At 40.3% G+C, this 72,089-nt stretch overlaps 2 protein-coding genes across 3 annotated transcripts; both read right to left on the bottom strand.

Moving 5' to 3' along the window:
- Positions 1 to 3,022: 3,022 nt before the first annotated feature.
- Positions 3,023 to 5,978, bottom strand: Slc25a5 (solute carrier family 25 member 5). Its single transcript, XM_077106597.1, has 4 exons — positions 5,778 to 5,978; positions 4,305 to 4,791; positions 3,942 to 4,082; positions 3,023 to 3,440 (listed from the first exon to the last, which is right to left on the bottom strand). Exons 1-4 carry the CDS (start codon positions 5,886 to 5,888, stop codon positions 3,283 to 3,285), a joined length of 897 nt encoding a protein of 298 aa, XP_076962712.1. The 5' UTR covers positions 5,889 to 5,978; the 3' UTR covers positions 3,023 to 3,282.
- Positions 5,979 to 24,862: 18,884 nt separating this feature from the next.
- On the bottom strand, positions 24,863 to 69,281 carry Slc25a43 (solute carrier family 25 member 43). 2 transcript variants are annotated; one of them, XM_077107118.1, is made up of 5 exons: positions 68,990 to 69,281; positions 61,350 to 61,591; positions 58,701 to 58,873; positions 26,786 to 26,920; positions 24,863 to 26,101 (listed from the first exon to the last, which is right to left on the bottom strand). In XM_077107118.1, exons 1-5 carry the CDS (start codon positions 69,262 to 69,264, stop codon positions 25,901 to 25,903), a joined length of 1,026 nt encoding a protein of 341 aa, XP_076963233.1. In that variant the 5' UTR covers positions 69,265 to 69,281; the 3' UTR covers positions 24,863 to 25,900. The 2 variants fall into 2 exon arrangements, with proteins under 2 accessions (XP_076963233.1, XP_076963234.1); XM_077107119.1 differs by lacking the exon at positions 26,786 to 26,920.
- Between the last annotated feature and the right edge of the window lie 2,808 nt (positions 69,282 to 72,089).

Raw genomic sequence — 72,089 nt, 5'->3', positions numbered from 1 at the left:
TAATGGATTAAATCACTTACCATCCACGAAAACTGCCCCTGTGGGAAGACACCCCTTGTTTCTTTCTGCAGCGGTCCGGAGCACCCGCAGCAAACCGCCTCCAGTTACTGAGTGGAGAGGCCCCCCGGAATAGGAAGCGCTATGCACGAGCTGACCTGTATTCTGGCTCTCTCACCTGGAATCAGGCTCCACGGATCCTGTTATGCATTGAATAGTAACAAAACAACGGCATAAATTAGGGTGTTGCTAAGATTGTGTACCATCAACGTTTGCATGAGCATAATGGACATAATGAATTCTATAGCACTATCCTGCACAGCTTGGAGAGATTAAAACCACTTTGTCTTTAAATTAAATTTCAAAAATCATTGAACAACAAGAATAGCAAGAACAACAACAAAAACCCCTACCTCATCTATGTCAGCCACCCAATTGTAGGAGGCACCACTTCTTGCTTTCTGATCATTAATGCCCGGTCCCAGGTTTATTTTAATAGCTGCCAGCTCAGTGCGCCCACATCTATTGTAATAACCATAAAGGGGGCTTGGGTCCTCTTCCATTGTGTATGCAGCCCTAAGTGAAGAGCCTCTTATCCCCTTTCAGGAACAAAATCTATAACTGAAAAAGACCTAAGCTGAAGTTTATTTTATATAAATACTACACAATATAGTACGTCTAGGCTGTGGAAGAAAAAGAATGGTGGGCTTGAATGAGATAGGTGCTCGCTAAGTTTGTCCAGGTTGGCCTTGAACTTGCAATCCTCCTGCCTCAACCTCCCAAATAGCTGGGATTACAGATGTGTGCCATCCAGCCCAGCTTTTAATCCATTTTACTCAGAGCAAATATAGATCAACAAAAATGAGTGCCAAATTATAAGAAAACCTCCTGTTGGAGCACTTTCTAGATGGTACTAGGCATCATACACACTGCTCAACATGCTTTTATCTTGAACTCAAACTTTACTCACAGTATCTCTGAGAAATATGGCTAACATTATTATATTCCCATTTCATAGATGAGGAAACTGAGTCTCCAAGAAAATCAGTGACTTGCCCAAGGTCATACAGTTAAGTAAGCAGTGGAGCTAGTATTAAAATTCAGGTACTTTTCACCCGGCACTATGGTACACACCTGTTATCCCAGTGACTCAGGAGGCCAAGGCAGGAGATAGCAAGACCAACCTCAGCAACTTAGGGAGAACTTGTCTCAAAATAAAAAATGAAAAGGGATGGGGATGTGACTCAGTGGTATAGCACCCCTGGGTTCAATCCCCAGTACCATAAAAAAATAAAAAAATAATAAAACCTGGGTACTTCTAACTCTAGAGTCCTGAAATCTAAACTGCCTCTTAATTATAGTTCCTATTTATAGAGTGCTTATTACATATATTCTCTGGTAGATGGTTTGCATAAACTATTTGATCTTTGCAACAACCCTCTAAGGCAGACATTATTACCCTCATTTTATGGATAAGGAAAATTGAGGCTTAGAGAAATTAAGTAACTTGTGTAAGAGCATAATTAAGTGGCAAAGTTCTGAGTTCAGATTTTTAGCCCAGGCTTCTCTGATACCAGAACAATTTTAAAAAATTCTTTTCTCTAGGAAAAACTGAGATGGCATTTTTCTCCTATTTTCCTGAAGAAAGAGAAGACACATCATCAATGACAAATGACAATTGCTGCAAAATACCAAGAGGATCTTCACTAGAAGGTGAGAATGCTGAGCCTCCTCTTTGTGGTCAGAACAGAGTTCTTAACAGCTAAGCTAAGCTATGACTCAGATGCTTGGCCTGGGGCACACAACAAAAACTGTAGGATCTTCCAGGCATCATTGTGTGCTATCATTCATCTGTGAATAGCCCTTATACAAACCGGTGTGTGGGATGTGTTCCTCAGGAATGAGTTTTCCCCGGTATGTGAATCACCTATTCTATCATTTTCTTTTTCACTGGGGATTGAACCCAGGGTACTTTATCACTGAGCTATCTCCCCAGCCCTTCTATTTTTTATTTTGAAACAGAATCTCACTAAATTGCTGAGGTTGGCCTTGAACTTGCAATTCTCTTGCTTCTGCCTCCTCCAGTTACTGGGATTACAGCACTGTGCCACCTTCATTTTCTATTTTTTATGTTGTGGCTTGAAAAGGTGGTTTATTCTTCATGCAAATCTCATGATACAAAAACCTGCTGGATTTCTGTACTCTATTCAGGAGCTACAGAAATTGTAACACTCTCATATGACTCCCAAATAAGGGTTTATCCAAAAGAAACATGAATGTCCTGCATTCATGGACTTATTAGTGTCAGGCAAAATGTAGGTGCTACTTTCCCCTTGGTAAAATGGAGTTCTAAGGTTGGAGACAGCCTTCTCCATAATCTTGAACAGCACTGCAATCTCAGCACTACCTTAACTGTGCCAGCTCTTATCCTCTCTTTGAATGAGATTAAATAAAAATTGTTTGAGCCAGGTGAAGATGGATGAAGGCAGGCAACTAGATGAAAACTGGTTAACAACCATTACCTTATGTTTTAAAAATCTTTTAAACGAGTTTTTAAGTTTGTTGTTTAAACACAACAAACTATTTAAAAGTGAACAATTCAATTTATAGTTCTTGATTACTATCCAAAGGACTGGGCAAAGTGAGTCTAGGGTCCTTTCTGGAAGTCATTCAGCTGTTATCAGTCCATAGAAAATGGACCAATGTATTTTGGATACACTGGGCTCAGATTTCATTTTGTTAATGTACGTGGAATGTTGACAGGTCATACAACTAAGTTCTTCTTTGTACTATTAGCCATGGATTTACTAAAATTCATCTCAGCATTAACCTAAATGTAGTACTTACTCAAATGTGAAATATATATATTTTAAATATTTTTTAGTTGTATTTGGACACAATATATTTTTATGCACTGCTGAGGATTGAACCCAGGGCCTTGTACATGCTAGGCAAGTGCTCTTCCACAACTCCAGCCTGCAAAGTATATTTTTAATATGAAAAGAAACAGCAAACAAAACAGAACTGTTTTTAGATATTTTTATTTCTTCAAATTTGTTATTTATCAGGAGTGACTGAAATAAAAAATATAATTGAGTCCCATCATTATTGTCATCATTATCATGGAAATGGCTTTAAGAGAAAACTGGTCAGATGAATATTATTGCTTCCCATTTTCAACCAGCAAATAGTTGCCATTGATAAACAGCCAAGAGTCTGTCCAGAATGCTTGATATGTTATATAATACAACATGCCTGTTCACAGGCAGGGAAAAACTTAATAACTTATGTGAACTTCTTGATTTCATCGTACAAGACAAGTACAAAAGCACCACCCATGCCTCTGAGAACATTGGACCATGCACCCTTGAAAAAAGCTTTGCCTCCTTCATCACGGGCAATTTTCCTCCAGCAGTCAATCGTGCCTGTATACATGATGTCAGCTGCAAAGAATAAAAACACAGTTAGAGACCCAAGCCAATCAAAGCCCTAAAATTCACGAGACTAAATAAAACAGAGCCCCAGCTATAAGAACTAATGTCAGTTTTTTGCTTATTTGCAGTGCTGGGGAGCTAATAACCCAGGGTTCTCAATCAAGTGCTCTACCACTGAGCTACTACACCCCAGCCCCAAATGTCAATTTAGAACTCAACATTTGCACATGAGCACAGGCAATACTGAAATATTAATGCTGTGATTGGAGAACAACAAGATGTGTAGAGTACCCACAGGTCTTAACCTCTAATACCATTTAAGCACCCTCATTCATAGGCATCTAAAGGGCCTGCTCACAGGCAGCTGTGTAGTAGCCAGATGCTACACAGCTGCTATCAGCCCCACCCCTTGGCCTGAACACACTGCCATTTTTAAAGGAAGGCATCACTAGTTTGTGACCACAGTTTTCCCATGCCCATGACTTTATTTTCTGCTCAAGTGCAACTTACTTCCTTTGCGCCCTGACTGCATCATCATGCGGCGGCGAACAGTATCAAATGGATAGGAAGTCAACCCAGCAACAGCAGTGACAGACTGTGCAATCATCCAGCTGATGAAGATGTGAGTATTCTTGGGATCCGGAAGCATTCCTGGGAATAGAAAAGAGGCACTTTTATCAAAACGCAGGGTTTTACTGACCTATTTTCCATACCCTCCAAACATTTAATCTATTCATGAGTGTTGAAAGGGAGGAGCTTGGCTTGCTTCAGCAATTAAAAACCAAATCTCTGGCCCCTGGACTATTAGGTTGGCATAATGATCTTTTAAACTATCTCATAAGAACACAGCTTCAAAACACAGAGCAAACTTACCCTTTGCAGTGTCATAGATACCAAAGTAGGCAGCTCGGTAGATGATAATACCCTGCACAGACACATTAAAGCCCTGGTACAGGCCCTTAATCCCATCAGATTTGTAGATCTTAACCAGGCAGTCACCGAGGCCTTTGAATTCCCTTTCAGCTCCGGCTTTCCCCACATCGGCTGCTAGGCGGGTTCGGGCAAAATCAAGAGGATACACAAAACACAAGGATGTGGCCCCTGCGGCACCACCTGATGCCAGGTTCCCTGCAAAGTAGCGCCAAAACTGGGTCCTCTTGTCCACACCACCCAGGAAGATCTGCTTGTATTTATCTTTGAAGGCAAAGTTGAGAGCCTGGGTGGGGAAGTATCTGATGACATTGGCCAGGTTACCACGCCAGAAGGACAGGATTCCCTGCTCCTTGGGAATACGAACCACGCAGTCTATAATGCCCTTGTATTGCTTATCTGCAGTAATTTGCTTGCTGGCATGTTGTACCTGAGGGACAGGAAGGAGGCCAACAGGGACAGTTATAACCATGGAGAAGGGAAGAGCATACATATATCATTTTGTTCAACACCCTTCGATGTTGGCTTTCCTTTCTCCAAATCTAGTCTTCCACATCACACAGGCTGGACCCTACTTAATGACTGCCACCCTCATAGGGTAAAGGGGATCTGCATCATCAGAGGCATTAAGCCTCCACCCCTTGGGGTGGGGAGGGGGCACATTCAAGTGGAACCACGACCTTTAGACCCGGGAGAAAGGTCATTACCTTAGTCTCAGGTTCAGAGGCATTAGGGTGAGTCCCACGTAGGGCGCAGTCACCTTGTGACTGTGGCCTACCGCTGTTTCCTTCCTGCTCCACCCACCTACTCCTCTCCTATAGGTGACCGGTGGGCTATCACCCCTCCGCTTGCCCGGCGCGCCCTCTAGAGCTAGAACCAACCAGCGCGCAGCGCAGTAGAGCAGGCCCAGGGACCGCGGCGGCTGCGCGGGGGCGGACTTACAAGGCACATGCGCTGCCCGGCGCCGGCCGGAAGCTGGCGAGGTTTGAGCGCAGTTGCCGGCTAGGCGGCCGCTGGACCGGTCCGCATGGCCTTAGCAAGGCTGTTATCTCCTTGCCACGACCTTGAGGTCTTCGGTAAGGACAGGTGTTCCTCCTTCTACCTCCGGCTTTCAGGCTTTGCCCTTGACCCTCATACTGGGGTGACAGTCTCTCCCAGACTGCCTCCTGCGAATTCGCTGCCTCGGCAATACCGATCCTTAGGTCTCACTTCCCTTGGTCCCCGACCCCCTTCCCAGACTCAACTACTGATCACTAAAGGCACCTCCCTCAAGTTTCCCTTTTGGTTCGGCTCTGTGGTCACTCCTGCCCTCACCTCCCCACAAGTCTAAATAACTAGCAGCACCACCCTTGGGGACACCCTCTTTCTGCGCTGACCCCCAACTTCCTGGTTGGGCCCCGAGATCCCAGGACATACCTGCAACAGCAGCTTGACCCGCTCGATGGGCGCAACCGCGGTCTTGGAGATGGCCGCAGCCACTCCACCAGCCAGGAAGTCCTTGGCGAAGGACACAGCAGCATCTGTCATGTTGGAAGAAGAGGAGGCGGGCGACTAAGGGACCTGACGAGATTAAGAACCGGCTTTGACTCCGGGCTCTGGGGCGGAGCGAAGCAAATGGCCGGTTTATATACGGGAAGCCGGCGCCCTGGCGGCCGGCGTCAGGGGCGGGCAGGGGCGGGCGCCGAGCCCCGGCGCGCAGGGCAGCAGAGCCCCTGAGTGGCTCGACGTGCCCGGGGAGGAGCCCTGGAGGTCGGGCCAGGCGCCGCCCTCCGCGCCGCCGGGGGTAGCCCGCCGCACCTGACCTGGCCAGAGGAAGGGGCCGCCTCAGGGAGTATCTAGCACCTGGACACTAGACCCTGTGCTAGGCCTAGGAGTGGGGAGGAAGGGCGAAGTCAACAGTGTGCTTGGAGAAAAAAAGCCTTGTAGCGAGTGGGGCCAGACCTAGAGGCACAGTAGTTACCGGGTCACCAAGAAAACTCAGTAATCAAGATAAATAATATTGAATGCAATATTTAAAATTTTTCATATAGGCAAACCACGACCTGTAGGCTGGTCACTTGTTTTTGTAAATAAAGTTTAACTGGATACCCCAGACTGGAATCACGGTGAGACAAGTGAATCAAGGTCATACTAGTGCAGGATGGGATCCTGTATTTTTTTTTGGTTGCTGATGGACCTTTTATTATTTATTTATTTATATGCAGTGCTGATAATTGAGTCCAGTGCCTCACACATGCTAGGCAAACATTCTACCACTGAGCCACAAGTCCACCCTGGGGATCCTGTCTTTATTTAAAGTTTTCATCATTTGCTTATCATGAATTTTTGCATTACTTTTTTGGGGGGAATTGACCTCAGGGGCACTCGACCACTGAGCCACATCCCCAGCCCTATTTTTGTATTTTATTTAGAGACAGGGTCTCACTGAGTTAGTTGCTTAGCGCCTTGCTAAGTTGCTGAGGCTGGCTTTGAACTCGTAATCCTTCTGCCTCAGCCTCCTGATCCCCTGGGAATACAGGCCTATGCCACCACACCGCACTGCACCGCATGCCTGGCAGCATTACTTTTGACTTAAATAAAAAAACAGTGCATTAAAATAATTCGTCTTGATTACTGAGTTGTTCCTCACCAAGGTGCATAGCTTATTCACTTCACCCTAGACCTGGCACTGCCCTGAAGCTGCACCAGTGAAGCCAGAGAATATTGGGGGAATAGTAGGGCTAGAACACTGTCACCATGCCCCAGACCCCAGTTTGCAAATACAATTTAACAAATATTTTTCAGGAAATTGGCCTTAGAGAGTTCAAAGGACTGGGCTGAGGGTTAGGAAATGATCTTAGCCAGAAGCCTAATACAGAAATTGTAACCAGAAAGGTTAAGAGGCTTAAGAAGGTTAAGAACTAGGTTGACATTTGACTCCCTGGACCCCAAGTAAAGTGCTCTTGGATTGAGTAGATTTCTGAAGTCCCCAAAGGTTTGGAGGATTCAATAGACTTAGACCCACAGCCATTGTGTTCATAGACAAGTACTCACAGAGCCCCTTAATCCCTGCACTGGGTAAGCATTTGCCACAGATGTCCTTAAAAGCTTGAGTGCACTCCCTCAGCTTCATAACAGCAGCAGATAGTGTAATTGCAAATCCCACATCTAAATAATCATAACAGTGTTTATAGAGATGAGGACAACTTTTAAAAACAGCAACTACAGCTGAACCATAGGTACCCAGACTTTCAGAATTCTCAAGGGCAGAACACCAGCAGGCCTGTGCTCACTGAAGGCATAGTAGCATATTCCTTCATTTTCCTCCCCTGCCCTCTCCCACCTTCTCCAAATCTGCCCACTAGAGGACCAGATTCTACAGTTCCTCCAGGATTGTCAGGCTCTTCTACAAATATACTCTGTAATTTGTTAGTCTTCCCAAGAACCCTAGCAACCCAAAGTGATGGGTGCAAACGGCAGGTGTTCAAAGGAGCAATTTTGATTAAAGCTTGGTGATTCTAGGGGAAATCTTTGACCTGTGTTAGTGAGAGGCTGAGTGTTTTTCATTAGCTGATTACGACAGTAATACAGTAGGATACAGAAATGACCTGGCTGTACAGTGTTAGAAAATGATAGGGTATATTCTCTGAAAGCCACAGTCACTTTTTCTTCTGGTAAGAGAAGTAACAGCTAAAGCACAATCCTATAGAGGGTTTTGTTTTGAGGGAGATGGTTTTATAATGCATTTCAAAATAAAATTCAAAACCTTTCTAGTTTGAACCCCTGACATCTGAAGTAATGCATTTTATTCAAATGTTAATTGCTCCTTGATATACCCCACTAATACTAATAAACCCCTTTTCTGTGTGTGAACTTTCATTGGCCACATCTGCTATTCCCTTTCAGCACCATGCCCCTACTCTATTCTACTCCAGAGCTCTTTTACCATTTCAAGCACTTCCCCATTTACTGTTTTGTCAGATTTCTTTCTCTTTCTCTTTCTCTTTCTCTCTACATGCGCGCGCGCGCGCGCGCGCGCGCGCGCGCGCACACACACACACACACAGAGGCATACACAATAGGATAAAATAATTACATGGAATTTGTCCCTTCTCAGTCCATGAGTAACTAAGTGTAGCTTTACTGAAGATGAAATACAATCTAGGTCATTTAAAAACCACTTCCTGACACAACCTGGAATTTTGCTAAGTCCACAGTGATTTAGAGCTCTCCTAGTTGCTTATTACCATGTATACTTCAAGATTCAGGATGTTCTTAAAAGTGTCAAAATCATAAAAGACAAAGACTTAGGAACAGTGAAGGATTAAGAGACTGAGACCTGAAAACTTAATGTGTTGTGTGATACTGGGCACGAAAAAAGAAATTGGTGATACTGTTGGTGAATTTTGAATATCTGTAGGTCAGAATAGTAATACAACTATTCTTAGTTATGGTAGTTATATAAGATGTTAACATTTAGAAAAGCTAGATAAAGGATATATAGAGGGGCTGGGGTTGTAGCACAGTGGTGGAGCACTTGCCTAGCATGTGTGAAGCCCTGGGTTTGATTCTCATCACTGCATATAAATTTAAAGGTCATCAACAACTAAAAAATTATCTTTTTAGAAAAGGATATATAGAAATTCTTTGTGCTTTTTTCGGGGGGTACTGGGTGATTGAACTCAAGAGTGCTTTACCACTGAGTTATATCGCCAGTTCTTTTTAGTTTATATTTTGAGACAGGGTTTTGCTCAGTTGCTGAGTGCCTTGCTAAGTTGCTGAGGCTGGCTTTGAACTCGTGATCCTCCTGCCTCAGCCTCCCAAGTTACTAGGATTACAGGTGTGCATGCACCACCATGCCCAGCTCTTTGTACTGATTTTTTTTTAATTTAAATTTGTTTTAATTAGTTATACATGACAATAGAATGTATTTATGCCCTTTGATATATCATACATAGATGGGATATAATTTCTCGTTTTTCTTTGTGTATGTGTTATAGAATCACATTGGTCATGCAGTCACATATACATATAAAGTAATAATGTCTGTTTGGTTCTACTGTCTTTCCTATCCCACATCCCCTCTCCTCCCCTCCCTTCACTTCCCTCTATCTAACCTAAGGTAACTCTAATCTTCTCTAGTGCCCTGCCCTCTTATTGTGAATTAGCATCCACATATAGAGAAAACATTTGGACTTTGTTTTTTGGGGTGATGGGCTTATTTAACTTAGCTTGATATTCTCCAACCCCATCCATTTAGTGGCAAACGCCATAATTTTATTCCTCTTTAAAGCTGAGTAATATTCCATTGAATATATACACCACATTTTCTTTATCCACTCATCTACTGAAGGACACCTAGGTTGGTTCCATAGTTTAGCTATTGTGAATTGAGCTGCTATAAACATTGATGTGGCTGCATCAGTGTAGTATGCTGGTTTTAAGGCCTTTGGGTATAAACCGAGCAGTGGGATAGCTGGGTCAAATGGTGGTTCCATTCCAAGTTTTCTGAGGAATCTCCATACTGCTTTCCATAGTGGTTGTACCAATTTGAAGTCCCACAAGCAATGTATGAGTGTACATTTTCCCCCACGTCCTTGCCAACATTTATTGTTGCCTGTATTCTTGATGATCACTATTCTGACTGGAGTGAGATGAAATCTTAATGTAGTTTTGATTTGCATTTCTCTAATTGCCAGAGATGTTGAATACTTTTTCATATATTTGTTGATCGACTATTTTTTTCTTCTGTGAAGTGTCTGTTCAGTTCCTTAGCCCATTTATTGATTGGGTTATTTGGTTTTTTGGTGCTAAGTTTTTTGAGTTCTCTATATATCCTAGTTCTTTATATATCCTAGAGATTAATGTTTTATTGGAGGTGCATGTGGTAAAAATTTTCTCACAATCTGTAGACTCTCTTCTCACATTATTGATTCTTTCCTTTGCTGAGAAGAAGCTTTTAAATTTGAATCCATCCCATTTATTGATCCTTGGTTTTACTTCTTGTGCTTTAGGGGTCTTGTTTTGAGGAAGATCCTAGGCCCACATTGTGAGGATTTGGGCCTACGTTTTCTTTTATTAGGCACAGGGTCTCTGTTCTAGTGCCTAAGTCTTTGATCTACTTGGGGTTGATTTTTGTACAGGGTAAGAGACAGAGGTTTAATTTCATATTGCTACATATGAATTTCCAGTTTTGCTGCCGCCACTTGTTGAGTAGGCTATCTTTTCTCCTGTGAATGTTTTTAGCACCATTGTCTAGTATGAGATAACTGTATCTATGTGGGTTTGTTTCTGTATCCTCTATTCTATACCATTGGTATACATATCTATTTTGGTACTAACACCATGCCATTTTTGTTACTATAGATCTGTATAGTTTAAAGCCTGGTATTATGATACTTCCTGTTTCACTTTTCTTGCTAAGGATTGCTTTGGCTATTCTGGGTCTCTTATTTTTCCAAATAAATTTCATGATTGCTTTTTCTATTTCTATGAAGAATGTCATTGGGATTTTAATAGGAATTGCATTAATTCTGTATAACACTTTTGGTAGTATGTCTGTTGTGATATTTTCTTCTTTGTCTTCTATTTTAGTAATTTGAGTTTTGTCTCCTTTTCTCTTCATTAGCAAGGTCAGGGGTTTATCTATTTTATTTAGTTTTTCAAAGACCAAACTTTTTGTTTTGTCAATTTTGTCAATTATTATTTTTTTTAATTTTAGTTCTGATTTTAATTATTTCCCGTCTTCTACTGCCTTTGGTGTTGATTTTTTTTCCTAGGGCTTTGAGATGTAATGTTAGGTCATTTATTTGTTGACTTTTTTATTATTTTAATGAATGTGCTAAGTGCAATAAACTTTCCTCTTAGTACTGCCTTTATAGTGTTCTAGAGATTTTGAAATGTTGTATCAGTGTTCTCATTTACCTCTAAGAATTTTTTCCCTTGATTTCTTCTACTATCCATTCATCATTCAATAGTTTATTATTTAATTTACATTTGTTAGAGTAACTTCTATTTTTTTACTTTATTGTTGATTTCTAATTTCATTCCATTGTGGTCTGATAGAATGCAGGGTATTATCTCTGTTTTGTTGTTGTTGTTGTTGTTGTTGTTGTTTTGTTTTTTGTATTTACTAAGAGTTGCTTTGTGGCATTAGATATGGTCTATTTTAGAGAAGGAGCCATGTGCTTCTGAGAAGAAAGTATATTCACTTACTGATGGATGAAATATCCTATAGATGTCTGTTAAGTCTAAATTATTGATTGTATTATTTAGTTCTATACTTTCTTTATTTAGTTTTTGTTTGGAAGATCTGTCCTGTACATCTGTCCTGTACAGAGATGTGTGTTAAAGTCACACAGTGTTATTGTATTGTGGTCTATTTGATTCTAAAAATTGAGAAGGGTTTGCTTGATGTATGTAGATGCTCCATTGTTTGGGACATAAATATTTATAATTGTTATGTCCTGCTGGTATATACTTCCCTTAAGAAGTATGAAATGTCCTTCTTTGTCTCTTCTGATTAACTTTGGTTTAAAATCTACTTTATCTGAGATGAGAATGGAAACCTCTGCTTGTTTACATGATCCATATATGTGATAAGTTTTTTTCTCATCCTTTCACTTTCAGCCTGTGGATGTCTTTGCCCATGAGGTGAGTCTCTTGAAGACAACATATTGTTGGGCCTTGCTTTTTAATCCAATCTGTCACCATGTGTCTTTGATTGATGAGTTTAGGCCCTTAATATCCAAGGTTGTTATTGAGATATGATTTGTATTCCCTGTCATTGTGATTTATTCCTGGCTTTTAATTTGACTTAGTTTCTCCTTTGGTTAAATGTTTCTTTAGTGTGGATGCTCCCTTTGCTGGTTTTTACTTTTTTTCCCTCTTTATTCTCATGGAATATTTTGTTGAGAATGTTCTGTAGTGTGGGATTTCTAGTTGTGAATTCTTTTAATTTTTGTTTATCATGGAATGTTTTAATTTCATCTTCAAATCTGAAACTTAATTTCGCTGGATATAAAATTCTCGGTTGTCATTCATTTTCTTTCAGAGCTTGAAATATATTATTCCAGGACCTCCTAGCTTTGAGGGTCTGGGTTGAGAAATCTGTTGAAATGTTAATTGGTTTCCCCCTATTTTTAATAATTTTATTTTTTTTCTCTCACGGCCTTTTTAAGAGTATATCTTGGGCTGGGGATGTGGCTCAAGTGGTAGCACACTCACCTGGCATGCGTGGGGCACTGGGTTCGATCCTCAGCACCACATAAAAATAAAATAAAGATGTTGTGTCCACCAAAAACTAAAAAATAAATATTAAAAAATTCTCTCTCTCTTTAAAAAAATATTAAAAAAGAGTATATCTTTATTCTCTGTGTTAGTCATTCTCATTATAACATGTCTTGGTGTTGGTCTTCTGTAATTTTGTACATTTGGGGTCCTGTAAGCCTCTTGTATTTGATTTTCCATTCCATTCTTTAGGTTTGGGAAATTTTCTGCTATTATATCATTGAAAAGATTGTGTATTCCTTTGGTTTATATTGCTGCTCCTTCATCTGTTCTGACAACTCTTACATTTAGTCTTTTTATGTTAACCCATAATATTTGGATGTTCTGTTCATGGTTTCTTATTATCTTCTCTGCATGTTCGACTCTACTTTCAGGATTATATATTTTGTCTTCATTGTCTGAGGTTCTGTCTTCCAAGTGGTCTAGTCTGTTGGTGATGCTTTCTATTGAATTTATAATCTGGTTTATTGATTCCTTCATTTTGAGGATTTCTGGGGTTTTTTTTTTTTTTCACAATCTCTAACTCTTTATTGAAGCGATCTTTCACTTCCTATATTTTTTCTTTGATTTCACTCCTTATACTATCCTTTAATTCGCAGATCAATTTAACTATGTACATTCTGAACTACTTCTTGGACATTTCTTCTACTGTGTGATCAGTGGCTTCTGCAGTTAGAACATCTTGGTTTTTTTGGGGTATCTTTTTCCTTTTTTTTTTTTTAATGTTGCTTGTGTGTTTTGCCATCTAGCAGTATGGATCTAAGGCAGCACAAATTCTACCCTGTAGACCTGTAGTGTCCCTGAAGGTTTCCAGCACCTCACCTTTAGTGGTGAGACCAATATCAATAGCACCCAGTATAAACAATATATAGCCTTAAACCTAATAGCTCCCACTAAGGCATCTACTACTTTCTTGCATTAAACCAAAATGATGAGTTCAATAATTATAGTATAAACAGAAAATTTGCTAAAATGATTTACAATTTTGAATGGTGGACAAGAAAACAGAAGTAGGATAGTATGCAATTTTCACAAGGGAGGAAGAAAGAAGCTAGAAGCAAAGATTCACAGGAAGAGTGGAAGAGGAGCCAACAGAGATTGGCTGTGGGTTGGAGAAAAGTTGGAAAGAGAATCCAAGAAAACAGACAAGTGATAAGAAAAATATGAACAAAGAAAAAAATTAAAAATATACAAATATAACAAAAATGCAAAACACCATTCATATATCATTGTCCTCCATACACTGATGCATAAAAAACACTCTAATCCAAATATAGTAGTGATGTTAGAGAATGGAAAAATAAAATAAAAATACATCTCGATGAAATGTTGAACTGTATCCATCAGCATTCAAAAGTTTCTCAGCCTTGTCTCTGAGATCTCATGGGAGCACCAGGCCCAGAACTGCCCTCAAAGACCCAGTAACTATCCCACCAATATGGGCTTCAGATACCTCAGACCCGGCCACACTGCAATCCCAAGATCTCAATGCTGCTCCTTCTTGCAGAGAGACCACCAAGGATGCACTCATGCAAAGGAGCAACCCTGAGATGCAGCAGCAAAACAGAGGCCACCAACACTCCTAGCAGGAAGACCTCAGGTGTCTCCAAACCCACAGGCACCCCCCACACTGGGCCTGCAGATCCTGACTGGAGTCCCCAGACAGATGCTGTTGTGGTGGTAAACCTGCTGGTACTCTGGCCCCAGGCCCTGGTTAGTCCCCCAAGATGGGTGAAGCCATTTGCAACCAATCCTGGAGTCTCCCCCGCAGCAATCCTCTAGGCAATGTTAGCAGTGGTAGTGCTGGTGGTTGGTGGCAGCAGGTCAGCAGCAGCAGTACTGCAATGGTGTCTGCACTGGTGGCTGCAACTGCAGCTGTGGAGGCAGTGTCACCCAGATGATCTCCGGGGCATGCAGCAGGTGGCTGCAACTGCATGGGCAGCAGTACCCAGAAAGAAGACATCCAGGCGACCTCGGGGTGGCAGCAGCAGTATCAGAGGCAGCTGTGAAGGCTGTAGTGGTGCAGGCTGCAGCTGATTGGAGAAGACACCTCCTGGCATCAGCAGCAGTGACCTCAGAGGTAGCATTGGAGGTAGTGACGGCTGTGCCCAGAGAAAAGACCTCCAAGCTCTTTGTAATTTTTAAAATTAAACTTTACTTTTAACTGATACATAAAAAAGAAAAATACTACATATTAATGGGTTACTATGTAATGTTTTGATACATGTATACATTGTATAACTTTTTTGTGTGGGGGGGCAGGTATCAGGGATTGAATTCAGGGGCACTCAACCACTAAGCCACATCCCCAGCCCTATTTTGTATTTTATTTAGAAACAGAGTTGCTTACTGAGTTGCTTAGCACCTCACTTTTTGCTGAGGCTGACTTTGAAGTTGCAATCCTCCTGCCTCAGCCTCCCAAAATGCTGGGATTACCGGCAATTGCCACTACGCCTGGCTACACTGTGTAACATTTAAAGAGTTAAATACATCTGAAAACTTCATAATTTTTTTTTTCTGTTTTCTGTTACTAGGGATTGAACTCTGGGGTGTTTTTACCATTGAGCTACATCCCTACCTTTTTTGTTTTTTTTTTATTTTGACACAGAGTCTCACTAAGTTGTGAAAGGTGGCTTCAAATTTGCAGTCCTCCTGCCTCAACCTCCTGAGTAGCTGGCCATTTACCTTTTCTTTATAACGAAAGCTTTCAAAATCTTTTCTTCTAGTTTTTTGAAATGTACATTGTTACCTAAAGTCACCCTACAGTGGAGTTTCTTATATATTCTGAATATCAACCTCTTGTCAGATGTATCTTTGCACAATTTTTTGCAACATTATTGTAAGTCTGAAAGTTGAAACAAACAAACTAAGAGAACTCAGCGGAATAGAAAATAATATTGATAATAATAATAATGTTGTTTATATATAGCTGATCAATTCATTAAAATCTCATTTCTCCAGTGAGACATGGTAGGGACTGTGTTAGTAACTATTTTGTTTCTTGGAGCTATATAGAATACAAGACGAATGAAAAAAAAAAAAAAAAAAGAATAAGAAGAGCTAAAGCTAAGGCAGTGCCTAGTAATTCTCATGAAAAAAACAAGGAAGAGGCTCAGAAGCAAGACTAGGGCCTTAGATATACATGTACTAACACCCAGAATATGGGTAATAAAGTGAATGTAAAATTTTAATACAAGCAGGAAAACACAATTTTAAAGGTATTGTTCAGTTTCCATAGAATGGGACTTATGGCCGACATCTGGAAAAGGAAGAATAAACCTGGTTCAGAGAGATTTCATGTAGAAGGAGAGGAGAGCAATAATTTATCAAGAAGGTATAGCCAGGACTGGGGATATAGCTCAGTGGGTAGAGTGCTTGCCTCGCATGCACAAGGCCCTGGGTTCACTCCTTAGCAACACACACACACACACACACACACACACACACACATGCACAAACGTACAAGAAGGAATAGCTAGTAATTCATTGGCAGGAGGGTAAATGTGTTCATCAAGAATGAAAAGGAGAAATGAAAGTGATTTTAGTTGTGAAGGTATATAAGAGGAACTGCTTAGGTAGATAAAAGAGATATGTAGAATTTATAAAACTATTATAGAAGCAAGAAATGATCACAAACATAGACCATCTGAATATCTGCTGGAAGTTTCATTTTTTTTTGTTTGTTTGTTTTTTGTTTTGTGGTGCTGGGGATTGAACCCAGGGCCTTATGCATGCAAGACAAGCACTCTATCAACTGAGCAATACCCCCAGCCCAGTTTCATTTTTCTGATGGCAGCACATCTGGCAAGTTTGTGACTCTCTTCCTGATAATTACAGTTTGCACACAAATGAGAAATAATGAATACATTGCTAAGCTGGGCTTAAAACAACCAATAAGAAAGATCTGGTTAGCAAAGTGAAAGTGACAGGAATCTTGGGGAAAGTGACCATGCCATCTGGATCTGTTAAGCAAAAGAATTGGTCACACAGGCAAATTGGCGTGTGTGTGTGTGTGTGTGTGTGTGTGTGTGTGTAGAGCTCAGAGAAAAAGTGTGATATCCTGTTCAGATACCAAAAAGGAAAATTCAAGAGGGAGGGGGATCCAAAAACAAAATATAGATCTGCACAATTTAGCGAAATTCCAGTGAGAAATTAAACAGGAGAGATATCTAATAAACTACAGGATCCATATAGATTATTCTCTGATGAGCTCACATTTTATAAGTGCATGTAAAGATGACAGAAGGAGGACTAGGCTTCCTAGTTCAAAGACCAGAGTATCACAAATCTCCAGGAACTGAATCATAAGGACAAAAGTCCAGAATATACCCAGGCTCATAAAATGGGAAGAACTGCAATAAAGTATTCTAATGCTATATTTAGTGTAAGACATTTAAGGATAAAGAAGTAGAACTTAATTGTAGTGTGTGTGATAAACAACTGGGGGGAGGGATCTTGTCTGTGAATTGGTAATGCCCCAAAGGGCTGAATGTTGGGCTGGACAGCTCAGGGGGACTAAATGGTAGAAGCTTCATGAAGGTAGATTTCAGCTTGACAAGAAATTACTTTCTAAAATATGAGGTATTTCAGGGTCAAATATGTTGCTCTGTGATGTGGTGCACTTCCCATTCCTAGAAATGTAAAATTTGAGGTAGACTAGCCACTTAATGTGGACACTATGGAGGGGATTGCTGTGTTGGTTGGGAAGGGAGGTCTACAGGCCTTCCAGTTCTATGATTATATGGCTCTATAGTTTTTTTTGATGGGGAGGGTGGGGTGGGTACTGGGGATTGAACTCAGGGGCACTTGACCACTGAGCCACATCCCCAGCCCTGTTTTGAATTTTTTTTTTCTGAATCTGTTGCATTTTATCAAAGAAGTATTTTGCATTTGCAGAGGCACTGAAAGGTTATTGAACCAGTAAGCAATATAAAGGTTACTGCATTCTTTTGAAGAATTGTATTATGTATGTTCTTTTTTTAAACTTTAAATTTATTTATTTATTCTAATTTGTTATACATGACAGCAGAATATATTTCAATTCATAGTACCCATACAGAGCTAGATCCATAATTTTTTAAAAAAATATGCATTTGTAAATTAAAAGTTAATAGTTGTTTTCTAATGATTTACTCAGGCTTTTCTTAAAATGCTGCCATTTGAGATGATAACAATTTCACCCAGTAAAACATCTTGATATTTAACTGATAGGTCTAAAAAATCCTTTCAGAATTAAATCCAGATCTCAGATGTTGTGGTTGAAGCACCTGCCTGCCTTTTTGTTTTCCTTCCTTATTCATAGTAAAAAGAAAAAGCAAAAGGAACAAATGCAATAACCTCTTCTTTGTCTTCCTAAAAATGTAAGCTGATTTTCAGAAGGCAGTTAGTAGTACATCCTTTTTCTTTTTTTAAATTTTTTATTCTAATTTGTTATATATGACAGCAGAATGCATTACAATTCAACTATTTTGTATTTTATTTAGAGACAGTGTCTCACTAAATTGCTTAGTGCCTTGCTTTTGCAGAGACTGGCTTTGAATTCATGATCTTCCTGCCTCAGCCTTCGAGCCACTTGGGATTACAGGCCACTGTGCCTTAGGGAGGCCCTAAGCAACTTAGTGGGACCCTGTCTCAAAATAAAAATATAAATATATTATAAGATTGAATGGGTTCAAACATCTGGGTTCCAGCATATGGGGCAAAATGAGAAAAGTTATCCCAGTGGTTAAGAGGGTAGACTCTGGAGCCAAACTACTTGAATTCAAATTTAGGCTCTGCCATGTTCCTAGCTGTCAGGCCTTGAGCTCTGTTGCTTTTCCTCTTTAAACTTCAGTTTTTTCAGGTATTAAACAAGAATGATAATAGTATCTACACCTCAAAAGTCTGCTGGAACAAGTAACAATAATAATCAATAATGTATATATAGAACAGAGCCTGATACACAGTATGCATTCAATACATGTTTGATTTTATTACTATTAAGAAAAGTGCTACCTTACTTAGGTTGACCAACTCTAAATTTTAGTGAACAGTTCACTCAACCCTGCTTAAGTAGGGTGGTAACTCAGTTCTTCATTGTAGCCCAAAGGCCTACATGTACTTTGGCAACCCTATCAGAGGCCAAAGGATTTGAATTTCTAAGAGGTGCTCAGAAAAAGTACTCTCAGTTCTTTCAGACCTGGCTTATGCTTCCAGTGTGGAAGATTATTTCATAATGTAATTACTGGGGAAAAATCCATGTATATAATTTGTGGATCATTCTTTCTGTGTCTAGTCTCTCACTGCTTCAGCTTCTGGAATGTTCCTGGCATGCCCACTTTTTATCACATCAACTGTTACTCAAGAACCTAATGGCTCCCTTTTGCTTACTGGATCAAACCTAAACTCCTCAGCATAGTCTTGGAAGCACATTTTTCTTTTCCCCTCAGTGCTTAAAGGGACTTTATTTCTGGCAGGCTTAGAAAGCATTTACAGATTTCAGCCCTGGGGTAAAGGCTTAGAAGAAACAAAATAAATCTTACTGAGGTATAATTGTCATGCAAGTAGCTGGGGCTACTTGCAAGCATATAATCCCAGGGGCTGAGGCAAGAGGACTGCAAGTTCAAAGCCAGCCTCAGAAACTTAGGGAGGCCCTAAGCAACTTAGTGGGACCCTGTCTCAAAATAAAAAAATTAAAAAGGGCTGGGGATGTGACTCAGTGGTTAAGCACCCTTGAATTCAATCCCCAGAACTGCCCCTCCTAAATAATTGTCATGCAAAAGAATTGTACATATTTGAAGTATACACTTTGATAATGTTTTTACATATGTGTATACCTGCAAAATTATCATAGCAGTGAACATAGTGAACCTGTCCATCAACCCCTACAAATTGAACATGCCCCTTGGTAATCCCTCTACCCCAACACAACCATTGTTCAGCTTTCTGTCATTCTAGATTAGTTTGCATTTTCTAGAATTTCATATTAAATGGAATCATACAGTTTCATTTTATATTAATCATACAGTTTTTGTGGTCTCACTTCTCTTGATGTATTATTATTATTTTAAAATTCATCCATGTCATTGTATGTATTAACAGTTCTTTTCTTTTGCTAAGCAGTATTGCATTGTAGGGATATACCATATTTTATCTGTTCATCAGTTGATGGACATTGAGTTATTTCTACTTTTTGCCTATCATGAGGGATGCTGCTATAAACATTCCTATGTAAGTTTTTGTGTGAACATAGGTTTTCATTTCTGGGCTACAAACCTAAGAGTGGAATTGCTAGGTCATATGGTAACTCTATATTGAACCAGTTGAGGAACTTTCCGTTTTTTCCAGAGTAATTGTATCATTTTACATTCCCAACAGTAGGGTACAATTGTTCTATTTCTTCCATCTTGAGGCCTTTCTTTAGCTGCCATCCCTTCCATGTCATTTCTTGTTTCTTTCTTTGAGTTTCTTCCCATCTACTCCTTTGATGGTCTCATTCAGTCCCTCCACTTTAAATGCCCTCTATCTGCTGATGACACCCAAATTTCTATCTCCAACCATCACTTTTACCTGAACTACAGACTTCTCCTATTTTGAAATAATTATCAACAATGTTCTGGTATATTAGTTTCCTATTGCTTCTTTAACAAATTATCACTAACTCCATGGCTTAAACAACACAGATTTGCTATTTTATCATTTTGTAAGTCATAAGTCTGACATGGGTCTCACTGGGTCAGAATCAAGGTTTTGGCTGGGCTGTGTTCCTTTCCTTTCTGGAAGATCCACATGAAAATCCACTTCCTACCTCATTCAGCTTATTGACTGGATTCAGTTCTTTGTGGTCATGGGACTGAAGTCCTCCTTTCCCTACTGGCTGTCAGCTGAGGTTCATTCTCATCTTCTAGAGTCCTTCTCCATTCTTTGGTTCCCAGGTACCTTTGTCTTCAAGGCCAGCAGTGAGTTGAGTCCTGGTCATGCCTCATTTCTCTCATCTTTACTGCATCTCTGACTCACTCTTCTGCCTTCCTACACCACTTTTAAGGACTCCTGTGATTAGACTGGGCCCATATTAACAATCCAGAATAATCTCTCTGTCTCAGTGTCTACGTGTAATTTCCTCTGCCAGATCTCTCTCTCTCTTCTTTTTTTTATTGGTATTGGGGATTGAATTCAGGGGCACTCTACCACTGAGCCACACCCCCAGCCCTATTTTGTATTTTATTTAGAGACAGGGGCTCACTGAGTTGCTTAGTGCCTCACTATTGTCGAGGCTGGTTTTGAACTTATGATCTTCCTGCCTCAGCTTCCCGGTCTCTGGGATTACAAGTGTGCATCACCATGCCTGACTTCTTGATTTCTATGTGTCCTGGACATTTTGAATTTTATATGTCCAACATACAACATTTAATTCTTTCCCCATCAAAATTCTGCCCCCTAGTCTTTCCCACATCAGCAAATGGCAGTATCATCTACCTTGTTAACTCAAATAAAAACCTAAAAACTGGGCTGGGGCTGTAGCTCAGTGGCAAAGCACTTGCCTAGCATGTGTGAGGCACTGGGTTCAATCCTCAGCACCACATAAAAATTAACAAATAAAATAAAAGCATTCTGTCCATCCACAATACAAAAAAAAAAAAAAATTAAAATAGAGCCAAAAACCTAGGTGCTATGTTTAATTCTTTCCTTTTACTTCCTACATTCAATTGTTCAGCAAATCTTGCTGAGTCCAATTCCAAAATATGTCTACCTTTATTGACACCATTGTACTTCAAGCCTTCATTTCTTGCTTGGACTTCTGAAATCACCTCTTAATTGGTTTTCCCACTCCCAGACTTGCTTGCCTCCACCCCATTCTCTACATAGCAACCAGAATGATCTTTAAAAAATGAAAATCATATTGCTTTTCTGCTTAAACACCTTCAATACTTCCCACTATATTTAGGATAAAATCAAACTTCTATCTCTGGCCTATGTGGCCACATAAGATCTGGCTCTTAAGGATCTGGAGCTGTCACTCAGGGCTAGAGCATGTGCCTAGCTTGGGCAAAGTCCTGGATTCAATCCCCAGTGCCATAAACAAATGAAACAGATCTGGTTTTCTAATTCAACCTCATCTCACAGTACTTTCCCACTTGCTCACTGCACTCTGGCTACACTCCCCAAACCTTTTCTCACAACCAGATTTTTATACTGTTCTTCCCTCTGCCAGAAGTTTCTTCTTATTTCTTTCTATGGTTGGCTCATTCTTATCCTTTGGGTTTTATCTCAAATGTTTCCCTCGGAGTGGGCTTCATTGGCTCCTTGATTTAAACCGGTTCCTTCTTTACCTCATAATCCTTTAATAAAGCACTGTTTATTACCCTCATAGTGTAACCAAAAGCTCAGCTCTTGTCCCTGATGCCAATTCAATAAGGAGGACACAGGAAAAAACTTTTATTGCTATAATAGCAAAGGAGAAACACTAGGGACTCCTGTCCCAGAGGCTGTGATTCTGCCCATCCGGGAAAATGGAGGGCTTTGAAAGGAGCTATTCAAAAGCCACATTCCAGGTGTGCTCTGCAAGGGGGGTCCTAGGGCGCCCTCCTGGTGTGTTAGGATTTACTTGTTAATTTGGGAGATAAACACTTCCTAGATTCTCTGCCCGACAACTCCTCCCTATGGAGCACAGATAATTCAAGGTAATCTTATTCCCTGCCCTCAGGTTAGGAGGGGGAGAGGGAGAAAAGGAAAAGGAAAACGTGTCCTTTTTAAAAATAAGCCTCAGAACTATATTCAAAAGATCAAATGGACCACTGTTACAATAGCATAGCATTACAATGTATAATTACCTAACTTATCTATTAGCTTACATGTTTATTGACTGCACCCCATGAGTGTAAAGCTCATGGGGGCAAGAACCTTATGTGTCTTTCATACCATTGTGTCCATACTACCTAGCAGTTATTGCGTGCATGAAATGTCTTCTCACTCTATCCCAAACACTCCTTCCTTGCTATGACATTGCTTACACCCAGCCTTCAAGCTGCAATGGCTTTCTATTTTTGACCAATTAGTATTTCAGGGCTTAGTTCAAGACTCAATACCTCCAAGAGCCCTCGTTCTTTATTAGCCCATCCCCCTGTAATGATCCCTTTAATAATTTATTCAGTTAGTATATATTGAGCTCCTTGGCAGTCTTGCCAACAGTTGAAACTACATCATCAAGCCTTTTCTTGTATTTGCTTTATAATCATGGTCATGTCATGCATGTATGTATGTTTTATTTCTGAAGACTGTAAGTTACTCCTGGGTCAATATTTCATCACACCTCTTTATAATCCTCATGAAGTACTTAATCTTGTGTGGTGCACACTGGAAATGATAAAATAGAGCAGGAAGACAGAACACTTCCTCATACCTTTGAGAGCTACATCCCCAGTCCTTTTTTTATTTTTTGACAGGGTCTTGCTAAGTTGCTGAGGCTGGCCTTGAACTTGTGATCCTCCTGACTCAGTCTTCTGAATTACTGGGAATGCAAGCATGCAGTCACCAAAGAGTTGTTAGGGGGTAGGGCTGGGGTTGTACCTCAGAGGTGGAGTGCTTGTCTAGCATGTGCCTTGCCTAGCATGTGTGAGGCACTGGGTTTGATCCTCAGCATCACATAAAAAATAAATAGATAAATAACTAAATAAATAAATAGAAAGGTATTGTGTCCATCTACAACTCAAAAAAAAAATTAAAAAAAGAGCTGTTTGGAAATGAGAAAAACGAGGCACATTATTTTTCCTCATTTAAATTTATTGAAAAAAATCAAAACTGCAGTTTAGGAAACATTTCTGTGATAAGTAGCAAGAGTTTAGCTATTTTATAGTTGTAGAAGAATATATAGCAGGGCCTGGGGCTCTAGCTCAGTAGTAAGAGTGCTTGCCGAGTTTGATCCTCAGCACCACATAAAAATAAATAAAATAAAGGAAAGGCATGCTGTTCATCTACAACTACAAAAAAAGGCATCTATAGTGTAATGACAGATTCGTGGGACCCCAATAGACCTCCAGGAGCTGAATTCGATGCAATCACACAAGAGTCTTTATTGCAAACTCAAGCCCAGGGAGTGAGCCCTGGTCCTTTGTTCAGTGAAATTTTACAGGTTTTGGAGGGATACTCTATGTGTCACAACATCACACAGCAAATCATTCCATACCGCGGGAAAGTCAAACAACAACTCTTAACATTGATTAGCACATTCACTTGGGGAACAAGTTGGGTAGGGGTGATTGGTTAGTACAACAGGGGGATTATTTGAACTGATTGGTTTAGGCCACGAGGGGTGTACGTGCTAAACTACATGTTTTCCCAACATGTTATCAACCACCATAAACTACTGGGGGCTCATCTGGCATCCCAGGTATTTTTCTTTGTCTCATGATGATTGGTGGTTGCTAGGTGGTTGCTATGGGTCCTCACCCAGCCTAACTGAGTCAGGGACACCTGGTGCTGCAGATCTCTCCTGTTATTTGCAGACAAACAACTCAGCAGGGTGGGTATGTGCTTAGGAGTGCTCTGTAGGTTTTTTCCAGGACAAGGGTCACGCCCCCTTCCTTAGGATAGGCCTTGAGGTAGAAGCTGGTTTCTCAAAAATGGAGTCACATCAGTATCTCAATAGCAGATATACTATCAAGTATATAACCTGAGGTTAGGATTTTAGATTTTGTACAAAACCGTTTTTGAGGCTTTTAGAGCTTTTTGAAAGGTTGTTTGCTTCAAGGGAAAGAAAGAATGACAAATGTGAACTATTCACTGGGTTAGGAATTTGCCACCCTCCAAACTCTTTAACAGATTGGGCTACAGATAAAATTATTAACCACCATTCCTTGTAAAACTGTTAAGGTCTAATCTATACTGTAGTGTGTGCTCTCAGAAGATAGCAAAGGTTATGAATTCAGGAACAACTGGTATAGGTTCAGGTGAAATGAATAAAACTAGGCCAGCAGTTTGTGTGCTCCAGCAGTTGGAAAATGAGTTATTTTCATGTATCTATATAGGACAACATTCTAAGAGTTTAATAATTATTTTCATGTATCTGTATAGGACAACATTCTAAGAGTTTAATATTTTTAATATAAGTTCAAGGCCAGCCTCAGCAACTTAGCAAAATATTATTTAAATGTTTAACCATAGTATTAAAACTCTGATTAGTAACAAATGACCAACACAAAATTTTTTTCCTTTGGAAAATAAATTTAATAGCGAAAATACTTTTAACATACTGAAAAACCTTAGTGTGCGTGTGAGAGAATGTGTGCATGAATTAACAACTTAATGTTAGATATTAATGTATTTTAAATGAGTAGATAGGCACTATTTGAAAAGGTATAGTTACATGAATTTTACATGAAATCTTCAATGTGGAACAATCATGCAATTTGACTTTTAAAAATTCAGTACAGATTATTAGCCTAAAGTGCTTTTATTCTGTTACTTTTTTAGGGGGATATGTGTCAAATGTTCCTTTTGATTCTTCCTAGGCAACTAGGACATCTTGTGAGAATAACATGATTAAATAATTTATTTTCAGGGTAGGCTTGCAAAGCAAGTGAAAAAGGCAGAGAATTCAGGCCATTTGAACTGTACGTGATTTTAGTCAGAAGATATGTGGGGCATAATTATGCAGTCATGGTAAAAACTGCCTTCCTGAAGCACAGATTCTAAGCCTAGGATGCTTCATATTTCAATAGAGGTTGGTTCTACTATGGTGTGGCTAACTTTAAAAAAGTTAAATGTTTTCATGTGGTTTCTGTTAAGGTCTAATCTATATTATAGTGTGTGCTCTCAGAAGTTAGCAAAAGTTATGAATTCAAGAACAACTGGTATGGGTTCAGGTGAAATGACCAAAACTAGGCCAGCAGTTTGTGTGAGCTTTGCATCAACTGTGAGTAACCCTGTGGCTGAGTTTGTGACATAGATTCTACTTGATCATTTCATCTACTTGTTACTTGAGCTGTTGTGGCAATGCCCTTTCGTGTTGTGTTTCTATTCGGAAGGTAAATTGCACATTTTGTCACTGCTATGTGTTGGTTTTAAATCTGGTAGGAGGCTGTCAAGACATAGTAGTGTTGAGAAACTTCATGGCACAGGTGTTCACAGGGACATTAGTATGGGGCTCCAAGGACGTATGTGGCCAAATTGTGTAATTTCCAAAAATGGCAACCAGAAATACCCTCTTATTACTCTTCAAGAGGACAATTATGAGAGTACATTTATCTCCAATTTCAACATGTGTTCAGCTAGTACACTTCTAGTTTCATTCAGTTCTACAGTGTTGGTTTTTTAGACTCCAGTTTTCCAGTTTTGAAGAACTTCCTTAATTCCCTTAATTCTTGGGGCTTCAAACTCTGGTCCACTCCTGGGGTCAATTTATAACTCAAAGGAGACACGATGTAACCATTTTGATAAAGACAGATTCTCTTGCAGAACTCAAAAGTGCTAAACATAACTCCAAAATATGGAACTACCTGTTAAAACAGAAAACGAAAATTGTGTTAAAGTCTTCAAATATCAATGTATCTGCATCAAGACAAATCAGGACAAATTGACAATAGCTGTGGGCAATACAACATGGTAATTGTTTTTGAAATTGGGGAGAGGGCAGAAAGAAGGCTGGCACAGTATGGATGAGGGGAGAGGGATGACAGCAATTGAAGGGCATGCTCTGAGCAAACAGTGGGCCTGGATTAATACGCATGTAGACACCTGACACTGCCTGTCAATATGTATGCTGGCCTTGATTGGAATCATTTATATATCAGCTAGGGCAAAGTTAATTCAGAGTTCTTAACCTTAACTTCTGGATCATGGAGTTCTTTGGGAATATGATACACACATGCACACACACACAAAACACAGTTTTGCAGACAATTTTAGGATGAGGTTAGGTTCCCCTAAGTGGTCCATGAACCCCAATATTAGGAACCTGTAGACTAAATGCTCTTCTCATCTAGGGTGGGAGAGAAGATGATCCACCACTGCACAGGGTCTCCTCTCTTTAGGGTTGACAACCAGCCTGCATCTATGGGCCTTATGCTACCATCAGTGCTAGTTGGTGTGTTTCCAGTATACTGTATGGGTGGGGAAGGTGACAAAGAAAGGGGGTAGAACTGGAAGAGGCAGAGAGGTAATGGACTGGTCACCCTTCTCACCTTCAATAAGTTGGCTGTCAATCCATTCCAGAGCCCCAGTACCCCTTGGGCCTTCACTATGTGCCGGAAGCAGTCCACTGCTCCTGAGAAATGGACATCTACACCTCCATAGTAGGGAAGATAGGGGCTCTGAGCCTGGCAAGAAATAGAAGGTGGGATGAAATTATTTAAATGCCAGGAAATAAATGTCCTAGTCAAAGAAGCCAGGGTCTCTGGACTCGGGATGTATGCTCCTGGCCAAGATGATGGCAAAGAATGGCTACCACAGGGATTTGTTCCATAGACTTAGAATGAATATTAACATGGAATAAAACCATGATGCTCTGTTCATATGCTTATGGTTTATTTCACTTGGAAGGAAGCCGGCATTTGGGACAGAATTGATTTTATGCTTACATTCCCTCCCAGCCTATGCCCTCTGGAAATGATAACATTTTTAGGGGGGATGGGGTGTACTGGGGATTGAACTCAGAGGCACTCGGCAATTGAGCTACATTCCCAGCCCTATTTTGTATTTCACTTAGAGACAGGGTCTCCCTGAGTTGCTTAGTGCCTCACTTTTGCTGAGGCTGGCTTTGAACTCAAGATCCTACTGCCTCAGCCTCCCAAGCTGCTGGGATTACAGGCATGTGCACTGCACCCAGCTTGGACATGATAGCATTTTAGAGTTTATTTTTCTGGTTTTGAAGAACTTCTTTAATTTTCATTAATTGTTGGGCCTTCAAAATCTGGTTCAACCCTGGGTTCAAATTATAGCTCAGAGGAGACAAAATGTAACCATTTTGATAAAGGCAGATTCTCCTATAGAACTCAAAGGTGCTAAACATAACTCAAAATATGGAAGTAGATGTTAAAACAGAAAATGAAAATTATGTTAAACTTTTAAAACATCAATGCATCTGTAATCAAGACAGATCAGGGTAAACTAACACTTAACCTTTTTAGTGCCTTCCTGAAACTTTGTCATAACTAACCTGTCTCCTGGGAAGCTATAAAGTGGGGGCTGCTTACTTATTTCCCTATATCACAGTTGTCACAAGGTGGGGAACAGAGTGATAGTGGTGTTTTTGTAGCTCCCTGTTGCTGTTCGTAGACCCTTACTCCTTCATTCTCATGCCAAAGTGTTCATCTGGGGCTCATGTTTCTTAACTGTGTTTGTTGTCCTGCTATCATCTACTGACCTCCTGGCTACTTTTCCACATTCACTGAAGACTGTATGACACCTGATGGCTCACCCTCACCTAGCCTCACCATCAACTTAGATAACTTTTTAAAAAATTTTTAATTTGTTATATATGACAACAGAATGCATTACAATTCATATTACACATACAAAGCACAATTTTTGTATTTCTGGTTATACACAAAGTAGAGTCACATCCTTTGTGTCTTCATACATGTACTTAGGGTAATGATGACTATTGCATTCCACCATCTTTCCTACCCCTATACCCCCTGCCTTCCCCTCCCTCCCCTTTTCTCCTTCGCCCTATCTAGAGTTCATTTAATCCCCCCCCCCACACACACAGCATATTATGGATTGGCATTCTTAAATCAGAGAAATCATTTGGCATTGGTTTTTTGGGATTGGCTAACCTCCCTTAGCATTATCTTCTCCAACGTCATCCATTTACCTGCAAATGCCATGATTTTATTCTCTTTTATTGCTGAGTAATGTTCCATTGTGTATATATGTCACATTTTTTTTATCCATTCATTTACTGAGGGGCATCTAGGTTGGTTCCACAGTTTAGCTACTGTGAACTGTGCTGCTATAAACATTGATGTGGCTGTGTCCCTAGACTATGCTGTTGTTAAGTCCTTTGGGTATAGGCCGAGGAGTGGGATAGCTGGATCAAGTGGTAGTTCCATTTCCAGTTTTTCAAGGATTCTCCATACTGCTTTTCATATTGGCTGCACCAATTTGCAATCCCACCAGCAATGTATGAGTGTGCCTTTTCCCCCCACATCCTTGCCAACACTTATTGTTGTTTGTATTCTTAATAGCTGCCATTCTGACTGGAATGAGATGAAATCTTAAAGACCTTTGTTTTGATTTGCATTTCTCTAATTGCTAGAGATGTTGAACACTTTTTCACATATTTGTTGATCGATTGTATATCTTCTTCTGAGAGGTGTCTATTCAGTTCCTTGGCCCATTTATTGATTGAGTTATTAGGTTTTTTGGTGTTAAGATTTTCTGAGTTCTTTATATATTCTAGAGATTAGTGCTCTATGTGACGTGTGTGTGGTAAGAATTTGTTCCCAATTAGTCGGCTCTCTATTCACCTCACTGATTGTTTCTTTTCCTGACAAGAAGATTTTTAGTTTGAATCCATCCCATTTATTGATTCTTGATATTAATTCTTATGCTATAGGAGTCTTATTAAGGAAGTTGGGGCCTAATCCGACAGGGTGGAGATTTGGGCCTACTTTCTCTTCTAAAAGACTCAGTGTCTCTGGTTTAATTCCTAGGACCTTGATCCATGTTGAGTTTTATGCATAGTGAGAGATAAGGGTTTAATTTCATTTTGATGCATATGGATTTCTAATTTTCCCAGTACCATTTGTTGAAAGGCTATCTTTTCTCCAATGTACATTTTTGATACCTTTGTCAAATATAAGATAACTATAATTATGAGGGTTAGTCTCTGTGTCCTCTATTCTGTACAACTGTCTATATGTCTATTTTGGTGTCAACACCATGCTGTTTTTGTTACTATTGCTCTGTAGTATAGTTTAACTTCTGGTATTGTGATGCCACCTGCTTCACTCTTCTAGCTAAGGATTGCTTTAGCTATTCTGGTTCTCTATTTTTCCAGATGAATTTCATGACTGTTTTTTTTTTTTTTCTATTTCTATGAGGAATGTCATTGGGATTTTGATTAGAATTGCATTAAATCTGTATAGTGCTATTGGTAGTATGATCATTTTGACAATATTAATTCTGCCTACCCAAGAACAAGGGAGATCTTTTCATCTTCTAAGGTCTTCTTTAATTTCTTTCTTTAGTGTTCTATTGTTTTCATTGTAGAGGTCTTTCACCTCTTTCATTAAGTTGACTCCCAAGTATTTTACTTTAAAAATATTTATTTATTTATTTATTTATTTATTTTAGTTTTAGGTAGGCATAATATCTTTATTTTACATTTATGTGGTGCTGAGAATTGAACCCAGTGCCTCACGCATGCTAGGCGAGTGCACTACCGGCATCAGCTATGGCTTTAAACACCATCTACAGGGATATGACTCCCAACTCTTTTATTTTCAGCGTTGATTTCTGCCCCTGAGCTCCAAAACCAAGCACTCAACTGCCTACTGGACCTCTCCACCTGGACAGCACTCAAAGCCTTGGTCAACTTTATTCTTTCTTATTTCTTTTCTTGTTTTTTCTTTCTGGTGGTGTTTAGAGATGGATCCCAGATCCTTGTGCATATTAAGCAAAGCAAGCACTTGGCATTGAGATACACCCCCACGCCCTTTTGTAATTCTTATTTCAGTAAATAGCCTCACCATTCAACCAGCTGCCCTGAGGCAGAAACCTGAGAGTCCTTTATTTCATTCACTCTTACTGCCCTCTCCAGTCAATCATTAAATCCTACCATTTTTATCTTCTAAATCTAGTATTTTTCAGATCCATCTCTTCCTCTACATCCTCACACCTTCCTTAGTTCGTGCTACCTACACCTCATGCACACATTACTGTGATCCAATCTTAACACTGTAGCCAGAATGTGCTTCTATCATTTCAATTTGGATTACTGACTCCGTCCCTGACTTTCTACCACCTAAAGGATGCAACTCAAGCTTCTTAGAATGACATACAAAGTCCTTAAGGACAACTTTTCCAGTATTAAAAAGCATTCTTCACCACAACCATACTAATTGTGTTTCTTAGCTCTCTCTCTCTCTTTTTTTTTTTTTTTGCACTCCCATTCTCTCCTCTGAAGACTTTGTTACTACAATATTTATTGAAGGGCTGAGGGCACAGCTCAGAGGCAAAGCACATGCATAGCTTGCAGGAGGTCCTAGGTTCCATTCCCAGCACAACAACAAAATAGGGCTGGGGATGTGGCTCAGTGGTCTAGTGCCCTGGAGTTCAATCCCTTGTATTCCATATCCCAAATGTCACTGGTATTTTGATGGGAATTGTATTGATTCTGTACATCACTTTTGGCCATATGGCCATTTAAGGATATTAATTCTGCCTATCTATGAACACAGGAGCTCTTTCCATCTTCTAGTATCTTCTTCAAATTTCTTTTTTGAACATTTTGCTTGTAGAGGTTTTTCACCTCCTTGGTTAGATTTATTTCTAGGTATTTTATTTTTTTGAAGCTGTTGTGAATGGAATTATTTTCCTGATTTCTCAATGGGTTCATTATTGGTATATAGAAAAGCTATTGATTTTTTCCTTTAATTGATTCTTTTTATTTACACATGAGTATTCATTTTGGTATAATTATAAAGTATGGAATGTAATTTGTTCTAACTCAGTCCCCTGTACTTCCCCTTTCCCTCCTCTCCTTCCTCCCCTGTACCTGAGAAACTGATGTGACTCCATTTTTGAGAAACCAGCTTCTACCTCAAAGCCTGTCCTAAGGAAGGGGGCATGACCCTTGTCCTGGGAAAAACCTACAGAGCACTCCTAAGCACATACCCACCCTGCTGAGTTGTTTGTCTGCAAATAACAGGAGAGATCTGCAGCACCAGGTGTCCCTGACTCAGTTAGGCTGGGTGAGGACCCATAGCAACCACCTAGCAACCACCAATCAGCATGAGACAAGGAAAATACCTGGGATGTCAGATGACCCCCCAGTAGTTTATGGTGGTTGATAACATGTTGGGAAAACATGTAGTTTAGCACGTACACCCCTCGTGGCCTAAACCAATCAGTTCAAACAATCCCCCTGTTGTACTAACCAATCACCCCTACCCAACTTGTTCCCACCAGTGAATGCGCTAATCAATGTTAAGATTGTTGTTTGACTTTCCCGCGGTATGGAATGATTTGCTGTGTGATGTTGTGACGCATAGAGTATCCCCAAGAAACTTATAAAATCTCACTGGACAAAGGACCGGGACTCACTCCCTGGGACCGCTGCTTTGGGAACAGTTGTGAGTCCAGGCTTGAGCTTGCAATAAAGACTCTTGTGTGATTGCATCGGATTTGGCTCCTGGAAGTCTATTGGGGTCCATGAATCTGGCATAACATACCCTTCCCTCTACTCTACTGATCTTTCTGCTATATACTTATGTTTTTTAAAAATATTTATTTTTTTAGTTTTCAGCAGACACAATATCGCTGTTTGTATGTGGTGCTGAGGATCGAACCCGGGCCGCACGCATGCCAGGCGAGCGCGTTACTGCTTGAGCCACATCCCCAGCCCCTATACTTAAGTTTTTAAATTAGTGTCTTGTGCACTTAACTTTCTTATATACATATATGAATATGCCACAGTGAATCTCACCATCACATACATCCATAAGCTATTGATTTTTATGTTGAGTTTGTATCCTACTACTTTGCTGAATTTATTTATCAGAAGTCTTTGGGTAAAGCCTTTGGGATCTTCTAAGGATAGGATCATATCATCTGCAGGGAAATTTGACTTTTTCCCTTACTATTTGCTTCCCTTTTATTTCTTCCTTTTGCCTAATTTCTCTGGCTAAATTTTCAAGTATTATATTGAATAGGAGTGGTAAAAATAGACATCCTTGTCATATTCCTAATTTTATAGTAAATTCTTTCCAGTTTTTTTCCATTCAATATGATGCTGGCTTGTCATATATAGCCTTTATTAAGTTGAGGCCAGTTCCTTCTACCCCTAGTTTCTTCAGCATTTTTAATTATGATGAGATTTTGTCAAAGGGTTTTTCTGCATCTATTGAGATGACCATGTGATTTTTTTTACCTTGATTCTATTTATGTGATATATTACATTTATTGATTTTTGCAAAAGTTAAAACATCCTTGCATCCTGGGATGAAATTTACTGGATCATGATGTAAGATCTTTTTAATATGTTGTTGAATTCAATTTGTAAGTATTTTATTAAAGATTTGTGCATCTATGTTTATCAAAGATATTGCTCTGTAATTTTCTCTACTTGATGTGTCCTTGTCTGGTTTGTGTATCAGGGTGATACTGGCTTTGTGGAATGAGTTTAGAAGTGTTCCTTGCCTTTTATTTCATGAAATAACTTGAGGAACATTGATGTTAGATATCCTTTAAAGATGGTAAAATCCAACTGAGAATCCATCTAGTCTTGGGTCTTCTTTGTTTCCTCATTCTTTATTTTATTTTATTTTTTTTGTGGTGCTGGAGATTGAACCCAGGACCTTGTGCATGCGAGGTAAGCACCCTACCAACTAAGCCATATCCCCAGCCCTGAGATCTTCTTTGTTGGAAGGCTTTCATTACTGCTTTAATCTCATTGCTTATTATCAGTCTATTTAGGTTTTTTATATCCCGTTGGTAGGTCATATGTGTTTAAAGATCTTTTATAATTAAATATTCTTTTTCATAAAAATTTTGTTTTAGTTATAGTTGGACACAATATCTTTATTTTGTTTATTTTATTTTTATGTGGTTCTGAGGCTGAAACCTAGTGCCTCATGCATGCTAGGCAAGCACTCTACCTCTAAGCCACTACCTCAGCCCCAATTAAATATTCTTTGTGAGTACACAATACAAAATCCAAAAGTTGCCATAAGTGTACATTAAAAACTAAGACTCCCCACCCTTTGTTCCTTAGCCACCCAGTTCTTCCCAGAGACAACATTGTTGTTACCAGTTTCTTATCTGTATCTTTCCAAACTTAGTCCATGCAAAGATCTGCATAAACATGCACATTTATGTTCTTTTGGGGAGTGGTAATCAGCAGCATACTACATATACATTTGTGCACCTTTTTTTTAACCTAAAACTGTATCTTGGAGATGATACCATATCAGTCCAGATAGATCTCTCATATTTTTTTTTAACTTGGTTATATACCTTTATTTATTTATTTATATGTGGTGCTGAGAATCGAACGCAGTGCCTCACACATGCCAGGCAAGTGCTCTACCACACTGAGCCCCAGCCCCAGCCGTCTCTCATATTTTTAAAAAATATTTATTTTTTTAGTTGTAGTTGGACACAATAGCTTTGTTTTATTTATTTATTTTTATATGGTACTGAGGATCAAACCCAGGGCCTCACACGCACTAGGTGAGCGCTTTACTGTTGAGCCACAACCCCAGCCTGCTCCCACATATTTTTAAATTGTGACATAGTAATCCCTAATATAATACCCTGTTTCTTTACTCCCATTTGTGGACATTTAGATTATTTCCAATCTTTTATTATTACTAAACATGCTGTAAGAAATATGCTTGTAATATACATCATTTCCCATATATGCAGATATATCTATAGAATAAATTCTTCTAAGTAGGATTACTTTGATCAAAGGGTATATGTGTTTTACACCTTTATACATATTGTTTAAGCTTGGCATGGTGGCTCATACTTGTAATCCCAGAAACTTGGGAGGCTGAGGTAGGAGGATGGCAAGTTCCAGACCAGCCTGGGCAACTGAATGAGACTCTGTCTCAAGATGAAAAATCAAAAGGAGTAGGAATATGGCTCAGTGGTAAAGCACCTCTGAGTTCAATCCCCAGAACCAAAAACTAAATTAATAAATTATTAAATTATTTCAGTATTCATGGAAAGAATGGTAACCAAAATGTTACCTCTGTTGGAAGGCCTTTATGAAGTTTATCACAGAAATGTTCAAGTGATTTGAAGTATTTGTTCTTCATTTTCATCTCCTATAAGTTTGTTCCTTCTTTCCTTCTATATATATTAAGCACATACTATGTGCCAGGCATGTTAGTAGGCTTTAGGGATAAAATCATGGACAAGACAGAAGCTCATCACTGCCCTCATGGTATTTGTAGTTAGAGGTGGGGCAACGGGGGTAGAGGACACATGAAAGGAATAATTGCACAATAGATCATTACAAATTGTGTTAAGTGTCCTGACGAAGAAATACAGGGTGACCAAAAGTGTTCAAGAGGCTCCTGACTTAGTCTGGGGATCTGAGAATACTTTCCAGAGAAAGGGCTATTTATTCTGATCAATAAAACTGATTAGCTGCTGGGTGTGGTGGTGCATGCCTGTAATCCCAGTGGCTAGGGAGGCCAAGGCAGGAAGATCGCATGTTCAAAGCCAAACTCAGCAAAAGTGAGGTTGCTAAGCAACTCAGTGAGACCCTATCTCTAAATAAAATACAAAATAGGGCTAGAGATGTGGCTCAGTGGTTGAGTTCAATCCCCCATACCCCAAAAAAAAGAACTAAAAACAAAAACAAGACAGATTAGCAAGGCAGAGGAAATGGCAGAGCTGAAGTCTTAGAGGCAGGAAGGAACATGGAATCAGACTAACAGTAAAGAGTATGAGCTGAAAGGGTCTTCAAGATAATTTCATTTTAATCTCCTCTCTTGACAAATGAGGCTACAAAGATTTAAAGAGGTAAAAGACTTGGCCAAGGTTACAAAAACAGTGGCAGAGCCAGGCCTGGCTCCCTTAATTTTTTTCAGATGATATCATCCTGCAGAATCCAGTATTCTCCTGAGAGCTATGCATCTGAACTAGACAGCTACATTTTATTAGCCTGGATAGTTGCCTAGGTTTGTATAGAAGGAGGAATTAAGTACAGGTCCTTGTGACAAGCAGCCTGATGTGCTGTTTCTTTTTACTAGCAAGATACGGTTTGGGCAAATGGAGATCTAGCATTCCAGTCTAGCAGGTTGGTTTGGTCTTTAGCATACTTGTCTCTTCTCCAAGTTTAGCTAATTATAATAATGACCTTAATAAGAGTGTTTACTTATTTAGTGCTTGCTATATGTCAAATACAGTTCTAAAGACTTTGCATGTATTAAATAATTTAATATGGACAACAATCTGACAAGGTAGGTGTTATTATTACCCCACTTTACAGATGAGGAAATTAGGGCTCAGAAAGGCCAAGGTATTTGCTAAAGGCCCCATAGCTAGTAAGTCACTCCAGGATGTCTAGCTTTCCCCAAGTACTCTTAGTGATTTTAGCAGGCCAATGGTCTGAGCCCTGAGCTGCATGTGCTGTGGAAGGCCCACACCAATGGGTGTCAACTTGGATACATATCAGAATCACCTGGAGAGCTTGTAAAAATGCTAATGTCCAAGACTCACCCTAAGTCAGTTATATGGCAATCACTAGGGGGTGGATCCCAGCCATTGATGATTTATAAAACTTCAGTCCTGGTTAGGCTTAATATGAACCTAAGGGTTGAAAAGCACTGGTACTGGGCTGCGATTGTAGCTCAGTGGTAGAGCTCTTGCCTAGTGCATGTGAGGCACTGGGTTTGATCCTCAGCACCATATAAAAATAAATAAATAAAATAAAAGCATAAAAAATACAGTAACATTAAAAAACTGTTTTAAAAAAAGAAAAAAGAAAAGCACTGGTATTTAGCCTAATCATCCCTTCATCCTTTGGGGGTGACCAGTAATACATGCTTGCCTTTATGTTCTGGATACCCATTAATATGACACTTGTTGAGGCACTTATTCATACCATGCCAAAAGCTCCAGTCTTCGAATAAAGAGTCCATTCAACAAGGCATGATGGCATACATCTGTAATCCCAGCAACTTGGGAGGCAGGAGAATTGGGAGTTCAAAGCCAGGCACAGCAACTTAGTGATATCTTTAGCAACTCAGCATGACCCTGTCTCTAAATAAAACATTTTTAAAAAGAGCTGAGATGTGGCTCAGTAGTTGAGCACCCCTGGGTTCAATCCTCAGTACCACAAAAAAGAGGGGAGGGGAGCACAAGGTAGGGAGAGAAACCTAACTCAAAGCTAGAAAACAATTCTAAGGGCCTGGGGGTATAGTTCAGGGATAGAATGCTTACCTAGCATGTGCCAAACCCTGGGTTCTATTCCCAACACTGAAAAAACAAAAACAAAAAGGACAAAAGGAAGAAAAAGAAAGCAATTATAAAATAATTGAAGAAATGTGACCACTAACTGGATATAATGATGATATTGAGGAGTGATAATTTTTTTTTGGTACCACACATTGAACCCAGGGGTGCTTAAACACTGAGCCATATATTCAGCCCTTTTTAAATATTTTATTTATAGACAGGGTCTTAAGTGAGGCTTATATTTTATTTAGGGCTTTGCTCAGTTGCTAAGGCTGGCTTTGAACTCGCAATCCACCTGCCTCAGTCTCCCAAGCCACTGGGAAGGAATTATGAATTTTTAGGTGTGATAATGGTAATCTATACAGAATATATATATATATATATATATACACACACACACACACACACACACACCACACATATATACATATATATATGTATGTTATATATATTATATATAGATAGGTAGGTAGATAGATATAGTCCCTCTAAGGAGCCATTATAACTTAAAGAAACATAACTACATATTCACAGTCAAATTGAAATGCTATTTGTGGGAGTAGAGATGAAAACAGATTGGCCATGTATTGCTAATTGCTAAAGCTAGGCATTGGAAGTTTGTATTCATTTCATTAGCCTACTTTTGTATATGTTTGAATTTTCCACAGTAAAAACTCTTCAAAACAGAGAGAGAGAGGTAAAGTTTAAGAAAAGGGAAAGAAGGCAGGAGATATAGGCAGAAAGGAAGGAGAAAGGGAATGAGCAGTTTCAAGTGCAGAATCAGAAAAAATTTTTAAATGAGGTAGCCTGTAATACAGGTTGGGTGACTAGTATTTTGCCCATCTGAAAAAAGTATTCATACTGTTCAGGAGATGTGTGAAATGTGTGCATGGATATAAGGTTCCTGGGGTATGAATATGTATTGGGGTTCTCCAGAAAAACAGAACCCATGAGATATGTATGTACAGAAAAAGATTTAAATTTTTTTTTTAATTATTGATGGACCCTTATTTTATTTATTTGTATGTGGTGCTTTGAATTGAACCCAGTGCCTCATACATGCTAGGCAAGTGTAGATATTTTTATTTTAAGGAATTGGCCCACATGATTGTAGGGAATGGAATGCTGGAAATCTCCCAGATGGACTGACAGGCTGGAGACCCAGGGAAGACTTATTTTGTAGTTCAAGGCCAAAAGCAGTTGGCTGGCTGAATACCTTTCTCCTGAAGGGGCTTTAGGCTTTTTTCTTTTAAGTCATTCAACTGATTGGATAAGGCCCTCTCACATTATGGAGGATCATTTGTTTTATTCTAAGTCTACTGATTTAAATGTTACTCACCTAAATAAAAAACACCTTCACAGCAATATTATCCAGACTGGTGTTTAACCAAATATCTAGGCACTATGTCCTAACAAGTTGACACAGAAGATTAGTTGTTACAGGGTTGTAGTGGGAAGTGATGCTGGAAAAACAGGAGGGGGCCATATTATGAAGGGTTTTGAATTCTGTTAAATTTCTCTTTAGAAAACTCCTTTGGAGCCAGGCGTGATGGTGTGTGCCTATAATCTCAGTGGCTCATGAAGCTGAGGCAGGAGGATCGCAAGTTCAAAACCAGCCTCAGCAATTTATCAAGACCATAAGCAACTCCGTGAGACCCTGTCTCTAAATAAAAAACAAAATGGGGGGGCTGGAGTTGTGGCTCAGCAGTAGTGTTTGCCTAGCACATGTGAGGCATTGGGTTTGATCCTCAGCACCACATAAAAATCAATCAATAAATAAAGGTATTGTGTCTGTCTACAACTAAAAAATATTTTTTTAAATAAAGAATTTAGCCTTTATTTTATTTATTTATTTTTTATGTGGTGCTGAGGATTGAACCCAGTGCCTCACCTGTGCTAGGCAAGCGCTCTACCGCTGAGTCACAACCCCAGCGCCCCCCCCCCCCCCCCCCCCGCCCAATTTAAAAAAAAAATTCAAAATAGGGCTGGGGAGTGGCTCAGTGGTTGAATGCCCTTGAATTCAATCTGTGGTACCAAAAAAAAAAAAAAAACAACCAAAATAACAAACAAACAAACAACAACAACAAAAAAAAAAAGGAAAAAAAACCCTGAAGAACTGACAAGATTGGAGTAGAGTAAAATAGAGTTCTGATTCATCATATTATATTCTTACATGATATAATTTGATCAAATTGTGTTATGTGTTTGTACAAACATGGCATAATGAATCCCACTATTATGTATAATTGTAATGCACCCCCAAATTAATGTCTGTTTGCAGCATTGGTGAGAAAAGAACCAGGGAAGAAGATAAGCATGAAAACAGGAACAAGTTACAAACTTTCTTTTTATTTTTAATTTTTTGTATATGTGTATGTGTGCTGGGGATTGAATTCAGGAGCACTCTACTACTGAATTACATTTACAGGCCTTTTTATTTTTTATTTTGAGACAGGGTCTAAGTTGCCTAGGCTGACCTTGAACTTTCATCCTCCTTCCTCAGGCTCCTGATGTGGTGGAATTGTAGTAGTGCACCACTGTGCCCAGATCCCTAACTTCTTTTTTAGGTGTCATAAATTGCAGGATTCTTTTTGTTGCGTTTTATGAGAAAATAGAGACTTCATGTTAAGATATTAGCTTATATATTTAAACCTCATTAAGATTTATTGAAAGTTATGCATTAAAGAGGATATAATTCATTAGTTTTTAAAATTACCTAATGTACTTCTAATAAATGAAATTTAAATAATTAAATTTTATTTTTAGCAGCACAAAATCATGAAGTAGGCATTTGAGGATGTTTTATTGTAAAAATCTCTGATATATGTAACAAATATATAGTCTTCCCTAAAAACAATTAAAAAAAGAGTTCTGATTGGGACAAAAAGTGTTGGAGATATTTACTAGACTTCTGAATGCAGGTGTCAAGAAGATAGTTGCATGATCCTGTGGCTCAGAGAGATAGGAACAGCAGGGTAGAAATCTGGAAATCATAAGGCAGAGAATAGAAAGCAGGCCAGTGCAGTGCAAATGTTAGTACATGAACAAAAGAATGATAAAGTTGCAAAGATGGGCAGGGCACATCATGTAAGGCCTAGTAGCCTACAAGCAGGGTGCTAAGGCCAGCTCCTGCTGGCTCAAGGGAGCTAATACTTAACTTCAGGAAATTTGGGAGCTGGTTGACCTAACATTCAGTACTCTGAAATCAGCCATGGTAGAAATATTTATGCTTCAACTCAAGAGATTTTAATCCCCCTAAGAGACCCAGTTGGTAAACATTTACCACCATGTTGCCACTATAGTTTGAAGGCAATAAGAAATATAGATTTCCTTCAAAGTTGGGTATAACTCATTAAAATATTTGAAGCAGATGAGTCAATGGATCTGATTTTTTAAATCATCACAGAGAATGGTCTAGAGAGTTGGAAGGCAAGGAGACCACTATGGAAGTTGAAGTGGTGGCCCAAGTGAATAAGGATGTTAGCTTGGAAGTGGAGGGGGAGTGAAATAAAGACATTTAGAGGAGTGTTAAAGTCTTATCCTGAATATAGATGGCCCTGGATTTATCACAAATTGATTATAATTGACCCATTATATAATTCATGTAGGGGCTGGGGCTATAGCTCAGTGGTAGAGTGCTTGCCTAGCACATGTGAGGCCCTGGGTTCAATCCTCAGCACCACATACAAATGAATAAATAGAATAAAGGTATTTAAAAATAAATAATTCATGTAGCTTAGCATCTTTTAGTTGTGGTGGTGGGGTAACAGGTTACAAAATAATTACTTTGCCTCAAGAGTTGGACCTTTTGCAGTTCTTACTAGAAACTAGCAGAAGACAAATATTATTTCCTAGGAAGTCAGGTTACTTTTCTATACAAACATCATTTCCTCTTTTCAGTATTTCAGTCACATGGTAGCAGGAGGGACTTGAAGTCTTGTGATTCTTTCTAAGGGAAAAAGAGGCTTAATATCTATTTGACAATAGCTCTCTACTGATAGAAGATGATGGAATGGAGGCCAAATCTGAACAGTGTTAAGGGAAACACTGTATGACATTTACCAAAGACCCCTGACCATTTTGGCTACTGAAACTCCAGACCAGGAGACTCAACTTGTCCATTTCATGTTCTAGTTCTCATAATCTGGCCTGTGATTGGTTGTCATTGTACCTTAAAGGGAAGGCCAAATTCAGAATTGTCACCCTTCACCTTGATGGAAAGCTTGATATTTTTAAAGTACAGAATGTTGATCCTTTAAGCTAGATTAATGAGGAAAGATATGATAGTCATTTAATAGAAGATAAAGAACTGGGAAATCTCATTAACTTGCATGCCACTAACCTAAAAATTTTAATAACCCAGGGCATTTTAAGCAAGTGAATCATATAAACAGCATAATTACCAGAATATTAAACTCTCCCAAAAGAAACTGCTTATAAAGCCTATTGAAATACCTATTTAATATTAGTAATGGCTAATTATCATTGAACACTCATAATGTTCCTGGAACTCTTCTTCTTTGTCTCATTTAATTTGCACATTTGAAATGAGGACAGTGAAGCTCAGAGATATTAAGGAACTTACTTAAGATCAAATAGCTAGGGCTGTGGCTGTGGCTCAGCGGTAATACACTTGCCTGGCATGTGTGAGGCACTGGGTTCGATTCTCAGCACCACATATAAATAAATAAAATAAAGGTCTATCAACAACTAAAGAAGAAAAAGATCAAATAGCTAGTGAGTGGAATGGAAGAGACAGTGGTTCAAACAGGTCCGTGTGATGCTAAAGCCCACAGGTAGAAGGCTGGTACTCTACTTAGGCTTCCACAAACCACTGAACTACCTATGAAAGTAGGGCCTGAAAAGTTTCTCCACTAGGTTACTCTTCATTAATCTAGTTCTAGTCATAAATAATAAAATAGAACATTTTCCCAAATTTTTATAATTTATACTCACTCCCCTTTACACATATGCACTAGTTGGAATTAGTGGTAGTTTACTGTATGGTTTATTGAATGTCCTTATAGCGGGGGCTCATGAGCTAATGTTTAACTTAGGCAAGATGATGGCTGTCATTGCTGGGACTATGCAGCAACAGGAACTGGGGTGGGGTGTCCTACAAGGGCATGAGATAGGTAGCTGGCAGGTGTAGCACAAGTTGTGGTTTTAAGCCTTAGAGCCTGGAAGCCAAGGTCAGAGAGCCACTGGAAGTAGGATTCTTTAAATCAGATTGGAGTAGACCAAGAGACAGAGCATCTGGCTTCTAGTCTGGCCCCTACTGCACAATAAATCGAGTTTGAGTTAAGTTACTCTTCCTCTTAAGGTTTTAGGTTTTCATCTGTAAAATGAAATAATTAGCCTGGAAGATCTTAAGGTCTTTTTCAATTTGAAACTATGATTTGGGGATTCTGGGCTTATAGGCCTTACAGTAATCACTGCTTTGAAGATCTAGGACTCAGAAAGAGAGCAAGAAAGAGTCAGATTTCGGTGATCACAGGCAACAAAAATCAAAAAGCCAAAAGGTTTGGTTTGAATCGTTACAACTGAGTTTTAGCACTACTCTGAATGTAATTATAATTTGTTCCTCCAGTCTAGAGATTTTTATGGAAGAGAGAGGAGAGAGAGGCTAAGTAAAATATGGTCCTAGCCATCATTGATCCCACAGTATCCTAGGAAAATGGGACATGAAGCAACTTACTATAATACAAAACAGAATAAAATGTGCTAGTAACTAGCTATGTGGATCTTGGTCAAATTGCTTAGCCTGTTCTTAAGCCTCAGTTTCTTCAACTGTAATAGGCACATTAGCAGTCAATAAAGGTTGGTAGCTATAATTAATGGCAGTAGCATTATTATGGACTACATATGTAATATTTTGTATTATATTGTTGCATCTTAGTAAAACAGAACTATCTATAAAGTGTTGTGAAGAAAAAAAAAACAAATTTTAAAATTTATTTTCTAAGGATTCTGCATTACATTGTATAGATCTGTCATTTTTTAAAAAATATTTTTAGTTGTAGATGGACACAATGCTTTGTTTATTTAGTTTTATGTGGTGCTGGGGATTCAACCCAGTCCCTCACGCATGCTAGGCAAGTGCTCTAAAACCAGCCCCTTGGTCTATCATTTTTATAATTCATGCATAAAATTATGTTAAATGCTTTGAAAATTCCAGTCTGTTCCTATCCTGAGCATTTTATTCATTCATTCAGCAAACCATTCAATGAGTACTAGAAATGTGTCAGCTTTTGGTTAAGGCACTGCAGATACAGAAATTATCTCTGTTTCCTGGTTGCCATCTCTGAGCTGGTTTTCTCCACCATACCCTTCTGCTATGATGCTCTGCCTTACCTCATGCCCAGAGCTATGGAGTCAGCCAACCATGGACTGAACTTCTAAAACCATGAGCCAAAATAAAATTTTCCTTCTTAGGAAAGAGAGACAGAGAGAGACAGAGACAGAAATTAATAAGACCTAGTACTTAGAGTACTCAGCCATGTTAGTTAGCTTTCTGTTGCTGTAACAAAATACTTGAGCTAATCAACTTAGAAAGAGGAAAAAGTTGTATTTCACATCGGAGTTTTGGAAGTTTTGGTCATGGCTGTTTGGCCCTATTGCTTTGGAGCCCGAAGCAAGGTCACATCATGGTGGGGAGTGCACAGCAGAACAAAGCCATTCACCTTATAACCAAGAAGCAAAAGATAGAGGAAAAGACTGGGATCCCACAGTCCTTTTCAAGAGCATACCCCCAGTGACCTGAATACCTCCCACCAGGATCCACCTCCTAATGGTTCCATCATTTCCCAGTAGCACTATGCTGAGGGACCAAGCCATCAACACATGGTCCTTCAGAGATATTCCAGATCCAAACTATAGCAACAGCCTACTGGGAAAAACAGCCATGCAAGTCAGACATGATTAAAATACACCTGTAAAAGAGTTGTCCATATTCACTGTGTCTAATCTTTCTATTCTCATTCTCTCTTTTATTAGGGGCGGGGTGGGTACCAGGGATTGAACTCAGGGGCACTTGACCACTGAACCACATCTCTGGCCCTATTTTGAAGCTGGCTTTGAATTCGTGATCCTCCTGCCTCAACCTTCCTAGCTGCTGGGATTATAGGCGAGTGCTACCGTACCCAGCCCATTCTCTCTTGAATATATTCCAGTCAGGCTTTTGCCCCACACCACTCAATAGAAAATTCTCTTCTTATGATAACCAGTATAACCTTCATGTCTTTAAATCCAACAACCAATTCCCAGTTCTCATCTTATCTGGCCATCAACTGCTGACCACTCCCTCCTTCTTGATACATTGCCTTCACTTGGCTTCCTGGACACCACACTTTCCTGGTTTTCTTTCTACTTTACTGCTCTTTCTCAGTCTTCTTTGCTAGTTTTCCTCTTCCTCTGACATCTAAATGTTGGCGTATACTTGGGCTGAGGCCCTACTCTGTCTCTTGGCTTTAAACACATATGTGTGATTTTTTTTTCTTTTGGTACTGGGGATTGAACCCAGGGACTCTCCATTGAGCCACATCCCCAGTGCTTTTTATTTACTTTTATTTTTTTAGAATTTTGAGACAGGGTCTTGCTAAGTTGCTCAGAGCCTTGCTAAATTGCTGAGACTGGCTTTGGTCCTCCTGCCTGAGCTACTGGGATTATAGGCATGTGCTGCAGTGCCCAGTGCTAAGATTCACTTTTATTTTTATTTATTTTTTTAAAATCTATTTTAAAATTTTAGGTGGACATAATATCTTTATTTTTATGTGGTACTGAGGATCAAACCCAGGTTCTCATACATTCTAGGTAAGCACTCTACCACTGAGCCACAACCACAGCCCCTAGGATTCACTTTTAAAGGCTTCTATACACATTGAGTTTTATTCAAAACTTTTCTCCAGAGTCATGTCAGTTTGTAAACATCAAAGCCACAATAACCTACTTTGATGGTTGAAATGTTTTGCTTCAGGAGTAAAGAATATGTTTTTTTGAAAAATGCTTACATTAAATAATACAATTATTATTTTTAATTTCTTTTGGTGGTGGGGTTGGGGATTGAACCCAGGGCCTCGTGCATGCAAGGCAAGCAGTCTACCAACTGAGCTAAATTCCCAGCCCCAATTATTATTTTTAAAAAGAATATTCTGCTGTCATGTATAACTAAATAGAACAGATAAGAAAAAAAGAACTTTAAGAAGTATAAATAAAGTCAGGCACAGTAGTGTATACCTGTAGCCCCAGCTATTTGGGAGGCTGAAGCAAAAGGATCACTTGAATACAGGAGTATGAGGCCAGCCTGGGCAACATAGAAAGACCCTATTCTGAGGGGGATGTGGGGAGAGGCAGGCAGGCAGAGATAGACAAAAGAAAGGAAAAACAAAATTAAGAGTCTGCTAGCTGGAGCAAAGAGGAGGTCAGAACCTTTCAATTTGTCATTTGGAAGTGATCTTTATCTTCTGTAGATGTGCAAGATTCAACCTGAAGACAAAGCTGTCTACTTTCAAAAACATCTGAGATGTATATATGTGGAAGGCAGTTGTGATAGGCTTGAATCTCTTGGAAAATCCCCAATAATGAAACAAAAAAGCCAATTGAATTGGAGCAAAAAGACCCTTCTATCCTGTGAGCCACATGACCCATATTTCTCTTGGCATAGCCATAACCCAACTAGATGTCATTCTACAGCTGGAAAGTCCCTAGTCTGCAGTGGGGATATTCACACAAGTGGCTTTAGGCTGCTGCCCTTCCAGCACAGCATGCTTATGAGATTATTTCCAGTCCCTCCAGAGTGAATGTCTTCCATTTCAGTAGCAGGCCAGAGTGATGATTAGCTGATCACTAAGCCTGCCATCACCATGGGGGGAGTGGGCAAATGACGGCAGGTTAGTATTCTGCTTGGGCAGAGAAAAGAAACAGTAGGTTCCTGTGTGGCCACTGGGGTAGAGGTTGGGGAAGTCTAAAGGGCCCACCCAGGCCTGCTCGGAGAAAGCAAGTTAGATGCAGATGAACAGAACATGCTGCAGCTGAGGCCCAGGATGAGGCAGCCCCATGCAGAACAGCCATGGCCAACTTTTAGAAGATCCAACTTTGAGAGTGTCATCTTGACTGAGGGTGAGAATGTGTAGGACCAGCAAAGAAAAAGATTTGGAAGATGACAGTTTTTAGAAGGCTGGGAATATCCAGATATACTCAGGACTTGTGTATGGTGGCCTCTCAGTAAATGCCTATTAAACTAACCAAACAAAAGAAAACAAATTCTCTTAACATTCCTGCTCATCATTAGCTATAGAAAGAGGACCTACTGAGGTTTTATGATCTTGGCACATGTGTGGGTTTAGAGTAAACACAGGAAATAAACACACCTGGACTGGCTTTTATAGTTCGAATCAGGCCTTCCATGCTATGCATAGATTCTGAAGAGATGCTGCAAGCACATAAAAATACCATTGATTATGTGCCTGGCTCTGGATCTGCAATAACCAAATTCAATCTTTTCTGTATGTATATGAGGTAGGCACACTTCTCACTCCCATGTTTTACAAATGAGAAAGATTAGGCTAAGAGAAATTGTGTGGCTCACCGAAGTTCATTCAAGAGTAAGGGGCAGGCTGGGATCCAGAGTCCACACTGTGACCCATTGAGCTTGTGTGTCCATTAGAGCCTTATTGTGAACACAGCCACTAAAAACAAATAATTGGAAGCTATGTGGAAAAAAGGACATGAAATTGGTGCTTCATTTCCAAAGCTGGCTGGAAGCCAGTGCAAGAGTCAGCAAACTTCAGTCTGCCTATCCTCCTCAGAGCAGGGGCTTTCTATGCATGCTCATGGCTAGAAGTGAGGCTTAGCTGGTTGACAACAGGCATTTTTTTTTTACCCTTTTTCTTTTGGGGGGGGGTATCAGGGATTAAACTCAGACGCATTCAACCACTGAGCCACATTCCCAGCCCTATTTTATATTTTATTTAGAGACAGGGTCTCACTGAGTTGCTTAGCACTTCACTTTTGCTGAGGCTGGCTTTGAACTCATGATTCTCCTGTCTCAGTTTTCTGAGCCACTGGGATTACAGGCATGCACCACTGCACCCAGCTGGATGCTTTCTTTCACTTTCCCCTACCACTGTCTTCACTTCCACTCTGGGGGGAGGGAGGTGGGCGGAAGCTCCTATCTTAGCTGCTGTTACTGTTTAGGTAGAGCACGAGGAAGCCTGCCTAGCACAGGTGGTCATTTTGACTTCCAGGCCTTTATCCCTTCAAAGGACTAAGTCAGCTGGAACCAGGGGAAAAGGGCAGAATGATTTTATATTTAGTGGAATTAGGAAGGCTCCTCCTTACTCCCTCCTTGCCAGTTCCTTAGGGACAGTCTTGTTTCCATGATCAACAACTACCATCCCTGAAGTATTTAGGGCACTGTATACCTTTTGGAAAAACAAAGGGGGAGAGTTTTCCTTTTCCTTCACTTTAACAATGAGGTTTAAAAAAGCTACCTTGCCTAAGGAATATCCAGGTATCCACCTGGATTGGAAAAGCATCCTTTTTCTACAATAGCGAAGGCAGTGCCAGTCACTTAGGCAGAAGTTAGTCCTCAAAGGGAACAGACCTCAAAGCAAGATGACAGCGAGGGATTAATTGAAAATGCAACAAAGGTAAGGTTCCCATCATCTCTCACTACCCTTAGAGATCAGCCCTCAGCAGTGTTTGTACTTCCACACAGGTAAGTCGGCTCTGTTAGGAAACCAGAGGTCTGATCCTACTGAGAATAGGTACTATGCCAACCAAGAGAGGTTGCAGGAGGCAGAAACCCTGAAAATCTGTTAACATGTCTTAGCAAGGGTGATGATAAAAATTTTCTCTCCTCTCTTGGGGCTTTGTCCTTGCTCCCCCAAGGGCTCAGAGAGCCAGTGGGGCTCTCTTCCCAACCCTTTAGAACAACCATGGTCAGTTTATGACTGGCCAAAGGGTCTGTGGCTGTTGAATGATCTATGCCTGTGGCTCATTGTTCCTCATTATGATCTGATCTGATGGCTTCAAGTCAAAGCTGCCAATTTGGCCAGCATTCTGTTGCCAGGCTGCCAGGGACTAAAGCAAGCCCTAGGACAGCCCCATTTTCCTAAGATTTTCTTTCTTTCACTTGAGTTAACCATTTCCTGGCCAAAATCAGGCCAATGTTATGGTCTGAAGGTCGTGTTTCCTCCAAATTCTATGTTGAAATCCTGACCCCCCCCCCATCATGTGATGATATTAGGAGGTGGGGTTGCTGGGAGATGAGTAAGGCATCAGGGCTCCACCCTTCTGAATGGGATTAGTACCCTTTCAAAAGAGGCTCCAAGGGGTGGCTTTGCCCCTTCCATCATGTGAGGACACAAAGAGAAGTATACCCGCTGCCACCTCCCCCGCCAGAACAAGGAAGCAAACCCTCACCAGACACCAAATCTGCCTTGACCTTGGACTTCCCAGCCTCCAGAATTGTGAGAAGTAGATTTCTGTTGTTTATAAGCTACCTAGCTTGTGGTATTTTTAAAATAGCAGCCTGAAGGGATTAAAACAAGGCCCCTGCCTGTCAGTTTCTGAGCTTGCATGGTATTATTTTTCTCAGCTTCTCTTGCATGGAGGATTTGAGCTCCCAGTTCTCAAGGTGTGTCTTCCCTCTCTCTCATCCCTTACTCCCACACTAAGGGCAAGGAAACTAAAGTAAAAATTAATCAATTACCTAACATCTAGGAACAAGTCCCTGGATTCTTGGTCGACAAAGGAAGAACCTAAGGAAGGAAGGAGAGACCCAGGCTCAAATTCCAGCTCCACCACTTACCAGCCATGTGATTTTTGGGCAAGTGACTTACCCTTTCTTGCCTCACTTCCTCATCTATAAAATAGGAATGATAATGGCACTTATTTTGTAGGGGTTACAGAAGATCAAATGCATTAAGAAACTGCTTGTACAAATTAAATGACCAATATGGTAGTTAATATTATATCACTACAATTTCTTAATCTCAGGGGAGGCATTCCTGTCATTATCTCCCCTGACATAACTTTTCCCCATGCTTATACCCCTGACAAAAGCTTCTCCACCAAAGAAGAGCACAGATTTCCATACATTCATTTAGATCTGGTCACATTTACTGAAAGCAATCAACTAACAAATATAAATTTGATGATGCTATAATTTTCCAAGAAATTCCAGACACCACACATAGCATTGAGAGGCTAGATGGAGAGAGAATATAAATCAAAATGGTGTGAAGTTTTTTGTCCTCTGTCCTTTCAGCAAATTTGCCTGCCTTGAATTGTTATCAGCTGTTTGCTCTAGGCTGCACAGAACCTGACTGCTAAGGTAGGAGATGGAAGATGTGCATTGTCATAATGAAGCACATAGGCAGTCTCAGGCAGGGGATAAGCAGAGGTTTCCTTGGGCTGAAGAGGAGGCAGGCTTGGGTGCCTTCAACTAGGGTAGGTACAACCATGTGGACATGGGGCTTAGTCAGCAACAGCTAAGGTTGAATTTTATACTTGCAGCAGGATATTCTAAGCCCACCCTAAACTTATTTCTTATTTTTATTTATTTTTTTGGTACCAGGGATTGAACTCAGGGGCATTTAACCACTGAGCCACACCCCCAACCCTTTTTTTTATATTTCTAAATTTAGAGACAGGGGGTCACTGAGTTGCTTAGGGCCTCGATAAGTTGCTGAGGCTGGCTTTGAACTTGCAATCCTCCTGCCTCAGCCTCCCAAGCCACTGGGATTACAGGTGTGCACTACCACGCCTGACTTAAACTTATTTTTTTTTTTTAAAGTATCAATTGTGTGCCATGTGAAACTATGTATTGTGGGGATATATAAATGTGTAAGACATACATCCCATAGACAAAGAGCTTGCAATTTAGAGAAAATAAGGAACACAAAAGAATGTAATATAAGGAAGCATGTGACCTGGGCCATAAGGGAGCTCTACAGGTTGACTATCCCTTATCTGTAATGCTTGGGACTAGAAGTGTTTCAGGCTTTGGATTCTGGAATATCATTACATGTAATAATATCTTGGGGATGAGATTCAAGTATAAACATGAAATTCATTTATGTTTCATGTATATCTTATTTGCACAATATGAAAGTAATTTTATGCAATATTTTTAGTGTGCCTGCATTTTTGCTGCAGCCCTTTATATAAGATCAGGTGTGGAAATTTCCACAGGGATGTCCTGTCTGTGCTTAAAAAGTTTCGGATTTTGAAGTATTCTGATTTCAGATTAGGGATGCTCAACTTGTAGCAGGAATGAGCTAAGGCCATTGAGAAGAGGGAGACTACTTCTGCTGGGGAAGTGAGTGATGACATCAGGAGGTGGCTGTGACAGTGAAGAGACAGCAGGTGCTGAGATGGGAAAAAGTGGGGGCATGGAGAGAAATGCTAGGGAAAAGAAACTGGCTGCATTAGAGGTCACATACAGGCTCACAGCATCAACTAAAAGGAGTTATTCAACCATAAATCTTTTGGAACCAAATAACTGTGCTCTTGTGTGTGGTGTGGGGGAATCCATGAAAACCCGGAATCCACAGTTATAGATGGAGCATGCTGTTTGTTAACTCAGCCTCTTGCCCCAGAATCCCTACCCTCATAGTCTGGAGCAGCTGCCCTGTGATTCTATTTCCATCAAAATTAGATAGCTGTTTTAGGAAAAGTTAATATATTTATCAAACAAACACATTACATCCTGCGACAGTAGGTCAGGAGAGACAGCCCTCACTGAGGCAAACTCAGAAGAGCCTTTAAGTAGACAGTAGAGATGCTGAAGCACAAGGAGCCATGTGAACAAAGGCAGGGTGATTGAAATGTAGAACACACTTAGTCTTCAGGGCTTGGGTGAGGGGGACTGAAAAGATCACTTGGGTGAAAATGGAGGCTTGAGTAGAGCAGAGGTCATTAAAAGGCATGTTTTGTTTAGCCCAGTCAGTACTTAATTGTTATTTGTAACACTGAAAAACTGAGAGACTTACATAAAAATCTGGATTTTCAGCACCCTTGAAAACTAGGCCTGCATTTTGAAATGGCAGCCATCCTTTGGAGAGGAGGGGCTTGTAGCTTGCCTGTAGCCTCCACTGGCTCATTTCATTCCTTTCTGCTAAACATATTTAAATGCTAATCACATTTTGTGAGCCCAGTGAAATTGAGCTCTCCAAAATGCTTTCAAACGCCATGATGGCTCGAAGCACAGGATTATTCTTTAGGGCTGAGTGTGTGTTCTCTGGGTTACTCCACATTCTCTTTTCCATGTTACTTCTAAATTCCTACAGACATTTGATTTTGCAACTCCTGATACAAGAGGCCTCTGTGTGATGAGGATGGCAAAGTTGGTAAGGGAACATGCCAGGCCAAGGGGCTCAACCTTTATTCTTTAAGGGCAATAAAGAAGGATCAACACAGGCAGATCTTAAGAAAATTTGTCTGGCAGAAGTGCATGGGCCAGGCTGGAGGGGAATGAAATGAATATTGACCTTGGAGACAAGCTACCTGGGCTTATATCCAGTTCAGTTACTGGCTGGTATACCAGCAGGCTGCAGAACCTTTCAGTGCCTCAGTCTTCTCATTCATAAAATGGGCTCAATAACAACAGTGCCCACCTCATAAAACTGTAAGGATTAAATGAGATAATGAACATAAAGCACTTAGGACACTGCCTTCTATATCATAGTGTTTGATGTTTATGATCATTTTTAGAATGAATCTTGGAGACCAATTAGAAGATTGCTGTAATAGTGTAGATGTGAGCTGATAAGGTTCTAGATTGGGGCAGGGGGCAAGAACAATAAGAGACCTGTATGGGAGAGTTAGGAATGAAGAAGTAACTGGGCTTAAGGATGACTGGGTCAGCAGAAAGATGGTCAAACCTAACTTCTGGATTTCCAGCCTGCCTAACTGGGATAATGATCGTATTGAAATGGAAAACTCTGAAAAAAAAAAAAAAAGAAATGGAAAACTCTGGGAGGAAAGTTTTTGGGGACAGAGAGGTCAGTTTGATACATGTTAAATTAGAGATGATGGTGGTGACGTGATGGCTAAATGCTAATGTCTGGCACAGTGTGAGAACTATGGTATCAGGGCTCAGGAGGGAGGTCAGGCTGAAGATAGAGACTGGAGCATGAGAAGCAACCATGTCCAATCCAGCAAGGGCAGCTCAAGGTGGAAACCACCTCACCTGGATATGGAAGCTCTATTTGAGCAGGCTGGGGCCTCTGTTTATTCACTGACCATGTGTGTTCTGCTCAGTCAGCTGTGCCACTCGGATACTACCTTTGTCCTTCATCTTATGTGCTTTTAGTTCAAATGCTGACCTGGCCCAATGCTGCTTACCTTGTGAGCTGTGGTGATGGGGTCAAAGTCCACTGGGGTATAAAGCAACAGGCTGACACTTGGTTTTATGTTTGATGAAATGGAGACACCTAATACCGGCAACAGGGGAGGGTACTGGGCAGAGTTGTGCGTGGACCATGCTTGGGCCTGCTGCCTCCTTCCTGATTCTTTCAGAAGGCCTATTAGGCTCTGAGGCTCCTGCTTTCTCAGCTGCTTCCTGGAGGTTCAAGGCAGTGTTCCTCCACCTGTCTACTTCTCCATATGCACCTGTCCCCAGAACCATATTCTGGTGACTCCCTGGTCCTTTTTAGGAGCCCAGAGATTAATTACATAAATTTATCTTTGACAGTATTTCCCCCTCCATACTTGTTTTCTCAATACACTAAGTGCTGCCAGTCTCTTCTGGCCCACATCTGGGCCAGCTGTGGGAGATACAGACAAAAGGGATGTACCTTGAAGAGCTTGGACTATAATGTACAGAAATTTGGAGAAGGGGATTTCAGGCAGGGTGGTACACTAGGTGGAGGAATCTCAATTCATTTGTGCACAGGGTTGACCCACCCCCTCCCATCAAAAACAATCTATCAAAACATGCACATGCATAATTTATTTACCTCTCCATTCTCTAGCATGCCAGACAGGAGCCAAGGTAAGAAAAAGAGGGAAAAAAAGGAAAAAAAATGAGTGTAAGCATGGTGAAGGAAGGGCTCAGGTGGTTAAACAAGACTTCTGATTACTGTCATTAACGTTCAAAAGAGTTCCAACCTGATGTGGCATTAAATGGGTAGACTGTGTGTATATGTGTGTGTGTATCTGAATAAAAGCATATTAGGAGAATGAGACATTCAGACAAAGGGGCTAGTCATCGTGGGGGATGAGAAAAATTCCCTGTCCAGTTGCTGGTCCACCAGACACCTGCTACTGATTTGCTTGGTGCCGGGCAGTGCAATGGGGAAGGCCACTGGAATGCAAATGTTACCATTAACATGGTTTCAGGTCACAGCAGCCTGGCTGTCCTGCAAAGGTCGCTTATTACAAATTCTGCTGGCAAACACTGCCTGCTCCAGTGAGGCAGATAGTTCTTAAAGTTCTCTCTTCTTGGTGAATTTGGATTTTGTGGTTTGTCTGTTGTCATTATGAGGATAAGGATAATAATTGGACAGAGATCCCTGAGATACTGGCTCTAGTACCCTCAGATGGTGCTCAGATAATTTCCATTTACTGCAGCGACACCTAATGACCAGAGAAAGTAATGCCATGTTTGCATTTAAAAGCAGCCTGCGGTTTTGTTTGGGGTGTTAATTTTTTAAAATATAGTATGGACAAGGTATTATTATATTTATTAACTCATGAAAAGAAACAGTTTGAGGGGCTTGGGCTGTAGCTCAGTGGTAAAGTGCCTGCTTTGCATGTGTGAGGCACTGGGTTCGATCCTCAGCACCACATAGAAATAAATAAAGATACGGTGTGTTCATCTACAACAACAATAACAACAACAAAATAAAATAAAAAAAAATAAAATGGGCTGGGGATGTGGCTCAAGCGGTAACGTGCTCGCCTGACATGCGTGGGGCGCTGGGTTTGATCCTCAGCACCACATAAAAATAAAATAAAGATGTTGTGTCCACCAAAAACTGAAAAATAAATATTAAAAAATTCTGTCTCTCTCTCCTTTCTCTTTCTTATAAAAAAGAAAAGTAACAGTTTGACTGCAACACTAAGAATTTGATTTCTATAACCTTACATGACATGATATTCATAATTAGCTGCTGATCCTATTTTGTGAAGCAGCACAATTATCTCTTTGGATTTATAATTTTTACAACTATCATGATTTTGCATTTATTAGAAAGCTTTTATTGAAACTCTTTGTATGCATTATCTAGAAGGTTCCCATAAAAGGGAAAAGATAATCAGGATTGCCCTCAAATAATCTACTTTAGTGTATCTTACCCCAGTTCTTGGCAGATTGTTGTGGTCAGTATGTATCCTAGTATAGAACACATTCTTGGCTACATTCTCCCAGAGGAAGTCACTATTCTAGCTCCCAGTAAGAGAAAGGAAAGCTAAAGGTTTATGGAGAAGACTGAAACCCCTTAGCTCCACATTTAGATGTCAGTGAACTTCATCTGAAACCTTTCTCACAACAAGTCCTAATCCCCACCACTCCCCCAGTCTCAAGGCCTTGTTTTTGGACAGGACTGCTAGGGGAAGGAAGCTGAACTCACCAACTTTTAACTATGCATAAGGAATACTAAATTATAAGAGGTGGCAGTAAGTGCTAGAGAGATGCCCTTGGCAGTGAAAGAAATTCTTAGGGCCAGGATTTTGTGGTACTGGGGACTGAATCCAGGAATGTACTATCTCTGAGTTACAGCACCAGTCCTTTTTTAAAATTTTATTTTGAGACAGGTTCTCACTAACTTGTCGAGGTTGGCCTTGAACTTGTGATCCCTCTACCTCAGCTTTCAGAGTAGTTGGGATTATAGGTATGCAACACCACTCCTGGCAGGGCCAGGATTTTTTTAAAAATGAGTAAATGCTTGTAGTATATCATACCTCCTTCTCAACTTATCGCTTCTCATTTTATGTTTCTTTTTGTTTGTTTGTTTGCTGCTGGGGGTTAGGGCTCATCCATGCTAGAGGAGTACTTTGCCACTGAGCTACATCCTCAGCTCTCAGCTTTTGTTTTTCTTTTTCTTCTGTTCTTTCTTTCTTTCTTTTTTTGTAACAGGGATTGAACCCAGGGTAACTTCATCACTGAGTGACATCACCAGTTCTTTTTCTTTATTTTTATTTTGAGATGGGGTTTCACTGTGTTGCTTAGGACCTTGTGAAGTTGCTGAGGCTAGCCTTGAACTTGGAATCCTCCTGCCTCAGCCTTCAAGTCACTGAGATTATGGGTGTGTACCAGCATGCCTGGCAACATTTTTTTTTTCTTTTTAAAGAAGGTATCTTTTTTAGAAAGAGCATAAATACCATCTGAAGAAAATATCTTTTCAAGGGTTGAAACATATGAAATTGCCATTTGAATATGTCAAAATGTGGGATGCTGGCAATTTCATATGGTTCAACCTAAAAAAAGAAAGCTAAAAGATATATTATATTCCTGAAGAAGATGGAAAGTTTGACATAATTTATTCCATGTTTATAGTTTAATATAAATAAAATTCTAAGCACAAGGTAATTCTAAAGTTTATCAGGAAGAGCAAATCACTGAGAGTAATCAAGGAAGTGTTTTAAAAAGTGCAATGAAGATAAAAGCCATTTTAAAGCTATAGTAATTGAAATAGCATGGTACTGGCACAAGAACAGACTGACAGATTAACGGAACAGAATATACAGCCCAGAGATACAGACCCTAGAATATTTCTAAACATTTAGCATGTGGCAAAAGTCAAATTACAAAGTAAAAGTTATTAAAAAATGGTGCTTATGGGGCTGAGGTTATAGCTTAGCTGTTATAGTGCTTGCCTCACACGCACAAGGCCCTGGGTTCAATCCCCATTGCCACACACACAAAAAAAGGTGAACTAAGAGTTAGATGACTGCCTCATATCACGCCCCAAGTAAATTCTAAATGCATTCAAATGTTAAGTGTGAAAACTATGACAAAACATATTTAAAGAACATATAAAGCCAAGCTCAGTGTCTCATGCCTGTAATCTCAGCAGCTCTGGAGGCCGAGGCAAGAAGATTGCAAGTTTGAGGTCAACCTCAGCAACGTAGCAAGGCCCTAAGCAACTCAGCAAGACCCTGCCTCAAAAATAAAAACAAAAACAAAAAACAAAAACCAACCAAACAAAAAAACAGCTGGGGATGTAGCTCATGGTACAGGGCCCTGGGTTCAATCCCCAGTACCAAAACCAAACACCAAAAAAATCAACATATAAGTGAATAATTATTCATAAGATTAGTATAAAGTAGACCCTTTAAGCAGAAAAAGCAAAGTTAGAAACAAAACAGTAATAAAAATACATACAACAAAACAGCAACCCAGGGCTGGGGATATGGCTTAAGTGGTAGCGCGCTCGCCTAGCATGCATGAGGCACTGGGTTCGATTCTCAGCACCACATAAAAAATAAAATAAAATAAAGATATTGTGTCCACCTAAAACTAAGAAAAAAAAAAAAAAAACCTCAGAAACCCATAAATAGAATTAGAAGCCAAATGTAAAACTGGGAAAATATGTGCACTGTGTGACAAAAGGTTAATACCTTTAATATATAAATATTTCTATCAATCAATAGAAAAATCTGTGTGTCCTAGAAAAATAGGCAAAGGACACAAAGAGAAAATTTATAAAGAAATACAAAGGGCCAAATGATATATGGAAAATGTGCAACTTCACTTAGAAACAATAAGATACCATTTTTTAGCTACATGATTTAAAAAGTAACAATAATATAGGTTGAGAATTTACAAGATGAACCACTTTCCCTTACTGCTGGTATAAGTGTAAACTTACAAATTTCTGCAGAGTAAATTTCATCAAGAGCCTTAGAATAATTTATATCTTGTGTCTTGTTCATTAATTTCTAGGAATATATCCTAAGAGTACTATCACAGGTCTGAAAAAAACATAAGGGTTTTCACTGCAATGTTATTATACTTTAGAATTTGAAAAAATTACTCTTAAAAAATGAGAAACTGTTAAATATTTTCTGGCGCATCAATTTGGTGGAATATTATACAATAATTAAATACTTAACAGCCTGGAGCAAAGCCCATATATAATAAGTGAAAAAAGCAGGAAATTCATTTTTATTTACCATCAGGACACAATTCTATAAAAAGAAATAACCTTACATATATTTACATATATACTTATATTTATACATACATACATATACATAAGAGAAAAACTCTTCATCATTATAATCCATGGAGTGATGGGATGGGTAATTTCTATTTTTATTTATTTATTTTGAGATCAGATCTCATTATGTTGCTCCAGCTTCTCTCACATCTGTGAGCACAACTGATTCTTCTGCTTCAGCCTCCCAAGTAGCTGGGAACTACAGGTATGCCACCATGCCCACCTATGGATAATTTATTGTGTTTTTTTTGTACTTTTATATATTCCTCCAATTCCCTATATCCTATATGCATTACTTTTTTTGTGGCCAAACATATATAGCATAAAATTAAACATGTTAACCATTTTAAGTATGTGTATATAAATTTTAAAATTAGAAACAATGCTATTAATAAATAAGTATGCACTAAGCAGCCTCTCAATTTGTACCCACACTACATTTATAACAATGTGACTATTATTTATCTGGTCAGGGACAGAAAAGAAACATAACCCAGACAGATGAGAAGTGTCATAGACTGAAGTGGCAGAAATGAGCGTGATCATGTGTGTTTGTCCAAAGGCAGCTTTGATAGATAAGTACCTTCAGGCTTTTTAGGGCTGAGGTAAGCAATGGCCCAGATCAGCAGAGAATACTATAAAGTGGAAGCAGGAAGTGGGGAGGGGCACTGAGCAAGCAGGCGGATAAGTCAGTCACATGGAAAAATGAATGACTGAGACTAATAATTTAAAATTGCAAGTTGAGTGCAGTGGCTCATGCCTATAATCCCAGCAATTCTGGAGGACGATTGCAAGTTAGAGGCCAACCTCTGAAACTTTGCAGTGGGGTATATGGTTATGGAACAGAATAAAGTAATTAGCTCTGTCTCAAAATAAAATAAAAATAAAAAGGGCTAAGGATGTAGCTCAGAGGTAAAGCACCCCTGGGTTCAATTCCCAGTAACAAGAAAAAAAATTGCATTCAACTGACCCCAAATTCATTTTTATGCAGTTCTTCAGGAATATATCAATTATATAAATTAGGAATTGTCCAGAGGAGGTAAAGGAGGGAGACAAGCAAGCCAATGGAGGTGTAATTTTAAGGGAGAAATCTAGATTAAAGGAATATGCAAAGCCTCAATCCTGCTTGATTGGGAGCCTGCTCCTATCATGCACATGTGGCTATACTTCCCCAGCCTTATTTGCACCAGTCTGATTTTTCTTTGATCAAAACTGGCTCATTCTAGGATAAACCAATTATTCAGTTTGAAAGCTCTGCTACTAGGCTTGCCTCTATGGTCTATAGAAAAAAATGCAAGTTTCCCTAGGTAACAATTAGGACAATGCATGGTCAATTCCACTAAGATGTGGCCTATTTTAACCATTAGTCCTGCAGTTAGTCCTCAGTGAGGGCGTCAGGGACTAGTGGATCCTTGCTGGCTAGAATTGTTGGCTTATTTGTCCTAGGCAGTCAATTCACTGAGGCAAGGTGCACTGATGAAGCACCTATACTACTATGTGAATCTTGGAGGAAGGAAAACCACAATGATGTATCCAGGAGGAGAGGACTGAAAGGGGCCTTATTTGGAAGCTTCATAAAAGACTGAGAACAGAGTATGGTATCAGGTGGCAGCTTGGGCTCAGGCTGAACAGCCCTGAGGTTAGCAACAGAAATGCCACAGAGTTGGGGTTTGCATAGTATTTGCACAAGCAGTCATGAGCTCCTCGGAAGCCTGGCATTACTTGGGGCTGGTATTCTTTGCTGTTGTTGTTATTCACCCACAAACACTTCAAGGCATCGTCTCACCTGCATCTTTCTCTTCACCGTGTCAAAGGGAAAGGAGAGGGTCTGGGTCACAGCAGCAGCCAGACAGACAGTGGTAAAGTTCTGCAGCAGAGAGAACTGGTCTCGGGGTCTGTTCCAGATTTTCTCCAGGTTCATGTAAACAAGAAGGGAGCCCACGGAGAATGGAAGAGCACCTGCAAAGCAACAAGAGGCTGCTGTCTGGAGAAAACAAAGTTTAGGAGTGGGGTATATGGTTATGGAACAGAATAAAGTAATTAGCTCTATATGGATTGAACAGTCTGTTAAAACCATATATATATATGGTTTTAACACACACACACACACACATACACACAATTTTTGTACCAGGGATTGAAACCAGGGACACTTAAAGACTGAGCCACATCCCCTTTTTATATTTTATTTAGAGACAGAGTCTCACTGAGTTGCTTAGGACCTTGCTAAATTGCTAAGCCTGGCTTTGGACTTGCAGTCCTCCTGCCTCAGTCTTCTGAGCTGCTCAGATTACAGGCATGTGCCACCATGACTTCTATATTTTGATAGGGGTTGTATCATTCGTCAAAATGCATCAAATAGTTCATTATAGGTGAAGGTTTGTGTGCACTTTGCTGTATATAAATTCAACATAAATAGAAATGTAAATATTGAACTTGAGTTAATGATATACATTTGCAGTGTTCAGGGATGAAGGATCAAGTGCACCGATGTTCAAAAGTTACATTGAAATTGTCAATAAAAAGATGAGGGATGGGGTTGTGGCTCAGAGATAGAACGATCGCCTAGCATGCTCACCTAGATTGTGTGAGGCACTGGGTTCGATCCTCAGGACCACATAGAAATAAAATGAAAATATTAAAAAAAAAGATGAGCTGAAGATTAGGATGGATAGATATGTGATAAAGCAAGAATGTTAAGTGAGCTGGGTATGATGGCACACACCTATCATCCCATCTATTTGGGAGGCCAAGGAAGGAGGAACAAAAGTTTGAGGCCAACTTGGGCAACTTAGTGAGACCCTGTCTTAAAATTAAAAATAAAAAGGACTGGGGACATAGCTCAGTGTCAGAGTGCCCTTGGGCTGAATACCCAGTACTGCAAACAAAAACAAACCCCCACAAAACAAAACAAAAACAACCAACCCCCACCTCCACCCTGGCAAAATGATAAGTGTAGCATCTAAATGGTAGGTATATGGTGTTTATAAGTCTTCTAACTTTTCTGGGAGTCTCAAAATGTTGGGGAAAAAATCACTCCCAGAAAAGGAAAGTTAGTGGGCAGCACCTAATTACATTTTGGAGCTTAGAAGGGACTGGTCTCTAGCTAAGAAAGTGTTTTGTGAAAACTGTATTTGGGGAGGATATCTGACCTTGCTTTTGAGAATGACACAGTTTTATCAGGACCCAGTGGGCACGCTACCTTGTGAGGCATCCTCACCTTTCTAGTAACTAAGATGATGAGCCACTAACACAGTACGTGGCCCTCTTACAAACTTCCAGAAACTGGGCAACATCTTTGGCTTACAGAGAGACTAAATTTCTCCCCCAAAATGAGATTTAAAAGGGAAGAAAACACAAGTGGGATTGCTTATCTTTAGACCAGGTAATATTTATTTAATGAACATATTAAAAATGAATCACCAACCTCCCTTCTACTTTTATTTAGAAAAATTTGGAGAGTTCATGGTATGTGCTGGGCCCTATGCCAGGTGCTGGGAATACAAGGGTGCAGGCCAATTCCTGGAGATAGTTATCATCAAGGGCAAAAGATCCCAGAAAGGGCCAGGGTTGTGGCTCAGTGGTAGAGCACTTGCCTAGCATGTGTGAGGCACTGAGTTCGATCCCTGGTGCCACATAAAAATAAAAACAAATAAAATAAAGGTATTGTGTCCATCTACAACCAAAAAAAAAATTAAAAAAATTAAAAAAAATCCCAGAAAAACTAATAAGGGTATGGTCCCTGATATGCATCATAATAGGGGCCTATACAAGATGCTTTAGGTACACAAGGATTGAAAGGATTTGGTTTGACTGGGAGAATGAGGAAGGACTCGACAGAAGAGAGATCTTTTAAACTTGGTCTGGAGGAATGGGTAGGAGTTCATTAGGCATAAAGAGAGTGGAAAGGCAGTTCAGGCAGAGGGAATGGCATGTATGAAGGAATAGTATTTCTGGGAAACACAAGTCCTGTATGGTTGCACATGAGTGCAGGTGGAGGCATGGCACCGGATGGAATAAGGTGGACTAGATTGGCAGGGGCAGGTCTGAAGGATTTGAAATGCCATAAGTAGTTTGAGTTTTCCTCCTTAGCTCAGAAGAGCCAAGGAAGGCTTTTAAAAAGGGCAGGTGGTGAAACAAATGCATTTGAAAAGATCATGCTGCCTAGCAACAATGTTGAAGTCTGCTTTTCTACCAGTATAGCGGAACCACTTGTATTCTGTACTCCTCTCTTCCACGGAATGTGACTGGCCAAAGTTTAGGAGTGGGGTATATGGTTATGGAACAGAATAAAGTAATTGGCTTTATATGGATTGAATTCATACGAACTTGACCTTGGTGAAACTGATTTCACTGGTTATAAAGGTATGTAAAACATTCACATATGCCAGAGAACATAGTCTTTTCTTGAACAAGGTGAAATGTTCCATCTTACCTAAAACAGTGAGGGAAACCCCTCGATAAAGGGCCAGGAACCCTTCCTGTTGATAAATAGTAGAAAAAGCATGGAAGATTCCCTTGTAAGTCGGTTCCAGCATGTTCTGCACAATTAACCGGGTTTTGATGAGGTCTGTAGGATATGTCACAATGGTGGAGACTATGCCTGCGAGACTCCCAGCCACAATGGAGCTCTGCTGGGAAATATGGCCTGAGTCATCTGTGAACAGCCCAACAAACCTGGGAGAAAATAGGGAAAATCCCAAAAGAATCAGATATGGATTGTGTTTATACTACTTCTCAAAATAAGTGCTTTATAAAGTGGTAATTTCTACTATTAGAATTGATGAATAATGTATTTAAATCCTATATTTTTTATTCTAATTTGTTACATATGACAGCAGAATGCATTACAATTCATATTACACATATAGAGCACATTTTTTCTTATCTCTGGCTGTATATAAAGTATTTTCACACTATTTGTGTCTTCATACATGTACTTAGGGTAAGGATATCCATTTCATTCCACAATGCCCCTTCCCTTCCCCTTAAATCTTATATTTTTATAATGCTAGTTAGCAATAAAGAAAAGATACCTAACCCTTTTATTTATTTCTACCATAAATTCTTCCCACTTCATTTCAAGCAGTTTCCCCCCTCTGATTTTTTTGGGGGGGAGTACCAAGGATTGAACTCAGGGGCTCTCAACCACTGAGCCACATCTCCAGCCCTATTTTAAATTTTATTTAGAGACAGGGTCTCATTGAGATGCTTAGCACCTAGATAAGTTGCTGAGGCTGGCTTTGAACTCTCAATCCTCCTGTCTCAGCCTCCTGAGCCACTGGGATTACAGGTGTGCGCCACCCTGCCCTGCTGCAGTTTCCCCTTTTATCTGCATATCTGTCAAGTCTAGCTTGCCTGTGAGGTATAAACGCACAGAAGTACTTGGCAAATACTAAATTGGAATGCACTCTTTCAGTCCTGTTAAAACTTAAAAGGAATAGAATTTCTTGAAATGATAATGTTAAAGTTTTGTAGGAGGTCATGGATTTGGATTGAGCACCTATACTGGGCCTAACAGACCTGATACAGAGTTTAACCATAGTAACTGAGCTTTTGCTGCAGAAGGTTCTATAGCCAGTTAGTTAACTTATTAGGCTATAAATAATTAGCCTTAAGCTGTAACCAACTGATTAGTTGATTGACTAGGCTGTAGCTAATTAAGTTGTTTTCTAGGCTTTCCTTCTATTGTACTATAAATGGTGTCTGACCACACTATTATTTGGAGTTTGCCAAGCCTGCTTGATTCTGGGAGCTGTTTGATATGTGAATTTTGTATTTGTTTTGTTCAAATAAGCTCTACTGACTTTAATTGATCTAAGGAATTTTTCCTTTTAACAATGATTATAAAAGAAGATGCTCTGTCTCAGTAGTTACCAGAAAAATGACAAATAAAACAATGACAAGATACCATTTATCACCAAGAAGATTAGCAAAGGTCAAAAAAGTCTGATAATGTGAAATGATGGTGGGAATTGGCTTTCAAATTTGGAAACAAGTCTCACCCATTGCTGGGAGAAATAGAAATTTGGCCACTTTGCAGTATCTATCAAAACTGGAGAAACATCTATCTTTATTCCATTAATTCCATTTGTTAAGTGTACATTCTAGAGAAACCCTTGCAAGTATATATATGAAGACATACTACAGTAGTATTTATAAATATTAAATGCTCATGCAAACTAAACTTCCATGGGTAAGGAGATGGATAAATTGTGGCACTGTCATACCATAGATATTAAATAACCATTAAGATGAATAAGCTTGGAACTATTTGTCAATATAGATAAATCATAAAAGCATAATGTTGAATGAAAAAAAGCAAGCTTCAGTGACATATAGTGTATGATAACCATCTATTTAATTTAGAAACCCTTACAGCAATGTCTTATACTATTCATGAATAAATATATATGAAGAAATATGAAAATAAACCGCTGGGAAAGAGGAGAAGGAATGGGACTGGAAATGAGAATGAAGAATTCAGCTTTTTCTGTTACATCTTTTTGTATCTGAAAAAGAAATGTGGCTGCCCAATGCAGTGACCCATACCTGTAGCCACTCAGGAGGCTGAAGTGGGAGGATCACTTGAGGCCATTCGGTTTGAGTGTTTGGTAGACTATTCTTTTTATCTTTCTGCAGTTTTACAATTTAGTTAAAATGTATTTGGGTGGAGTTTTCCAAACCAAAACATAAAGCTTCTCTGTTACAATTCTTCTAAGCAGGGCATCCCCAGTCACAAGGGCCTATCCTGGCAGAAATCATTACAAGGGGACTTTTCATCCACTCCCTGGCCAGGAAGCAAAGGGATTTTACTCTTTGCTGATGAGAACAAAATACTAAAGGGCTTGAAGTCAGAAAGAAATAATATTTTCTGCCAGATAGTGGAAATAGGGAGGGAGATAGTGAAGGTTTGAAATATAAGTGAACATAGCTAGACTAACATAAGTGTTTTATTTATTTATTTATTTATTTATTTATTTATTTATTTAAAATGAGAGCATCCCCAGTACTTTGGCTTTCAAACCTCTAGCGAAGAGGTTATTTCTTGCTCCTTCAGCTGTCAGCAGGCCTGGGCCCTGTGCATGATGAGTGACTGTTAAGGTGAAACCATCTTAAAAGGTTCTAGGCTAGAACCTCTGCTCCTAGAAAACATTCATTGATTAAACACATCTCTTCTGAGCTGTAGGAAAATCTTCATTTTGTTAACTTGTCTTAACTGTCAATTGAAACAATCCTTTGAGTAAACCAACTTTTTTTTGGAGGAGTACTGAAATCAAATGCAGGAGTGCTTAATCACTAAGTTACATCCATCCCCAGCCCTTTTTGACACAGGGTCTCAAAAGTTGCCCAGGTTGGCCTAGATGCCCTTCAATAGATGAATGGATTAAAAAATGTGGCATTTATACACAATGGAATATTACTCAGCACTAAAAAATAACAAGATCATGGCATTTTCAGGCAAATGGATGGCATTAGAGCAGATTATGCTAAGTTAGCCAATATCTAAAAAACAAATGCTGAATGCCTTCTCTGATATAAGGGGGGTGACTCAAAATGGGATAGGGAGGAAGAGCATGAGAAGAAGACTACCACTCAATAGGGAAGAGAGGTGGGAGGGAAAAAGAGGGAGAAGGGGAGTTGCACAGAAGATGGAAGGAGAACCTCATTGTTATACAGAATACATATATGATGTTGTAATGAGAAAAAGGAAAAAGAGTGTATCACATTAGATTGGATAGAGAGAAAGGATGGGAGAGGAGGGGAGGAGTAGGGAGGATAGGAAGGGCAGCAGAATAGAATAGACAATATGATTGATGTATGTACATTCCATGTATGTATTATATATCAAAATGCATTCTATTGTCATGTATGACTAAAAAAAATAAATAAAAATTAAAAAAAAAAGTTGCCCAGGTTGGCCTCAAATGTTCAATCCTCCTGCCTCAGCCTCCCAAGTAGCTGGGATTACAGGTGTGTGCCAGTGCACCCAGTGAGTTAACCAACTACTTTTTAATAATGCATGTAACTAAAGTTGGCATTCACCAATATACTATTTGCCTCATTCTTACTGTCTATATCCTTCCTCATTCCTCTCTCCCCTCTCCCTTGGCACTGCTGTCAAGTTAGAGGGGTAGGGAAGATAGAGGAAGTAGAAATGCTTGACTGGATGTTGGCAGCAGCTGGAACAACCTAGAAGGTGGAGTATGAATTGCCAAAAGAAACATCATTCATTTTCATTGTCCCACCCTTATTCCCCATTCCACTTGGCCACTTCTAGGACACTGATTAATTACACATTTGTTGAATATCCATAATGTGCCAGACACTGTGCTAGCTTTCAGCATAGATCATATATGAGAGCTGAACAAGCCTGATAAGGAAATGACTAATGGAACAACCAGTGGGAAACAGGCCCTTGGTCCTCTTGATGACTTGAACCAGAAGTAGAACTTTATATCAGTCTATTTTATAAAGTAGGGTCTTACTATTTTTTATATATTTATTTTAGTTGTAAATGGACCTTTATTTTATTTATATGTGGTACTGAGACTCGAACCCAGGGCCTCACACATGCTAGGCAAGTGCTCTACCACTGAGCCACAACCCCAGCCCCAAGTAGGGTCTTACTATTAAATATACAAAATTAAAAAGAAGAACCAAAGGTAACCCTTTCTTCTCAGACTCCTATCATCTGACATAGGGACAAGGAACACCAATCTCCCATTAGAATTGCTAAATCAAGACAGGCAACCCTGATTGGCCACCAATGACGTTATCCTGGTCCCTACATCTTAAATGCTTGTCTGATTGGCTGGGAATGCTGGGGTTCCCATTTCTGTTCTTCCTCCCACCCCCACACATACAAACATGCACAGAAGCTCCGCCCCCCCCCCCCCCCCCCTCCGGGAGTCTGGATAAGCTAGTGAACTGCAGTAACCCCTTCCTTTCAGCCAGCACAGACATTCCACACACCTTGGATACGTGTGATTAGAATGGCTAACACTTCAACCTAACACAGGCTAGCAGCAAATGTAGCCAAACACATGCTCATGGAGCAGTTGTTCAACAAGGAAATGGCATTGGTTCTAAACAATTTCAGAGCTGCAGGGACCCAAACCAAAGTTTAGGTAGAAAAATAAAGTTGAGAGAGGTTCTTCTATTTGATGTATTTGTAAGCCATCCATTGTGTTACCTATCATTGGTTTATGACAGGAACCTACCTACTGATAGACACTATCAAGTGGACTCTTTTGATCTTTAATTTGAGTAAGCAGATATTTCTGCTGTGAAATGGTGGACAGAGCCCTGGAGTGGCTTCAGGAACCAGAGGACCCAATTTTAAGTTCCAGCTGTGTCATTGTGTTTGCAGACAAGTGGCTTAAGCACTCTGTTTCCTGAACATGCCAAATGTTTATGCTTTGTTCAAACCCACGAGCAGAAGCAGTAACATTATCCCATCCACCTGTTTTACAAATTTGTCGTCAGGAAAAGAGCAGAAATGAGTCAGTATAATGATGAATCATGAATATCATCTTTAGTTAGGAAGGATGACATTGTGATTAATCAACCACTTTGCTTTCTGGCTATGCCTTGCCATTTATTGAAATACTTCTTTTTAGCTTCCAGAAAGAAAATAATCCTGCAGGAAGAAAGATATTAGCAAATCTAGCTCATGTAACCCTCTGTTCTCCCATGCATTGTTCTCTTCTATGGTCACTAGCCTATTTCAGGTGCATTCAGTTGCCATGTGGACTAGAGCAACAGGTTCCTAATTGGTCCTGCCACCCTAACCTTCCTCCTTTCTTGTCATCCTACATGCTACCATATGACAATCATTCTACATGAACTGCTTTAATCACAACACTGCCTCCCCCACCCTGCAAAAAAATTTCCCACAGCTAACCTTGCATACCAAGTTGAATCTAAATTCCTTAATCTGATCCTCCAAGATCATATCCCAACCTGCCTTTCCTGCTGCATTTCCAGTCATGCTGCATGCCTTCCCGCCTCTGGCCTTTGCTGACATTACCTGCAGTTCTTTCCCCCGATCTTTACCTCAAGGCCAAACTCAAATCTTTTTCCTCCTCTGTGAAGTCTTTATGCCTTCTTTGTTTCTTCCCTCATCCAAAGTGCACATTTCTATAGTACTTTATCCACAACAATCATATGCTACTTCATATGTTATGGTTAGAGATGCACCTACTAGTCTACTGGTCTTATTCTTATATTACTCTGTAAGCTCTTGGAGGCAGAGAGATCATTCCCTCCCATTATTGCCTTGTTCCCAGCATTATGCACACAGTGAGTACTTCATGTACCCTAACTAAATTAATGTCAAATAAATTTGGAGAGAGGGGTGGGGAAGGGAGAGTGAGGCGGCAAGATGTAATAGAAAGAGTATGAGAAATGGAGTCAGAGAGCCCCATGGTAGCACTCAACTCTGTCACTGATGTAGTATACCAGTCTGAGCCCAATTCTGCATCTGTCAAATGGACATAATTCTTCCTATCTAAAGACCTTACAGGGCAGGAGACAGGAGTTGTAGAAATGTAATGACACACACACACACACACACACACACACACGGTGATTAGCAGAAAAGCCACAATACTTGAACCTGCCTTTTGAAATTCTGCTTCCAGTTCCATGGTACACATTTCTATCCCACGCAAAGGAAGATTTCCATATCACTTTATGGAGAAAGGGTGAGGTGAGGAGAAATTCAATTATTAAAACCTAGAAGAGATTATTTACAGACTGCAGGCAGATGTTGCTGAGGGCAAGGGGGGCTGTGGAGGGAAGACAGCCTTGACAGAAATGCCACACAATCCTACCCATGATTCTCTCCTCAGAGAAGGAGAAGGGAATGCTCCTCCCAGACAGAAATAAAATGAATGCCAGCTGAGAGGACTCTGTGAGAAAAATTTTGTTTGATGTGTCAGGTGAGCCTTCCAAGTGACAACATCAAGGCAAAAATCCTTTGACTGTTAGCCACCAAGGCTAAACTATGAGGTCAAGGCTCACCAGCTCTTGAGACTGGAGCTGTAGCTCAGTGGTAGGGGCTTGCCTAGCATGCATGAGGCTCTGGGTTCGAACTTCAGTGCTGCAAACAAACAAAAATTCAAAAAAAAAAATAAAGACTTATCTGCTCTCTGGGCTATGTGCTGTTTGTCTAATTCAGAGACAAGGCCAGTGCCCACTGAATAATAACACAAAGAGTATCCTTCCAAATACAGAAAATGCTCCCTTTCCTAGAATGCCATTGCTTTCAGTTTTCTTTTAGGCTGCTTCTCCAGTTCCAAGGCAAATATCTCTAAGCCCCGAGGAAGCTTTTGGGCTCATTCCACATGTGCTTATCTAGATTTTTTCCTAAGGAGTAGCTATGGATGCAGGAGAAGGTGCAAAAGCCCAAAGAACAAGGCCAGTGGGCAAAGGGGTGAGGTGAAGCATTAGGCCCAGGGAACCCACAGCTTAGGGACAGGGAAGCTGCAGCCTTCATTGGGGTCTAAAGTCAAGCTTGCATTAGTCTGGGTTTGGGGCTGGGGATGAGAGTGGGCAGGAATCTTTGGCTTTTGTGAGGTGAGGAACCAGTCCCTCCCACCCAACTGAGACCTTTTTTCTTGGGCATTGGCCACACAGACCCACTTACACACACACAAACACCTTCAAGAGGGTCTCTCTCCTAAGCCAGCCAAAGCAAAAATTTCCAAGTTGTTGAATTGATGGGAACGGTCAGGAGTCATCTTTGAGAACTCATTCCTTTACCCCAAATCTCCATTCCACCTCCTCACCCCTTTCACCTGGGGAAAACTCCCAGGGCCTGGGCTGCGTGCCACAAAACTGCATCTTCCAGGGCAGGAATCCCTGGAAGTGGACAACTTAGGGACTGGGCTTTGGGGCTCCAGGTGTGGCCTTGTGGCCTAACTGCTCCGAGAGTCCCCATGTGATGTGGAAGGGGTCAGGCCCCACTATAGGGCCCGACCTCAGACAGTAAGGTGGCGGTGAGCCGCCGCACTGCACCCGGGCCCAGTCCCGGCCTCCCTGCCCCGCCCGCGCCGGCCCGGCTCTTACTTGCGGTAGGCGGCGAGCTGCACAGCGCTGTAGGGGAAGAGGCGCAGGCACGCCACCCCATTCCCCTTCCACAGGGCTCGGGGCCCCTCGGCCCGCCACACCCGGCGCCCTATGGCCCATGGTCCCCGGGCGTGGCCTCGTGCGACGCCGACCTGGGCCAGCACGGTGGCGAGCTCCAGGGGCGCTGTGAGGCTGAGACTGAGAGTCCCCGCCAGCCCCGCGCACAGTAGCCGCTGACTGCCGGTCAGCCGGCCGTCCCGCCTCCACGTAGCCATCGAGCCCGGCCCGGCCCGGCCTGGCCCGGGAGACCGCGTGGCTCGGGCCTGGGGTTCGTGGGCCACCAGCAAAGGGGGCGGGCCAGGCCCCGCCCGGCGTGGGGCGGACCCGTGGGAGGAACTGAAACACGGTCCACGTCTGAGCCTGCCTTGGGGCTAGGGGTGGGGTCGAGGGCCTGCTGACCCGGGACGAGGCCACCTGGTTGAATGGCATGGGGGCTCTTCAGTTGTCATGACTCGGTTTTCAGTTGAGAACAGTCAGTCTATTTTCTCAAGGCCTAGCCAGCTAGATTTTTTGTTTCCTAAGTGTTCAGAGATTCCTCTGCCCCTCTTCAGGTTTGCCCCTTTTCTCATGCCTCCTGGACCTCTTCTTCCCCCTGCTCTTTCCTCTTTCTCCTTTTCTCTCCAATCTTTTTTTTCCTACCCCAATAAAAAGCCCAGAACGTTATGCAATGTAGAATGGACAAACCAGTTAACAACCATGGCCGCTACCTATCAGACACTTGCAAAGTCCTGGACTTTACAAATATCATCTTAGTTAATCCTCAAAACAGCCCTTAGTAGGTATGACCTCATTTGGAGAGGCTGTAGGGTTGGTGGTTAGAACCTGGAATCTGGATCCTGCCTTAGAATCTTGACTGCAGTTTGCCAGCTGTGTGACCTTGGTGAAGTCACTGAATCTCACTGTGCCTCAGTTGCTTCATCTGTGATGTGAAGATTATGGTCTCTTTCTCCTAAGGGTTGTTCTAAGGATTAAATGAACAACGACTGGGACAGGTAAGCAGTACATATGTTAGTTATGGTGGTACTTTACAGCCACAGAAAACTAAGATCCAAAGACATTGCCTTGCTAAGGGTCACAATACTACTAGAAGGCAGAGTCAGAATTTAAATCTTGATCACTTTTCTGCCAACATCTACTAAGAGCTACACTACACATTCATTAGTACTGTAGAGTGTAACTCCAGTAGGGACATTACCAGTGGTTCTGTTACTTACTGGGACAATTAGAGGCAAAGAAGGGCTTTAAGAGTGACTTGACCAGAGTCCAAGAAGGATTTTAATAAGTTTTAAAAAACTTGCATTTTTGTCTTTTTTTTTTTTAAACTGGAGATTGAACCCAAAAGGGCTCTATCATTGAGCTACATCCCCAGTCTTTTTTTAAATTTCTTTTAAGACAGGGTTTTGCTAGGTTATTGAGGGCCTTTTTACATGGCCAACACTGACCAAGTTACTGGAATTATAAGTGTGCACCACTGCGCTGGGCTGACTCCATGACTTTTTTTCTTTTCTTTTCCTTTTCTTTCTTTCTTTTTTTTCACTACTGGGGATTAACTATGGTGCTCTACCACTGAGCTGTTCCCCCAGCCCTTTAAACTTTTTATTTAACATGCCAAGACTGTCTTGAACTTGAACTTGGGTTCATCCTGCCTCAACCTCCTGAATTGCTAAGTGTTCCACCATGTCCAGCTATCTCTCTTTTTTAAAAAATCCATATCAATAATAATAATTACAAGGACAGGGACAGTGAACAGTCTATTAGTGTGAGCAAGATGTCCCAGGGACCAGTTGATTTTAGCATTGTGTATTACTTTGTACATCAACTCAACTAACGATAAATGAATTCTTTTTTTTAAGTGTGTGTGTGTTTGTTTGTTTTGTGTGTATTTAAATTGACACATAGTAATTGTACATTTTCATATGGTGCAGTGTGACACTGGATACATGTATATAATGTATCACTGTATTAGCATATCCATTGCCTCAACATTTATAGTAACTTAGTGTATATTTTAAAATTGCTAAGATAGGATTTTGAATATTTTTGAATATTTCTGACCCAAAGAAATGAAGGAAGTTTTTCTAGAAGGCGCTGCAGGGCTTTGATTGGGAGAACTTGTTATACTTACGGAATCCCTGCTCTGCTCTCAGCAATTGGGAAATGCTTATTTTTCATGTTTTGTGAATTATCCTGTGTTCCTGTAAGTTAATTTTATAGTTGTGGGAAATTGGCAAAAGTAGGTCTATGACTGGAAATCAGAGGACAACAAATTTTTAAAGGACTTGAATTGGGATTTGGGACTGTGATAAGGAAATCTTTAGGCACTAGCCTGTGCTAAAGCATTCTGTTGTCAACAGGACTGGATCCCAAAGCCCTTGCAGGGAGCTTGGCCTGGGACTGGAACAATTGATGCAATACCCTATTGTATGGAGATGGGATCAACTGAGCTGTGTCATTTGGTTTTGTTTTAAGGCAACTTATGTGAGAGTTTCAGTTGTACCAGTCTTGAGAACTGAATACTCTTTTCTTTAGCGTTGCCAGCACCCTGCCCCCCCCCCCACCCCTTCAGCACAAATAAGATTTTCAAGTGAGCCAGATGCGAGAAGGGCCATTTTAAGTCTTCATAGCTAGAGGCCAAGAAAGATAATGAGCTGATGGTTTATTTTAATCTCGAAAGTATATTTTAGTATATTCTCTCTGCAGATAATGAACAGTAAAATGAGTAACAGCAAAGTATATATATCTGATGCCTTCTGTGTTTTCATGATAATGTGCTAACAAGATGTGTTCATATTTGATTCAGCTAGTCTCATTCATTTACTAAGCTTTGGGCAAAATATGTGCATTGATTTGTGTTTGTGTGTGTGGTGCTGGGGATGGAGCCCAGGGCCTTCTTCATGCTGGGGGGTGGGATAGGCAGTCAGTTAAAATATTTTAGAAGTACAATTGTAACTGGAGAAAGGTAGTTAGCTCATTCCAGACAATCACCTTGTTCAGGCTTTGGGAGATGCTAATGGTTTGTTATTTCTCCAACTCTAACTTT

Source organism: Callospermophilus lateralis, chromosome X, assembly GCF_048772815.1.
Source record: "Callospermophilus lateralis isolate mCalLat2 chromosome X, mCalLat2.hap1, whole genome shotgun sequence".
Lineage (NCBI taxonomy): Eukaryota > Metazoa > Chordata > Mammalia > Rodentia > Sciuridae > Callospermophilus > Callospermophilus lateralis.
The sequence above is the reverse complement of the archived record's forward strand: the minus strand, read 5'-3'. Positions and strand labels throughout refer to the sequence as shown.

What these genes read in the sequence shown, in the direction of transcription:
- Slc25a5 (XM_077106597.1), bottom strand. Translation starts at nt 5,888, where the DNA reads ATGACAGATGCTGCTGTGTCCTTCGCCAAGGACTTCCTGGCTGGTGGA. An exon ending in TATCTATGACACTGCAAAGG is followed by an intron (nt 4,083 to 4,304) that starts GTAAGTTTGCTC and finishes TTCTATTCCCAG; the next exon opens with GAATGCTTCCGGATCCCAAG. An exon ending in GCAGTCAGGGCGCAAAGGAA is followed by an intron (nt 3,441 to 3,941) that starts GTAAGTTGCACT and finishes TATTCTTTGCAG; the next exon opens with CTGACATCATGTATACAGGC.
- Slc25a43 (XM_077107118.1), bottom strand. Translation starts at nt 69,264, where the DNA reads ATGGCTACGTGGAGGCGGGACGGCCGGCTGACCGGCAGTCAGCGGCTA. An exon ending in CAGCTCGCCGCCTACCGCAA is followed by an intron (nt 61,592 to 68,989) that starts GTAAGAGCCGGG and finishes ATTTTCTCCCAG; the next exon opens with GTTTGTTGGGCTGTTCACAG. An exon ending in GGTTTCCCTCACTGTTTTAG is followed by an intron (nt 58,874 to 61,349) that starts GTAAGATGGAAC and finishes GTTGCTTTGCAG; the next exon opens with GTGCTCTTCCATTCTCCGTG.